The 70,680-nt window shown below is 44.8% G+C and overlaps 4 protein-coding genes and 1 long non-coding RNA gene across 9 annotated transcripts in view; 2 read left to right on the forward strand and 3 right to left on the reverse strand.

The window, feature by feature from the left end:
* The first annotated feature begins 5,224 nt into the window (after positions 1–5,224).
* chgb (chromogranin B) lies at positions 5,225–10,304 on the forward strand. Its single transcript, XM_056428765.1, has 7 exons — positions 5,225–5,371; positions 5,473–5,519; positions 5,612–5,702; positions 6,289–7,603; positions 7,992–8,091; positions 8,724–8,831; positions 10,052–10,304. Exons 1-7 carry the CDS (start codon positions 5,323–5,325, stop codon positions 10,130–10,132), a joined length of 1,791 nt encoding a protein of 596 aa, XP_056284740.1. The 5' UTR covers positions 5,225–5,322; the 3' UTR covers positions 10,133–10,304.
* Positions 10,305–10,390: 86 nt separating this feature from the next.
* trmt6 (tRNA methyltransferase 6 non-catalytic subunit) lies at positions 10,391–17,078 on the reverse strand. Of its 3 annotated transcripts, XM_056428767.1 has the most exons (13): positions 16,837–17,078; positions 16,587–16,717; positions 16,354–16,463; positions 15,754–15,845; positions 15,567–15,650; positions 14,909–15,033; positions 14,644–14,808; positions 13,883–13,980; positions 13,727–13,834; positions 12,896–12,981; positions 12,353–12,455; positions 11,477–11,563; positions 10,391–10,965 (listed from the first exon to the last, which is right to left on the reverse strand). In XM_056428767.1, the coding sequence occupies exons 1-13, from the start codon at positions 16,941–16,943 to the stop codon at positions 10,816–10,818; spliced, it is 1,446 nt and encodes a 481-aa protein (XP_056284742.1). In that variant the 5' UTR covers positions 16,944–17,078; the 3' UTR covers positions 10,391–10,815. The 3 variants fall into 3 exon arrangements, with proteins under 3 accessions (XP_056284742.1, XP_056284741.1, XP_056284743.1); XM_056428766.1 differs by having other exon boundaries at positions 13,727–13,980; XM_056428768.1 differs by lacking the exons at positions 16,354–16,463; positions 16,587–16,717; positions 16,837–17,078 and adding an exon at positions 16,227–16,324 and having other exon boundaries at positions 13,727–13,980.
* Positions 17,079–21,723: 4,645 nt separating this feature from the next.
* Positions 21,724–36,318, reverse strand: fermt1 (FERM domain containing kindlin 1). 3 transcript variants are annotated; one of them, XM_056428684.1, is made up of 17 exons: positions 36,250–36,269; positions 35,518–35,644; positions 34,715–34,875; positions 33,495–33,592; positions 32,564–32,699; positions 32,309–32,446; positions 30,932–31,115; positions 30,740–30,842; positions 30,550–30,657; positions 27,207–27,338; positions 26,963–27,012; positions 26,061–26,185; positions 25,660–25,766; positions 24,893–25,117; positions 24,667–24,791; positions 23,793–23,934; positions 21,724–22,237 (listed from the first exon to the last, which is right to left on the reverse strand). In XM_056428684.1, the coding sequence occupies exons 3-17, from the start codon at positions 34,863–34,865 to the stop codon at positions 22,064–22,066; spliced, it is 1,998 nt and encodes a 665-aa protein (XP_056284659.1). In that variant the 5' UTR covers positions 34,866–34,875; positions 35,518–35,644; positions 36,250–36,269; the 3' UTR covers positions 21,724–22,063. The 3 variants fall into 3 exon arrangements, with proteins under 3 accessions (XP_056284659.1, XP_056284660.1, XP_056284658.1); XM_056428685.1 differs by lacking the exon at positions 35,518–35,644 and having other exon boundaries at positions 36,250–36,318; XM_056428683.1 differs by lacking the exons at positions 35,518–35,644; positions 36,250–36,269 and having other exon boundaries at positions 34,715–34,930.
* A 30,320-nt stretch (positions 36,319–66,638) lies between these two features.
* On the forward strand, positions 66,639–67,984 carry LOC130202609 (uncharacterized). Its single transcript, XR_008833377.1, has 2 exons — positions 66,639–66,674; positions 67,694–67,984. It is a non-coding gene; the product is annotated as an uncharacterized LOC130202609 (long non-coding RNA).
* A 1,928-nt stretch (positions 67,985–69,912) lies between these two features.
* The window catches only part of bmp2b (bone morphogenetic protein 2b), a 6,489-nt gene continuing 5,721 nt past the window's right edge, over positions 69,913–70,680 (reverse strand). The window contains exon 3 of the mRNA XM_056428278.1: positions 69,913–70,680. This exon is cut by the window's right edge and continues 323 nt beyond it. Coding sequence (XP_056284253.1) covers positions 70,111–70,680 — 570 coding nt within the window. The 3' untranslated portion in view covers positions 69,913–70,110.

Raw genomic sequence — 70,680 nt, forward strand, 5'->3', positions numbered from 1 at the left:
CAGATTTAATTTGCTCAAACACAAAAAAAGAACATGGATCTATAGCGCCCAATGTGTGTGGGGATTAAAACGAGTGCTATTTTTTTATCGCACCCTTTTTAGAGGGCTTTATTTTCCAGAACTTTTCTTGAAAATGTGATATTATTGCTGTAAATTGACACAAACTAATCCACACTGCATGTCAAACCCAGCGATATGCTTCAGGCTCGCCGTGCTGAGCGGTGGTGACGCCTCATTAACAAATGAGCTGCTCCTATATGAGCTTTAATATAGAGCGAAACAAAGAAACACAGACCGAGAAACATGTCACCAAATAAAAAGACCTGATGCCTTAATTAAGTGCACTGCAGCCTTATACCCATGGGAGAGTTTCTAACACACACACGCACACACACACACACACACACACACACACACACACACACACACACACACACACACACACAACACAGACACTCACACACAAACACAGACACACACACATATAGACACACACAATCATACTCACACACACAGACACACACACACACACACACACACACACACACACACACACACACACACACACACACACACACACACACACACACACACACACACACGCACACACACACAGCTTAACAACCATTCTTCTTCTTCCGGGAACAATAAACATTTAGAGCTGTCATAAATAGCCAAATAGACCGGCCTGCTCTGCCCCATCTATAATTAATTCACATTTACCCTTCGTCGTTTTACTCGTCATCCTCCTCTCCCCAGAGACCCCATGAAGACCTTCACTTCTGCGCATATTACTGAAATGAAAGACTAGAACACAATGTGCGTGAGTTAAATAAAAGAAAATACTCATAAATGAAGAAGGCAATGCAGCCCCACACACACTTAAAATATTAAGTGTCTTAAGTGGACAATTTTATTCCCAGGTGGTTTTCTGGATCCCGTTCTGATTTCTAAAGGACGTGAGAAGGAGATCTGATAATTAAGGAGAGCACATTATCGTTATAGCCGTTACCTGCAGGTCTGGGGATGAGGATCATTCAAATCCTGTATTACACAATAAATCAGAGGCGGATCCTCTCTACGGGCCTCCTGGGTCCTTTTGAGGGAGCGCCCTGCTGCTCCTATAGTGATGCTAATGGCGGCACGGCGGCCGGAGCGTGGGCCCTCCATCATGCATAAACTACCCAGCAGCTTTAGAACGACACCTGCGCGGGTCATTCAGAACCAACGCGAGTTCACCGGCGGTGAGCGGGAGAACTCCATCGGGCCGGCGGTCCAGCAGCAGACGGAGGGCGGAGTTGGATTACTAGAAGATAAAATATACACGACCGTTCAAAGGTTTGGGGTCACCCAGATATTTTGGTGTTTTCCATGAAAACTCGCATTTATGTATCAAATTAATTGCAAAATGAATATAAAATATAGTCTATAGACATTGACAAGGTTAGAAATAATGATTTTTATTGTAAATATTAATGTTGTTCTTCTTGAGGCTCAAAGGAAGGCCAGCTTTATAGCTTCTCTCAGCAGCATAACTGTTTTCAGCTGCGCTCACATACAAAGGGTTTAAAAACATAAATGTCCCCATTTGATACTCTTTACCAGATAGTAGCTAAACAGCTAATTTGCATCTGGAGTCCCTTGACAGACCCTAACCCTCCAAAAGTTTGGGGTCATGCAGACAACTTCATGTTTTCCATGAAAACTCACTTTTATGTTTCAAATTAATTACAAAATGAATATAAAATATATTCGAGACATTGACGAGGTTAGAAATAATGATTTTTATTGTAAATATTATTGTTGTTCTTCTTGAGGCTCAAAGGAAGGCCAGCTTTATATTGACAAATAAAACTGACTTTGACTTCTCTCATCAGCATAACTGTTTTCAGCTGCGCTCACATAAAAAGGGTTTAAAGGGTTTTCTACCCCTCCGCTAGTCTTCTAAGGCGACAACACAATGTACCATCAGAACACTGGAGATGGGCCTCTACACACCTCTGTAGAGACTTCATTACACACCAGAGAATAGTCATGTACACATTAACGTAGAGCGACATTGGGCGAAGGCCGGGTTCACCTGGACAGGTCGCCAGTCCATCTCAGGGCTCACATTCACTCACATTCACACCTACGGGCAATTTAGAGTTCAATTAACCTGAGCTGCTTGTCTTTGGACTGTGGGAGGAAGCCGGAGAACCCGGAGGGAACCCACGCTGCCCCGGGGAGAACATGCTGCCTCCACACAGGAGGACCGTCCAGACCACATGAACTCCAACATCTTAAATATGAATCAGGCCCGGAGCTGTAGGAGTACGGCCACATAGAGGAAGACACACACACACACACACACACACACACACACACACACACACACACACACACACACACACACACACACACACACACACACACACACACACACACACACACACACACACACACACACACACACACACACACACACACATTGTTCAGAGCTCGTATAATTTAGTCGCGCTTCAGCGCTTTTGATATCTGTCGTGGCTGAGCGGCTCTCTGTGGAGCGCCGAGTCTCTCACCTCCTCCCCCCCCCCCCCCCGGGGGACGGCGGAGTCAGAACCTCAGAGCTCCTCTCGGAAACCCGTCGCACGAACAGACCGGGGTCCACGCGGCTGCTTCGGATCAGAGCGTATCGCCCGGGCGGATCACGATATCTGGTTTTGAAAAGCCCCGACGAGGAATCACGTCAGTTGTCAAAGACGACGGTAAGATCCGTGGAGCGCGAGATCCCGGTTCTGCTCGCAGCGGTTCCTCTCGCTGGGCTCGTGGTCTCCGTGACGGGGTCGAGTCTGACTTCCCTTTGCTGTGTCAACACATGTTTACGCTTTCATCGGCGTCTCTAAGCATGCACACGGGCACATGCTCTTTGTGAGACGAGAAGGTTCCTCAAGAAGCCGATTCCTCTGAAGGACCCTCTGTGGAAGAAAGAGTTCTTCAGGTGGCACTGCGCAGCCGCAGAACCTAAGGGTTCTAGATTAAACCCTCGGAATGAGAAATGATCCTCAGTAGAGAAGAAACCTTTGGAATATAAAAAGGGTTCTGGGTAGGACCCCTGGGTGGGTTCTAGATGAAACCCTAGGAACATACTATGTTCTCGGTAGAACTCGGTGGGTTCTTGATGAAACCCTGAGAAGTTGGAAAGAGAGGGGTTCTGGTGCAACTGGAGAACCTTTTCGAGGATGGTTCTAGGTGTGATATGCCTTTATATTGAGTTCTAGATAGAACCCTCTTCAAGGGTTCTATCTATCCAGACCTCCTCCATCTGGACCTCCACCATCCGGACCTCCTTCATCCAGACCTCCTCCATCCAGACCTCCTCCATCCAGACCTCCTCCATCCGGACCTCCACCATCCGGACCTCCTCCATCCAGACCTCCTCCATCCGGACCTCCTCCATCCGGACCTCCTCCATCCAGACCTCCCACATCCAGACCTCCTCCATCCAGACCTCCTCCATCCAGACCTCCTCCATCCAGACCTCCACCATCCAGACCTCCTCCATCCAGACCTCCTCCATCCAGACCTCCTCCATCCAGACCTCCTCCATCCAGACCTCCTCCATCCAGACCTCCACCATCCAGACCTCCTCCATCCAGACCTCCTCCATCCAGACCTCCACCATCCAGACCTCCTCCATCCAGACCTCCTCCATCCAGACTTCCACCATCCAGACCTCCTCCATCCAGACTTCCACCATCCAGACCTCCTCCATCCAGACCTCCTCCATCCAGACCTCCTCCATCCAGACCTCCTCCATCCAGACCTCCACCATCCAGACCTCCTCCATCCAGACCTCCTCCATCCAGACTTCCACCATCCAGACCTCCTCCATCCAGACCTCCTCCATCCAGACTTCCACCATCCAGACCTCCTCCATCCAGACCTCCTCCATCCAGACCTCCACCATCCAGACCTCCTCCATCCAGACCTCCACCATCCAGACCTCCTCCTCTCAGACCTCCACCATCCAGACCTCCTCCATCCAGACCTCCTCCATCCAGACCTCCTCCTCTCAGACCTCCACCATCCAGACCTCCTCCTCTCAGACCTCCACCATCCAGACCTCCTCCATCCAGACCTCCTCCTCTCAGACCTCCTCCATCCAGACCTCCTCCTCTCAGACCTCCACCATCCAGACCTCCTCCTCTCAGACCTCCACCATCCAGACCTCCTCCATCCAGACCTCCTCCTCTCAGACCTCCTCCATCCAGACCTCCTCCTCTCAGACCTCCACCATCCAGACCTCCTCCATCCAGACCTCCTCCATCCGGACCTCCTCCTCTCAGACCTCCTCCATCCAGACCTCCACCATCCAGACCTCCTCCATCCTGACCTCCACCATCCAGACCTCCTCCTCTCAGACCTCCACCATCCAGACCTCCTCCATCCAGACCTCCACCATCCAGACCTCCTCCATCCTGACCTCCTCCATCCAGACCTCCTCCATCCAGACCTCCACCATCCAGACCTCCTCCACCCAGACCTCCACCATCCAGACCTCCTCCATCCAGACCTCCACCATCCAGACCTCCACCATCCAGACCTCCTCCATCCAGACCTCCTCCATCTGGACCTCCACCATCCGGACCTCCTTCATCCAGACCTCCTCCATCCAGACCTCCACCATCCTGACCTCCTCCAGCCAGACCTCCTCCAACCAGACCTCCACCATCCGGACCTCCTCCTCTCAGACCTCCTCCATCCAGACCTCCTCCATCCAGACCTCCACCATCCAGACCTCCTCCTCTCAGACCTCCACCATCCAGACCTCCTCCATCCTGACCTCCTCCTCTCAGACCTCCTACATCCAGACCTCCACCATCCGGACCTCCTCCTCTCAGACCTCCACCATCCAGACCTCCTCCATCCACTTCTTAACAAAGTATATAGTGTTTCGGGGCTTTAGGATCTCGTTGAACCCCCCCCCCCCCCCCCGTCTCAAAACAATCTGCTTAAATCATCACCTGAATGAACTGTGACACTAAATTGCAAATTGCCCCCACCTCCCCCCCACGCGTCGCATCCCCCTCCGACCGCCGAGGTCTAACGAGTCACGACATGGAGGAGCCCCCCCCCCCCGCCGCCTCCGGCCCACCCCTCTCTTTAAAGGAGGCGCTCCTCTCGCTCCGGTCTTCAGAGCAGCAGGCGCCCAGTCAGCGCATTGCTCTCTCTCTCTGTCACTCGTTCCTCGCCGCTTTCAGAAAAGGTAGCTGGAGTTGGAGCTTTTTAAAAAGAATTCTTTTTTCCCCTCTCTCTCGGATTCACCTCCGTCTCGTGGAGATGAGGCTCCTGTGCGTGGTGGTCGTGGCGGTGGCGTCCCTGTTGACAGGTGAGTTAGAGTTGGAGCTCGCTTCAGGACTGCGGACAGAGGCGGCGCTCTCACTTCACTGAGAGCCTCACCTGTTTTTCATTTTTTTTCCCTTATTCCAGAACATCTCGCGCTTCCAGTGGGGAAAGAAGGGCAGAGAGAAGATGTGGTACGCTTCAATAAATGTGTTATGCAAAGAAGAAATGAAGGCAGCTGCATATTTAGTTCATTTGTGTGTGTGTGTGTGTGTGTGTGTTGCAGGTGGCGCGCTGTCTGGTTGAGGTCTTGTCCAAAGCGCTCTCCAAACCGGACTCCCAGCTGGACCAGGAATGCAAAGACATCCTCCGAGCAGGTCTGGAGCACACGCAGATTATTACAAGACGACAAAAAGGGCAAATTCAAAGCATCAACGCACTATTTTAACTGTCACAAGTCGGCTATTTTTTATTTTTTGTGACAAAATACTGCTATTAATGCTGCTTACAGCTTTCATGGTGCTTTCATCTTTATTTACTATTAACCAGGAACATATATACGAATATTTACACATCTGAACAAAAAGCTCACATGTGTTGCCTTTATTAAAACACCAACATTATTCAAATAGCTTCTGTGGTTGCAGAGCTATAAACCCTTTTTGGTTATTTATATATTTTTTAATCCTGTGCTTTTATTTTGAAGGTTTCAAATTAAATGGATTTATGTGATAATATTAGAGAAATGTTCTTATGTACGATATTTCTACACTCAAATGAACAATAATCAAATGCAAAGAGTTATTGAACAATATGTCCGGGTGTAGATTATACAGCGTTTCAGGTACACCGGCCCTTTAAGAGGCGGCCGTGATGCTGACGTGACCCACGGTGAAAATGAGTTTGACGCCCCCGTCTTAGAGCCACTCAGTCGATGTTTGTATCTCTTCTGTTACGTCACAGGGGTAAAACATGCCCCGCTGGACAAGAAGACCGCGGAGTGGGTGGCAACCCATGGAGAGGGGGTCAAAGGTCAACCCGAGGCGCCGAAGGGAGCCGACGTGAAAGACATCGAGGATCTCCTGAAATCCCTGGAGGATAAGAGAGAAACGGCCGAGGATGAGCGCAGCCAAGAGTCCTTGAGCCCGGGCGGCGAGAAGGAGGAGAGACGCCAAGACGCCGGAGAAGTGGAGCGGGAGAAGAGGAGCAGCTGGAGGCCCGGAAGATTCCACCAGAGGAAGCACAAACGAGGGGAAGAGGAGGAGGAGGAGGACGAGGAGCGCAATCAGGAGAGCTGGGGCCTCGAGGAGAAGAGATCAGAAGGAGTCCGAGAGAAGAGGGCCCAGAGGCCCGGGAAGTACCGCTACAGGAAGTACAAACGAGACGAGGAGTCGTTGGGCGGAGAGAAGGAGGAGGAAGAGGAGGAGGAAGAGCGAAGCCAAGAGTCCTGGGACGTGGACAAAAGGCAAGTGGACGACGAGGAAGAGGAGGAGAGACAGAAGCGCATATGGAAGCCCACGCATCGCTACCACCACAAGAAGAAGTTCAACAAGCGTGCCGACGAAGAGGAGGAGGAAGATGGCGAGCGCAGCCAGGAGAGCTGGGGCCTCGAGGAGAAGAGATCAGAAGACGAAGGAGGCGACGAAGAGGTCCGAGAGAAGAGGGCCCAGAGGCCCGGGAAGTACCGCTACAGGAAGTACAAACGAGACGAGGAGTCGTTGGGCGGAGAGGAGGAGGAGGAAGATGGCGAGCGCAGCCAGGAGAGCTGGGCCCTCGAGAAGAGGGACTGGAGGGCCGGCCGGTTCCACCAGAGGAGGCACAAGCGTGACGAAGAGGAGGCCGGAGAAGAGCCCGATGAAGAGCGCAGCCAGGAGTCGTGGGGTCTGGACAAAAGGGACCGGAGGGCCGGCCGGTCCCACCAGAGGAGACCCACACGTGACGAAGAGCTCTCGGAGGAAGCGAGGGAAGAGCCCGACGAAGAGCGCAGCCAGGAGTCTTGGGGCCTCGAGAAGAGGGGCTGGAGGGCCGGCCGGTTCCACCAGAGGAGGCACCACAAGCGCGACGAAGAGGCCGGTGAGGAAGCCAGGGAGGAGCCCGACGAAGAGCGCAGCCAAGAGTCGTGGGATCTGGACAAGCGGAGCGGGAAGGAGGAGGCGGGGCTAGAGAAGCGCATCTGGAAACCGAGCCACCGGTACCACCACAAGAAGAAGTTCCACAAGCGAGGCGGAGGAGAGGAAGACGAGGAGGAGGACGAGGAAGACGAGGACGAGGCAACGAGGTACTTCTGCGTTTTCGTCGTATCCGACGACTTCCTCTTTTTTGAATTTGGAAAGTTTGGGGTCACCCAGACAATTTTGCGTTTTCCATTAAAACTCTCATTTTATTTATTAAATTAATTACAACATAAATATAAAATATAGTCGAGATATTAACGAGGTTATAAATAATGATTTTTATTGTAAATATTAATGAAGTTCTTCTTGTGGCTCAAAGGCCAGTTTTAGAGCTTCTCTGACCAGCATAACTGTTTTCAGCTGCGCTCACATAAAAAGGGTTTTCTACCCCTCCGCTAGTCTTCTAAGGCAATAACACAACGTACCATCAGAACACTGGAGACGGGCCTCTGCACACCTCTGTAGAGACTATTGGGTCTTCTTGTTTCTCAGGTATCTGGCCGAGAAGCGTAACCCGGGGAGCTTCAGAGGTTTCTCCCATCCCGCCTGGTACAACAGGGATTCAGACCAGCAACCTGCGACCGTGAACAAGGTGGGCATCGTGTGTGTGTGTATTTTCAATCAAATACAACATTATTCTATATACGATACAAAACAGAAAGACTGAAAAGGTATAGGTAGAAGCAAAAAAAATGCTTATATATTCCTGTAATAAATTAATGTCAAATAAATTAGAAAATGGATATAAAATAAAGAAAAATAACAAAGAAAAAAATATATATCTATATATATCTACAAATGTAATCACACTTATAACTCTCAAGAATTGATTTATAAATAATTCCTTTGAAAAACAATGAGTTAAACCATTCTTATATCCATTTTAAGTTTGCCATAATTGGACCCCTACAATAGAAATACATCTTGTAATCCTTTTTTTAGCCTTTTGTACAGTAAGATTTGTAAGATTTAGGTTTATATATATATATATATTTAATTTTTTATATATGAAACAAATAAGAAAGGAATCTGACAGCGCCATCCACACTTTGTCCTTATTTTATGAGCATTTTTTAAACATTTACACCTCGTGGATGTAATGGTATTTAGCATATAGACCAAATATACATTTTCTTAATATTTGTATCATCCCTAAAGTTGTGATACTTATTTTGGCCGTCAGTTTATGAGACATTCTCTGATTCTGCCTTTCATGTTTTCCAGATGGATGAACTGGCCAAGCTGCTGAGCTTCAAGATGAACCAGCTGGCCCAGCGCTCCCACCAGGAGGTGCCGAGGAGGAGCGTCCAGAGAGCAGGAGCCCAGCAGGAGGTAGGGAGGAGGAAACAAAAAGGAGCTTAGGGAGGAGGAAACAAAAAGGAGCTTTTATGAGCGACGTGATGATGCGTTCGCTGTCACGTTCACTTTGTTAAACCTGGAAGTCGACCAGCGCACCGAGGGGAAGACACACCGTCACCGTCCTGAGAGTGCCTGGTGCACATGAACAACAATGTGAATACATGTATGCAAATATTTAAACGGAAATCTAGTTTACCACCAATAATCTACCCTGAGAATATATGCATGTGTGTTTTATATATAGAAACATCTTCCCCTATGTATTCAGCTGACCCAGTAGAGCCTGCACCCCTCACTGACCACTAGGGGGCGGAGGGGCATGGACCCCACACTGACCACTAGGGGGCGGAGGGGAGTAAATACCAATACTAAAATAAATAATAATACTAAATACTAAAACTAAAATACATACTAAATACTAATACTAAAATAAATACTAATACTAAAATACTAAATATACAGAGGAAACAATATGGAAATCTCCATGGAGATGTGGACTCGGCCTTCAGAGCCACAGAACATATTATGCATATGTGCAAATGTAAATCCAGAGCACGTCCTAAATACATAATAAAAGGGAAGTAACCGATATTTTCAGGGGCAGCGACGACTTTTTATTACCCGGCTCAGATGGATTCTTCGGCACCTCCTCTTCTCCGTTTGTATTTTCCACATTGGCCTTTTTACGGCTGCTGCAGTAATCACACTAAGACGCCTGTGATTAAGCAATTAAAATCACAATAAGCCCATTAAAATAAAATAAAATATATTTTTTATGAGCGAGATGGCCTGAGATCTCCCGATTGGGTCGTGTAACGTTGGATGTGCAAAACAATCGACTAATTTATGCAGATTGCATCATCGCATTTTAATTGTTCAAAAGGCAAAGCATTTCTTGCATTGAATTTGTTTGGCATTTTAAATTATAAATGTTATAATAATAATAAATGATATTTAACAATCATTTATTTATTTTTTAAATTAAGAATTTTATTTATTCTTTAATAAATTATATTAAAGAATATTTAATATATATATATAATAAATTATATTAAAGAATAATTAATTACAACAAATGTTTTATATATATATTATACTCTATATAACAATGTGCTTAAACAAGTACAATTTATGACAAATTAAAACCGTATGTGATGGTGTTGTTGCTGATGTGTCACAACTCGTGTTTCCAGGAGAACGCGCTGGACAACCTGGCGGCGATGGACACGGAGCTGCAGAAAATTGCCACCAAGTTGCACGACAACGCCGCATGAGAGTCATCAATTTAGTGTTTATCAGCGTGTTTGTGATATTTTGATGTTATCAGCATGGGAATGGTTTTGATGTTAATACATGAATATATAAAGAGAAAATACGCGATTATAATATATACATCTAATTCAAATGATTCAAATCATCTTGTTTCTGAAGAGTTTGTTCAATCTGCACCTCAATAAAATAAAAAAGAAGTTATTCTGGGACCAAAACAAACGTCTCTCTGATTATTTCTTGATTTTAAAAACACACAGCGGGATCTTTAGCTCTGCTCTTTAATTCTGTGAAGATACAGTCAAATGGCACTTTATGCAGAAAAAAAAAAAATTAATAAAAGTGTCAACGTAGAAGCTGGAGAGCATCAACTGTGGTGGAAAAAAAGTTTGTACACCCGGTTTTGAAGGCATAAGAAACAAATGCGTACTTACTCTCCACACATACACACGATTATGTCCACGGTTGCTTTCATAATACATGCCCCGAGCTCGCAGTGTATCCAAGATGAGGGGAAACGACTGATGAATGCAGACACGCCGCCTCGCTCACACCGGCGGTGTCAAACCAGTGGAGCGGAAAGACGAGTCGACGCTGGAGAAAAATCATAAAAAAACAGCCCAACAGGCAGCTGGGAATGTGCCCCGAGAAGATTTATACTCTTCTCGCACGCGTTCATCCGTCAGTGTCAGTCCACTTTCAGTCTCTTTGCCGCCGGCTCGCCGGCTCGCTGGGAGTTGGCGGGCTTGGCGACGTCCACGGCAACCGTCGTCCCCGAGAGGATGAAGCCCCCGGCGCCGCTCATCAGCAGCAGGGGGTGTGTCCTGTTGGGCAACACCTGGGGAGACGATGCAGGAGTACAGTCAGGAGACATTCATTCTACAGAGGGCTGGAGGGAGGGAGGGAGGGGGGGGAACAACGACTATTTCTGCTGCTGCTAATTGAGGAATTTCTGCATCGCAGTTCAACCAACAATAAGAAGATATGAACTACTTTCCTCCTCCAGCTCTCCAGATTTAGTAGGAAAATAATTGGGGAATTAGCAGAAAATGTTTTTGCAACAGTTCTGATGATTTATTTTAATTGTTCAAAGAGGCAAAGCATTTTTTAATTATAGATGTAATAATAATAAATTATATTAAATAATCATTAAAAAAATTATTTAAATTTAAATTATGAATTTAATTTAAGAATTGTATTTATTCTTTAATAAATTATATTAAAGAATATTTAATATATATATATATATAAAATAATTAATTATATTAAAGAATAATGAATTCCTATATATAATATTATACTATATATAACAAAATACCTCAAACCAGAGACTGAGTGTAAATGTGTACCTGGTAACGTCGGAGCCAGGTGTCTGTGAGACGGAGGTTCACCGTACCGCCGTGCTCCTTGAGCTTCGTGAAGCACTCGATCAGAGGCTGCAGGGAAGGGAGGCGGAGAAGGACACACACACACACACACGCACGCACGCACGCACACACTTTTTTAGCAACATAAGCACAACAGAGTGAATAATGGCAGCGACGTGATCGTAATCCGTGATGCACCGATTGCAATTTTCTCGGTTGATTTGAACTCCATTTTTCATTTTAAGAACTACACTTGACGTTGAGGCTCTGGATTCAACTAAGTGTTGTTGTAAACCATTAAAACATTATACTTGTTATTCTCATCTGCTAATTTGCATAAAACCTACGATACAAATGATTAGGAAATAAATGATTGACATTTGTATTAAACCTTGAGGGGGGGGGGGGGGGTGGGATGTTGTTCAAAGTATATATTATTACATTATGCAAGTCAATGCAACCTCCGTTAGGGCTAGCAGGACGGTGCTAAGGAGAAGACACCATGCCGTCACCACGGTTACTCTAATTACAACAGAATAAGTGTCTGATTTATGACCACAAGGCTATGCTTCATGTGTGAAAGCTGCATTCTCTCTCCTGACCACCAGGGGGCGACTCCTCTGGTTGTATAGAAGTCTATGCTTTGTGTGATAAAGCTGCATTCTCTCTCCTGACCACCAGGGGGCGACTCCTGTATATAACTGCCTTCTCTCTTGATGTATTCCCCCAGTAAACATGGTAAACATGAGTTCACGCCTCAGTCTCTAGTTTCAAGTCGTCTTCTATACAACATGATGTCATCATTTAGTACTTTACGGTCCCCTTTTGTTCCAAGTGCATTGTAAACGCGTCGCTCACCTCTTTGTATTGGGAGTAGACGACAAAGGGCCTGGACGGGGAGAGGAACTTGATGAGGCCCAGGAGGACGGGGCACGGGTGGAACCGGCTGGCGATGACCAACCTGCACGCCAAAAACGGACGATGGAGCAAATGTGCACGTGAAATACGCCGCAAACCACACGATGGAAATGTGCTGGTCGGCACTCTGGTGGGACGGCGATGACTGGGAGACTTTTATGGTGACATGAATCTCATCCTTTATGCAGCCGAGTGGATTTCATACTGATGTGGAGAAAGTCAAGCGACTACCCGGATCAATACTTGTCACCCTGGCAACGCTTCCCCCATCAATCATAACAGAGAAACGGCGATAAACCGAGAGCTTCATTTTACATGACGGGGAAACTGCAGAAGCCATCGCCGTGCTGCGAGGACACGGCGTCCATGAACACGCTCAACGACACGTTTTTACGGTCGTCCTCACAGATCCGTTGTAATTGCCGTGTTTACTGCGCGGCGCGGAGGAAGAGGAGGGGAAGAGATAAAAGTAGAAACACCCACCCGTCTGCATTCCTGCCCTCCAGCAGGGCGGCGGCAGAGGCCAGCTTCTTCCGCTTCTCCTCCTGCTTCGCCTTTCTTTCCTGAGCCTTGAAATAAAATATAAAAACATGAATTTAGGATATTGACGCTCTCTTTCAGATCCAATTATCCCTTTCTTATAGCACCAAGAGAATGTTTTAGGACTGAAATAATTTGGGCAATTGGCCAAAAATCTGTCCGCAAGAGTTCTGATAATTTATTTAATTTTTTCAAAAAGGCAAAGCAAGAATGTTTATACTTGCATTTAATTTTTTGGGGATTTTAAATGATACATTTAATAATAATAAATAATAATAAATTGTAATTTATTTTTAATTAAAATGAAGTTTTATTTAATTTAAATTAAGAATATATTAAAATAAATAATTTAATTTAAATTAAGAATAACATTTTAATTAAGAATTTAATTACATTTTAATAATGAATTTAATTTAAGAACTTAATTTTAATTAAGAATTTAATTTTAATTAAGAATTTACTATATGACCTTAAACCAATTATATCAAAGAATTATGAATTACTCAAACTTTTTTAAGCAATTGTGAGCAGCATGACAAATGATGCTGTTAATTCTCGCCCTTAAAAGGTGTAACACACCCGCATTGACCAATACTGACATTTCATCACCTTGTAAAGTTTGTATGACAAACAATTAGCAAAGAATTTATAACATACTAATAAGATAGATACAATATAATTCAAACAAAGAGGCTTATTCCTGTTGCTTCCGAATATAAATGATGACAGTAAAACTAAAACTAAAGTTGAGTGGGGTTAGTATTGTGGGCGTACTTTGGCTTCGATGCGTTTCTCTCTCTCCTCCATCTCCGGGTCCTTGATTTTCTCGGCGCCACTGTTGGACTCCATTTTCAATTCCTCCGGAAAGCTCGTCGGTTCTGTCGGTTCCGTTGGTCCCGTCTCCATTTTCGGTTCCTCCGGACGGCTCGCCGGTTCCGTCTCCATTTTCGGTTCCTCCGGACCGCTCGCCGGTTCCGCCTCCGGCGGGTTTCGCTCTTCCTCGGCAGCCACGGCGGACGGCTTAGAATCTGTCGTGGTGAGGGAGAACATCTGCATCAGAGGAATGTCACAATATCTTAAAGTCTATGTGTAGTTACTAAAAAAGATTGCAGGGTTCACACACATGTGGACCAATGGGTGTCCAGGACGTTTCCATAACTTTAAACCAAATTTCCATGACCAAACATTTTTTGAAATCTCGGTGTGAGAAAATGTAATATTTAAACTAACAATAAGAATTCCAAAGCCTACAGTATAAAACCTTAAATGACACAAATGAATGAGAGACAATAGTTTAGATTAAAAGAATAAACATTTATGTCTTTTCAGGCTATGGTGCGTTCACTTGCAGCGCGGAAAATGTGCGACTATGAAAGAGCGTTTTCCGACTTATACTTTGAGCGTCACTCTTTTAAAAGCATATTAAATATTTAATACTCAGCGTTAATGCAACATATGAATATAAAATATTTCCATGACTTTTGAAAAACTTTGGGGATTTTAGTTTTTTTCCAGGTATTTTCCCATCCTGGAAATAACCAGTTTAAAATTCCCTGACTTTTTCCAGGTTTTCTATGACCGTACGAACCCTTATAATTAGCATTCCCAGGCAATCAGCTCTATTTTGCTCCTGCGTTGCATCTGAAAACAAAGCTACACACACATCTTCAGAGAGACATAACAGGCTCTACCATCAGCGGGCTCCTTGGTGTCCAGAGTGCCCGCCAGCAGAGCGTTGACATGGCAGATGGGAAACTCATGCAGCGTGTCGTGAAAATGTGCCGGGAAGCCAAAGCTCTCCACACCCGCCCGCACGGGCCCACCTCCTGGGAACATTTGGATCACCGAGCCGTAGCCTGAATGAGGGGGAACCACAGGCTGAATATGCAAAAAAGTGAAAAGGCGAAAGTGCTTTTTGCATTGTTTATACGGAGAAAGTTCCCGGGGCGGACGTACCGCCCATCCTCTCCATGACGGCGCCCAGCACGAGGCCGGCGCAGGTCTCGAACACCAACACTTTGCTGCCCGCGTGGATGTTCGCCAGAGTCAACATCTGGGCCAGCATGTCGTACCGCATGTGGCTGCGTCAAAGGGAAAAACACAGGCGACATATCTTGTTGTTGTCGTCGTGTATTTTATTCAGTCAATCATTGGAATACATTATTATTCTATATAATATATAAAACAGAAAGACTGAAAAGGTAGAAGCAAAAAATGCGTATATGTTTATATCCTAAATTATTATAATCAAATATCAGAAAATTAATATAAAATAAAGAAAAATAAAAAATAAAAATTATACATATATATATATATATATATGGAAGATGTATGTTGATATATATATTATTTTGTATTTAAAATAATAATAATAATAAATAAATGTTTCTCTCTTAAGATTTTATTTTTCGGCACATGCAGCAACATCATGTGTGAAAGTTCTCTTTTTAATATATATATATATATATAAAGAGAGACATGAATTATTATAATCAAATGAATCAGAAAATTAATATAAAATAAAGAAAAATAATAAAGAATATATATATATATATATATATGGAAGATGTATGTTGATATATATATTTTTATTTTTATTTATCTGCTGACTCACCAGATCTTCCCCGGTTCCCGGCCGTGGTACATCATGGCCAGGATGCGGCAGGATGGTCTTAGAACCGTCACAGTATTTTCATACCTGGAAAACAAAAAAGCACAGCAACCAATGACATGGATCACAGCCCGCCGCAGGACGCTGAGTGAAGCTCATCGGGGGTGCATCGTCACCGCAAGTGACTCACTTCTTCTTTTTCTTCTTGATGTACTTATCCTGAGCGTATTTAGTCTTATCTCTGAATGTAGAGCTGTTGTCCACAAGCTGCTGGATGATTTCCTATAGAGAGAAAACACACACATATCTTTATCCTCTCTTTTTATTACACCGACATGAGACCCGATTATTTAAAGAAATTATATACGTACATCTTTAACAATGCAACACACATATTTAATAGCTGGATATTGCAGTGATGAGCAAACACGACTCAAACGGGACATAATGGTGCATTTGTTGGGACATTTCGTTTTAATGCCACGTGGATTGACTTCTGACTTCTGTCTTTCAAATTAATGGAAAATTTCTAATGGAATTATGTTAGTAAATCAACAATTTAAAAGATTTAACTGAGCCATAACTGAGGCACCAGAGAGTGATACGAGGTATTATTCTTGTTTGTATGTTTTCATTAACCCCAGGTAACTGCAGTGATCGTACCTGTGTGCTCGTATCGTATTGTATATATCGTTGTTGTATTTGCTGCTTCATGGACTCACGAGTCTGGAATAAAAGTAATATATATTTCCACCTGCCAGTTCCAAGTGTGTCATCGCCCCTCTCGTACCTGATCCTTCAGACCTTGCCCTTTCAGGATCTCGATGTCATCCCTGGTCAGCTTCTGTGATTTCCCATCGTCTAAAATGTTCCTGTTGTCTGTGCCCGCCTCCTTCGTATCTGGGAAGAAGAGAAGAGGATGAAGAGTGGAAATGAAAACATGCAATAGTGCTTTACGAGGTCCTGCATGCAGACATTAATGTAACTAGTGTGTGTGTGTGTGTGTGCGGGCAGGTAACACACCGGTGGAGCTCTCGGTGTCTTTGGGCTTCCTCGGCTGCAGGGTCCCCCCGGGCGCGACGTCAAAGGTGCTGCCGTACAGCTGGCCCACCGCGGAGTCCGGGAGGAACCACTGCTTCTCAAACATCACCTTCCTGGGAGGAGAGAGGTGACGTAACACGGACACGCACACATTGAATGGCTTCCTCCCGGTGTGTATTAAAGTTACGGAGGCACGCACGTGAGGCTTATTGTTTAGTTTTTGTTGACTCACTTCTTCGGTTGAATTTGCACAGCTTTGAAGATATCTCCCCGTTTCAACACCACGTAGTCCCCGGCTTTAATTCGGTCCAGAGAATCCTCGTCCACGGTGTCCGCCATGACACTTTACGACCGAATAAACCGTCTGGGAGATTAGGCGTCACCTTCCGGTACTTTGGGTTTAACAGAAAACACCACACGAACACGAAGTGAAGGCAAAATACGGTAAAATCTATTTCCACGTGTTAGCTTTGGTTTCCCTAGCTCCTCCAGGACGAGTAATCGATCGCGGATTGATGACATCGCAACGCTTTCGATTTGGTCCTCTGTGATTGGCTGGATGTGCCTCAGCCAATAGGAGCGAAGTGCGATGGCTGGGCGGAAATGTAGATGTCAGAATCATCGATGAGCAGGAACTTCACCGTCTGGCTACGAGAGGGAGGGGGCGTTAAAAACGAGAAACTTGTGGGCTTTTCCAAGTCGGGGAGAAGTAGAGATGATCAAAACATCGCGAGAGCGAATGATAGGACGAGATTAAGATACAAACTGTCGATTTATATGGCGAATTCATTTTAGAGGAGTACTTTAACAGGACCACAAAAGTGCTCTTTATTCAGATGTACAAGGGCTTATTCTCCCCTATCAATTCAATTCAATTCAATTCAGTTTATTTGTATAGCCCAATTTCACAAATTACAAATTTGTCTCGGAGTGCTTTACAATCTGTACACATAGACATCCCTGCCCCAAAACCTCACATCGGACCAGGAAAAACTCCCAAATAACCCTTCAGGGGGAAAAATAGGGAAGAAACCTGGAGGAGAGCAACAGAGGAGGATCCCTCTCCTAGGATGGACAGATGCAATAGATGTAATGTGTACAGAAGGACAGATTTAGAGTTAAAATACATTCAATGAATATGACAGAGTGTATGAATAGTTCATAGTAGGCATATTCCACGATGGAGACCTCCACGATCCATCAGGCAGATGGCGGTGGGGAGGAGGAGGGCGGAGTCTCAACAGGACAGTGGCGTAGTCATGAGCAGGAATTCCACGACCCAGACGATCCATCAGGCAGATAGATCTATGCCGTCTCATAGGGTCCGATGACCCCATGAGACGTAAAGTCAAAAGGACTTCCGGGAGAAAGCAGAGTTAGTAACGTGTGATTGAGAGATGAAAATTCATCCTTAAGGAGAGAAAAAGAGGAGATAGGTACTCAGTGCATCCTAAAACGTCCCCGGCAGCTATAAGCCTATAGCAGCATATCAAGGGGCTGGACCAGGGCAAACCTGATTCAGCCCTAACTATAAGCTCTGTCAAAGAGGAAGGTCTTAAGTCTACTCTTAACGAGGTGGCTGTGTCTGCCTCCCGGACTGAAATTGGAAGCTGGTTCCATAAAAGAGGAGCTTGATAACTAAAGGCTCTGGCTCCCATTCTACTTTTTAAGACTCTAGGAACTACAAGTAGTCCGCATTTAGTGAGCGTAGCTCTCTAGTGGGGCAATATGGTACGACAAGCTCCTTAAGATATGATGGAGCATCACCAATCAAGGCTTTGTAGGTTAAGAGAAGAATTTTAAAAGTGATTCTTGATTTTACTGGGAGCCAGTGCAGAGCAGCTAGTGCAGGAGTGATGTGATCTCTTTTCTTAGTTTTAGTGAGAACACGAGCTGCAGCATTCTGGATCAACTGGAGAGACCTAAGAGATTTATTAGAGCAGCCTGCTAATAAGGAGTTGCAGTAATCCAGTCTCAAGTAACGAACGTGAACCAATTTTTCTGCATCTTTTGAGACAAGATGTGCCTGATTTTTGAAATATTACGTAGATGAAAGAATGCAGTCCTTGAGATTTGCTTTACGTGGGAGTTAAAGGACAAGTCCCGATCAAAGATAACGCCAAGATTCTTTACAGTGGTGTTGGATGCCAGGGCAATGCCGTCTACAGAATCCACATCACCAGATAATTGATCTCTGAGGTGCTCAGGGCCGATTAAAATTACTTCGGTTTTGTCTGAGTTTAACATCAAGAAGTTGCAGGTCATCCATGTTTTTATGTCTTTAAGACATGCTTGAATTTTACAGAGTTGGTTGCTCTCCTCTGGTTTTATCGATAAATATAGTTGAGTGTCATCTGCATAACAATGAAAGTTTATGGAGTGTTTCCTGATAATATTGCCCAAAGGAAGCATGTATAAGGTAAATAAAATTGGTCCAAGCACAGAACCTTGTGGAACTCCGTGATTAACGTTGGTGGTTATCGAGGCGTCATCGTTTACAAATACAAACTGAGATCGATCTGATAAATAGGATTTAAACCAAATTAGTGCCGTGCCTGAAATGCCAATCGACTGCTCCAGTCTCTGTAACAGGATGTCATGGTCAATGGTGTCGAATGCAGCACTAAGGTCTAACAAGACCAGGACAGAGAGGAGTCCTTTATCTGCTGCCATTAAGAGGTCATTTGTAATTTTCACCAGTGCCGTCTCGGTGCTGTGGTGTTTTCTAAATCCTGATTGAAATTTCTCAAATAAACTATTATGATGTAGAAAGTCGCACAACTGATTTGCGACCACTTTCTCAAGGATCTTGGAGAGGAAGGGGAGGTTAGAGATCGGTCTGTAGTTAGCCAATACCTCTGGATCCAGAGTGGGCTTCTTCAGGAGAGGTTTAATAACAGCCACCTTGAAGGAGTGTGGTACGTGGCCTGTTAGCAGAGACACATTGATAATATCTAATAGAGAGCCGCCAATTAAAGGCAAAACGTCTTTAAGCAGCCTCGTCGGGATGGGGTCCAAGAGACAGGTAGATGTGTTAGAAGTAGAAACCGTTGAAGATAATTGGTCACGGTTGATAGGAGAAAATCCCTCCAAATATACACCAGGGCATACAGCGGTTTCCAAGGCCATTCCACTTGAGGACAGATTGGCACTGGTTATGGGCAAGAGATTATTAATCTTGTCCCTAATAGTTAAAATCTTTTCATTAAAGAAGTTCATAAAGTCATTACCACTAAGGTTTATAGGAATGCTCGGCTCCACAGAGCTGTGACTCTCTGTCAGCCTGGCTACAGTGCTGAAGAGAAACCTGGGGTTGTGTTTATTTTTTTCTATTATTAATGAGTAATAGGCTGCTCTGGCATTACGGAGGGCCTTCTTATATGTTTTAAGACTATCTCGCCAAACTAAGCGGGATTCTTCGAGATTAGTTGAACGCCATATGCGTTCAAGCTTTCGTGACGTTTGCTTCAGTTTGCGGGTCTGAGGGTTATACCAGGGAGCAAACCTCCTCTTCCTCACTGTCTTCTTCTTCAGAGGGGCTATCGAGTCCAGTGTCATTCTCAGAGAGCCTATGGCACTGTCAACAAGATGATCAATCTGGGACGGACTAAAGTTAGACCAGGAGTCCTCTGTTATATTGAGACGTGGTATCGAATCAAATACAGAAGGAATCGCTTTAAATTTAGCTACAGCACTATCAGTTAGACATCTAGTGTAGAAACTTTTGACTAACGGAGTACACTCCGGTAGTATAAATTCAAAAGTTATGAGGTTGTGGTCTGACAGAAGAGGATTCTGTGGAAGACGTTCAAATGCTCAATGTCAACGCCATAAGTAAGAACAAGATCAAGCGTGTGGCCAAAGCTGTGAGTGGGTTGCTGTACTCTCTGACAGAAGCCAATCGAGTCCAACAAGGAGATGAATGCAGCACTAAGGCAATCATTATCAACATCCACATGGATATTAAAATCTCCAACAATAATAACTTTATCGGTTTTAAGAACCAAACTTGATATAAATTCTGAGAATTCAGATATAAACTCTGAATATGGACCTGGTGGCCGGTACAGAATCACAAATCGAATTGGCTGTAGTGTTTTCCAGGTTGGATGTGAAAGACTAAGAACAAGGCTTTCAAATGAGGTGTAGTGTAATTTTGGTTGAGGATTAATTAATAGGCTCGATTCAAAGATGGCTGCTACTCCACCTCCTCGACCGGTGCCTCGAGGAATGTGAGTATTAATATGACAATATGTGGAATATGTAATAGTGTCTTACACTTCAATTAATTGTATTTATTTATATTTCCACAAATCATAATTATCTGACTAACTGGATAATAGATGATGCGGAATAATTCAGTTATGTCACGTTTATAACATTTAATTTTTTAGATTGTATGACACACTTGAATTAAAACTGTATTTCATGTGTAAGTTATATTAAAGCAAATTGATAACCCATACCTATCCCCACTGATGCAGCTGAACTGTATTTCTACACTATAGGGATGAAAACATGGCAGATGTGAGACCAACGTCACCACTCGGATGGGTGCGTTTAATTTCCCACCATGGGGCGCACACAATCTGGTGTTTTATGACTGTTAATAAACACTGTGCCAGCTCCACCTGCCCTCCACTAATGTACAGCAGGGGAGCAGCGAGGCGGTCGAGAGAGAAAAACACAGCTATGCCGATACACCGATGAGTCAGATTAAAGTTATAATAAACTTGGTCGTATTTAGACAAACACACTAAGTATGTTCTGAAGCGTGGAGTGTTTCTCAAAGCTGGTTTATACGTCATATCGTTATTGCAGTCCTGAATGGCGAGAATTAACTGCACGATTTGTCACACTGCTCACAATGGCCTTAAAAAGTTTTAGAAATTACATTTCTTTAATATAATTTATTAAAGAATAAATTAAATTCTAAAATTAAATTCTTAGTTTAAATTAAATTCTTGATTTAAATTAAATTCTTGATTTAAATTAAATTAAAAAAATAATTATCATTTAATATAATTTATTATAATTGCTCTTTAAGCAGATAATATCATATTTGTGAATTTGTATTCCTTCATGATAACCCCAAATAAAATGAACAAAATGTAGAAGAAGTTGTGAAATACAAAAAAAACACACGCCCTTTAATGATTTTTTTACAAAATTATTTCCTGTCTTAAACAAGGGCATATCTTAACCTCTAAAAAGAAGAAGGAAAAAAAGTTAAACAAGTTGTGAAATACAAAATAAAAAAAACGTTAATGATTTTTTACAAAATAAGGGCATCTCTTTAAAAAAAACGGGTAATTCCTACAAATATCAATGCATCCAAGTTTTTTGAGAGAATCTTGACATATTTACATCATCGCCATTATTTTTTTTAGTGCAGGGTAAGTCGGCTATAACTGTTCACAGCAGGATTTATAATGACTCAATGACATCGTCGTCTTTCCTCATTCTTGGCCTCCGGTTAGTTTGTGGAACAGTTCTTCGTCTAGCGTCTCGTTCTGGTCTTTGGATCTCGTGGACAGGAAGATGTAACCGCCGATGAACTCGTGGACCACCTTGCAGTCGCAGCTCAAGCAGCAGAAGGCCATCGACACGTTCTGGTCGAACTCGATGGTCACCTGGAATCACGGAGGAAGAAGAGTTCACGCCCTCCGACCAGACATCGTCGTAACCACATACAATGGGTACGGAAAGTATTCAGACCCCGTTAAAATGTTCACTTTTTGTTTCATTGCAGCCATTCGGGCAGTTCCTTTGACCTCACGATTCTCATTGGCTCATGCACTGTGAGGTCTTATTTCGACAGGTGTGTGCCTCTCCTCATCAAGTCCAATCAGGTTATTTAAACACAGCTGCATAGTAGACCCAGGGGCGTTTGTAGGATTCAAAGTATGGGGGGGGCTAAGCCCCAAGGGGAGAGTTATGACAGTTTTGGGGGGGGGGGGCGGATATCCATTGTTAGAGACAGAATTTCAGGGTCATAGTGATATTTTATGCTCATTTGGACACTATCAGTGAGATAATGATTAACTAATTAAGTGTCAGATATACCATTCAATGGAAAAACATATTATAATAATATATATTTTTGCAAAGAATAGAGAGATGTCGGTAGATATTTGTTGTATTTCGAATCTCGCTCAATGGAGACATGTAAACAAACGTTAACAACTACCGACATTCTGTAACTACCTGGACTTACAGGTCACGCCGTGCATCATTTACTTTGAGCTAAACTCATCGGCTGTAGGCTACTAACTTTTAAAGCCAGTAATGCCAAATTATTTGGGGGGACTGAAGAACATTTGAGTGGGACTGAAGCCCCCCTAAAATAGGCCTAACAATGCTCCAGAGTAGAGCCATCTCCAGGAGGATCAGAAGAAATGGACAGCGTGCGAGTTAAATATGAGCGTCGCAGCAAAGGGTCTGAATACTTATGACCGTGTGATATTTCAGTTTTTCTTTTTTTATAAATTTGCAAAAATGTCTACATTTCTGTGTTTTTCTGTCAAGATGGGGTGCTGAGTGAACATTAATGAGAAGTAAAATGAACTTTTTTGATTTTAGCAAATGGCTGCAATGAAACAAAGAGTGAACAATTTAAAGGGGTCTGAATACTTATGACCATGTGATATTTCAGTTTTTCTTTTTTAATAAATTTGCAAAAATTTCAGTTTTTTTCTGTCCAGATGGGGTGTTGAGTGAACATTAATGAGAAATAAAATGAACTTTTTGATTTTAGCAAATGGCTGCAATGAAACAAAGAGTGAACAATTTAATGGGGTCTGAATACTTGGGACCATGTGATATTTCAGTTTTTTAATTTTTATAAATTTGCAAAAATGTCTACATTTCTGTGTTTTTCTGTCCAGATGGGGTGTTGAGTGAACATGAATGAGAAATAAAATGAACTTTTTTGATTTGAGCAAATGGCTGCAATGAAACAAAGAGTGAACAATTTAAAGGGGTCTGAATACTTGGGACCATGTGATATTTCAGTTTTTCTTTTTTAATAAATGTGCAAACATTTCTACATTTCTGTTTTTTTCTGTCAAGATGGGGTGTTGAGTGAACATTAATGAGAAATAAAATGAACTTTTTTGATTTTAGCAAATGGCTGCAATGAAACAAAGAGTGAATATTTGGCATATAAATGGCGCGGCGGCCCCTCACCTGTCTTATCTCCCAGTTCACGTTCCACTGCTTCATGTTGGCGAACCTCCACGTGGTGACGGGCACCCCGGAGGACATGTCCATACGGATCAGACGGTTGTAAGAGATCCCCAGGATCTCATCCTTCTTGCCGCCTTTGAATCTGAAACGCCATAAAAGAATGACCGAAATCATAATTCACAAACTACATTAAGTTAATAACTCAAAAGAAGGACATCTACCTCCTTTTAAAGTCCATTATACACAAGGATCTGGATGAAAAGTGACCCTCCAAGCCCGGGACAGTGGCTGGAAATATACTTTATGGAAACATTGACTCTCTTCCTAAGGTTCAAATGAGCAACGCCGGGGAAAATGGACTGTATGCAGGGAAAAGATGAGTAATGTTCTCAGCTGACCTGAACAGAATGGATCAAAAAGAGCGATTGATGACCCTCTATTAATTTACTTTACTATATTACATTTCATTTAACTTTGGATCAAAACGTCAGCTTTTAATTTAATAATACTAATTATTTATTTAGCGCTTTTTAAGGTACTCAAAGACACTTTACATGTTACATTCACACACTGTAGACACAGGTACAGGGAGCTACAAGGGTTAAGTGTCTTGCTCAAGGACACATCGACTCGGGCGGGGATTGAACCGCCGACCCCCTGATTGGAAGACGGACCTTAAAACCACTTAGCCACAGTCGACCTCTCAATATATATTTTCTACTTTTAATTCTTTCACTCTCCCTTTTTGTTGTTGTCATTTACGATGTTTTGTCACATTTTTTTGTTCAGTGAAACAAAAACAAAAATCTAAATATAAAGTAAAAAAAAAAAAAAATTTCACTTTTCACAATATACACAATATCTCCTCCTGTACCTGACGATGTAGTAGTTGATGCCGAACTCCGGAAGCGACTGCCAGGCCTGGATGAAGCGCATCTTGGCCTCCATCAGGGACAGCCGCGCGATGTTCTGATGGGCCTCCAGGATGCGCGTCGTCAGCTTTGAAAAAACGATCACCGGAGTTAGATTTTAAAAAACGGTGATGAAACAAAGACGGCGTAACTGTGGCGGCTGCAGGTCCAGTCACCCGGAGTACCGACCTGCTTGGTCTTGTGCTTCTTGGTGTAGCGCGGCGAGAAGAAACACTCGGCGTTCATCTCCATGGCGTCGAGGTCGGGAGCCGCCTGGCCAGCAGGGGGCGCCAGACTCTTCATCTGCAGGAAGGACTGGATGTTCCTCACTTCGGACTTGTAGGAGCTGTAGGCCATCGTCTTGCCCTTGGAGGCCAGGATGCACGCCGCCTTCCACTTGGCGTACTGCGTCTGCTGCGCGGCACATTTAGAGACGGCTTAACGACACCGGGCCGGCCCGCGGGTCACGGGCAGAACCGCTGGTCACCGCGAGAAAAAACGTTTAAAGCGAATAAGAAGTAGGAGGAAGAAGGAGGACGAGGACGAAAGAAGAAGGAGGATGAAGAAAAGGGGTAAAAAGCGGAAGAGGAAAAAGAAGAAGGAGGAGGAAAAGGAAGGAGGAAGATGAGGAAGAGGAGGAAGAGGAGGAAGAAGAGAAGGAAGAAGAGGAAGGAGGAGGAAGAATAAGGAATAAGAAGAAGAAAGAGGAGGAAGAGAAGGAAGTAGAGGAAGAGGAGGAGTGAGAAAGAAGAAGAGGAAGAAGAAAGAGGAGGAAGAAGAAGGAGGATGGGGGAGAAAGAGGAAGAGGAACGAAGAGGAGGAGGAGATAGGAAGAATGCATCATAAGAAGAAGTAGAAGAAGAAGAGAAAGAAAGAGAAAGAAGAAGAATGCATCAGAAGAAGAATGCATCATAAGAAGAAGTAGAAGAAGAAGAGGAAGAGGAAGAGGGCCTTACGTTGTCACACCGGATGTACACCTCGTTCATCCCGTCGGCGACCGGCAGCAGCAGCTTGATGCCGAACTTCTTCTCCGTGACGTTGACGTCGGGAATGACCTCGCAGCCTGAGGAGGACGAGGAGGAGGAGGAAGAGGAGGATGGTCGTGAGCGTGAAGGGTCATTTTGGGACATTGATACTGAAATGTATGTTGTCTAAATGTTCTTTGTTGTTGTCGACTGTTCACTTTATTTATTACTTCAACACTTTATTGCTATTATTTCACTTCATGTCGGACGAAAGAAACAAACGTATTCTAGAATACGTAGTATTTTCTGTATGGCCAACATTGGAAAATTGACAATAAAGATAACTTTGCATTTTTATAAACATTTCCTTCCACATCGGCGTTCCCACTGACCTCGCAGGTGGAACTGCTCCACGGGTTCTCCGCTGGAGGTCTCCTTGCTCTTGTAGTAGGAGATGGTGGTGTCCTTGAACACGAACCAGTACTCTTTGTACGGCCGCAGCGTGAGTCGTTTGGGCCTGCGGGGGAATGCAAAGAAATCAGTATTTGGGCTTTTTTTTGGCTGCAATGAACGTTACGACCTTGATGCCTTCGAAGGGAAATGGCATAACAATTATTTATTCTCGGAGCAGTGAGCGGTTTCCTTTAATAAATTATCAGACAACCTATAGGTCAGTGGTTCTCAACCTTTTTTCAGTGATGTACCCCCTGTGAAAAATTGTTTCAGCCAAGTGCCCCCTAACTAGCCATTTTTGGTTAAATACACAGCGCTGTGCCATCAGATGATTTAATATATAATATATAAAATTCTCTTTATGAACTTACACTTATATTCTATTTAAATTTTTTTTTACTGGGTGCTAATTGTAAATATATGTTTTACAAATCTCCCGTGCAATTCTCTTTTTAAACTTACACTTATATTTTATTTTCAAATTATTTTTTTAATGGATGCTTATTTTAAATATGTTTTACAAATCTCCCGTACCCCCTGGAGTACCTTCACGTACCCCCAGGGGTGCACTTCCCCCCACTTGAGAGCCACTGCTATAAGGCATTATGAGATGAGTGAATAACAGAAGAAGCATAAATACACACAATACATGTGTATCGACAATATTTCACACCTGTCGTATGAGTCAAACTGTATGGCTGCGAGGCACTATAAATTAGACAGATTTAAATGCACTCCAAGGTTTATAGGACAGCAAAAAATCAATTTCTAATGGAGGGATTTCACTCCAGTTATTCATGAAGGCTTCTTCATTTTAATAGGAACAAAAAGGAGGGTTTACCTAAACAGCCGGAGGGAATCTGCCAGCTCTGGAATGTCTGTAATGTCTTCCTGGGGGCGGGACAAACAACTGTCAATTATCCTCCTGACATCACCGTGTTAAGACATGCACTCAATCGGAGGCCCTGTACCCATCACTCCTGCTCCAAAAGAAAAAAAACAGGTGTTCTGCTGTAACCAAATTACGGTCACCATCCATCCCAGAGTAGACCCATTAAAAAAAAAATATATATATATGTGTTTACCAGAATTCTGTCGGTCAGTCCGCCCTCAAGCGTCACCTCCAAGTTGGACAGGGCGGCCTCGACTTCATCTATTTCCGGCTCGTTGGAGTGGTCCAGCGGTTCACTCGACATGGTCAGCTTACAGATGTGATACTGAAAGTGAAGTCAAATTGAAAGCTTTTTTTCTACTTTGCAGGTTGGTGCAGATCGGCCTCCGCCTCCGAAAAAAGACTCAAGACCAAAACAGTGAGAAAACTGCGTGTGTGTGTGTGTGTGTGTGTGTGGTTGTACTGGCATCACACTGGGGACCGTCGAGGGTTTTTAACCTTTGGAGTGAGGACCGATATGCAAAGTGAGGACATTTAGGCCGGTCCTCACTTTGTTTTTACTGATATGGCCTCTAGAGTGTGGTAACATGCTTCTCTCAAATTATCAGCTTGTGTGTGTGTCCACACATAAAGGTCCCCCCTCCCCCACACTCCATTTCTCGCCAATCAATGCGCTACCCCCACTTGGAGCGCGGCGCATATTCATCACTTTTTTGCGAGCTGCATATTTATTGAAACCAGCATTTGGAACAAGCCAAACTCACTTGCTTGGGCGCATTGGTTCAACAATTTCAAAGTACGTAGCTATTTTTGGGCGGCTAAATGTTGTGTAAATGTTTTCAACCAACCTGCGCAGATAGATGCACTTGACGTTGAGACTGGTTGACTTCCAGGCTGCTTTGATAAGGCATCATAGGTAGTGTTGACTGCCAGGCTGCCTAGTCGTTGGTATACAGGTTACTCAGTTGGTTTTAGATACCTGTAAGGCATCTAGACGGACATTAAGAGGGGCTGACCCCCAGGCTGCTTACTAACACTGGTTAGCAGGCAGGCAGCCAATTGGCTTTTTGAGGCAGGCACTTGATGTTGAGACTGGTTGACTGTAGACTGATATCCCTTAGTTAACTCCTCATACAGATAGGCCTATTGAATAAATCTGCCATTTTTTTTTATTGCATCATATATAACAATCACACTCATATTGCCTTTCTCTCAGTTCATGAAAAAAATGGCACAGGAAGGTAGTAAGTTATACAGTAGGACGGAAGCGAAAGGCCTGCAGTGTGTCAAGGTGTGGTAAGTTATTTTTATCTTGCCATCTGGACTCGAGTACTACAACACTAGTTCATCTCCTATAGCAAAATTTGTTACTTCTTGTTACTTTTATATTTTTAGTGGTAGTGTGGTAGTAACAGTGCTGAGTTTCCCCAGCCCCATCACAGTTTTGGGTTATAGGAACCATCACGACGGGGGCATTTAAGCGCGGCGAGACAGCGAACCCACCCGTAAGTCTTCCCCAGTTTTTTTCTTTGTCCCACACTGCCATCATGTGTGTGTCCTCTGACTATACATTAAAAAATAATTAATGTAAGTTGGGGTTTCATTAATGTAACACTCTACTGGAATAAACCATATGAAGCTGTAGTATTTGCCTTAATCACATGCCTAACATGTCGGATCTGTAATTTACACCCATTTAATTATCAGACTAGTTAAATCAAGATGCCAAGTTCAATACACTTCCATCACGATCACATACACAGTGATGAGAACATGAAAATGTGTGTGTCAACACACTTTTAAAATATCCCCACTCTACTGGCCACATCCCTAAAGGTGTGCGTGAGGGGTCAAAATTTTCATTGACCTCACCCTGGTTTGGGGTTGGCTGGCTGAGTGAGCTGTAAAACATGAATATTGCAAATTACTTGAACTCCGTGTCTCTCTCTGTGGCCACAGTGGGGTCTGATGCAGCAGCACTTTTCTTAAATTCGATGCTCCCAGAGCCCTGGCAGCAGAGGAGGTCCTTGGGGTCTTGGTCCAAAAAACAAAAAAAAAAATGAATGACACACATCATGACAGTTGACACTGGGGTGTAATAGTTTGGAGCTGCTTTTTTGAACCTGGAAGTCAACCAGTCTCAACGTCAAGTGCTCAGTAATTAATCTTACTTTGTTACTAATGTTTTTTAACCAGATTTAGCTTAGCAGGTAGAAATCTGCTAGCTAGCAGGTTGAAATACATTACACAACATTTAGGCCAAAAAAAAAAGCTCATTACCTTTGAAATTGTGTTGAACCAAGGCGGAATTCCAATGCTCCAAAGCTCCCAAGTTTTTTTTCTCGGGTTTCAATATGCAATAAAATAAAAGTGAAAAAGAAGATTGCTCCATAGGCGGGGCGGCAAGTGGGGGTAGCGATTGATTTTTGATCCGGGACCCGGGGGACACCACCTTCCGCGGCTCAGGCAGCAGCAGGCGCGGGGCAAACTCAAAAGGCAAGGGTGCCCATTTCTCATGATGCATGTGTACATATACACACACATGTGCAGTATATTATATATGACTGTCAATGAAGAGGACTATTTATTTATATTTCTGTGGGTGTTTTTGTGAGAATGAGGATTTTTGATGTTCCTCTCATGGATGTAGACACCAAAAAGCGTCTCACTTGGACAGATACTAACCAGAGCTCCAAGACTGTGTACATAGACTGTGTCCATACAGCTGATTCAGGCCACAGTGCCAGCGGGCCAATCACAAGCCACGTTCAACCAGGTGCGCCGTACACTATAGTTTAGTTCAAAGTGTATATCATTTTTTTTTTTCTGCATGCAAGTGACTCTACTTTCACCCACAGAACCCGTACGTCCCTTTCATGTCCACAATGGCCACGTTACCATGGTAGGGAATTTCCATATTTTTTAGGGGGCAATTTCTGTCCCCACTGACCTCATCCAGGGGAATTTAAAAATAAATTGGGGCACTTTTTGAATCTTGTGAAAATAACATTTAACCTTTTATTTAAAAATAATAAATATACTTATATTAGGCTTCCAGTATATGAGCAATTGTTTTAAAAAATTGCAATAATAAAGACTATTAGGCAATAGTAAGACTATTAGGCAATAATAAGACTAGTAGGTAATAATAACACTATTAGGCAGTAGTCTACAGATGTGTTTTCTGAGATTCTTTTTTTAAAGCAAAAAAGACATAAATCAGACAATTATATTTAAATGTACTGTTATTTATTTGTAGTTATTTATTGTTAGAATTTTTTAACCAACTATTAACAATTCCAACTTATTTTTTTATAATAACAAATTATATTTATTGATTTGTTTGTGTGTGTACCTACCCAGTACAGGAAGTACAGATATGACACACACAACAAAAAACAAAAACAAAATGCTATTAAATTATCACAACTATTAGAGGAAATTATTGGGTAATTTTGCCCCTTTAGTGACATCAGGGGCAACATTATATTTCTTAGTTTTGCCCTGGTGTATTTCCGACGCTGCACGTTCCTCACCTGTAATGAGGCGAACATCAGCATCTCCTCCTCCGTGCAGTCGATCTCCTCCAGCAGGATGGACCAGCGAGCTTGTTCATACAGCTGGGTTATTCTGACGGCGTCGTACTTTAAAACAAATTAAATGTAATATAAAAACAACCCTTCAAATCCAGTTAAATGTTTCTTCTTTTGTTCTTGTCTCTCTTACTTTGGGATTGAGGTCAAAGAAGACATTGTACTTGAAGCGCAGCAGCAGCTTCTCTTCATTCAGAATGTCTTGTTCCATGAGGGAACGGGACGAGTCCAACCACCTTGGAATCAAAAAATCCCGGTGAGGAGAGACGTGGGGGAGCATCAGAACCACTGTGAATGCATAAAGAGACTTCTTCTCCTCCTCTACCCTGCGCTGTTGATGGCTTTGTCCACCGGCGACAGCGGCTGGTACATCTTGGCCAGCTCGCCGGGCGGCAGGTTGGGCTGCGACTCGGCCAGAGGGTTGTCTCCGAACCACAGGCTGGTGGCCGACATTGGCATCCCGTTCTCCGGGTCGTAGGTGGCCGTCATGGTCTTGCTGTACATGGGGCCTGGTTCGAGGAGGACAACGGAGTCGATGCATGATTCAATAGGAACGTAGCGTATTTTAAAGATGCATGATTTAATAGGAACGTAGCGTATTTTAAAGATGCAAGATCAACTCGCATTGAGGAACATTTTCGAAGGAAGAATAAAAGTTGGACGGAAAGTCGAGAGGGTCTTTAAAAAACGAGGGAATGAAGAACGGGAGCTACCGACATTGAACGGGCCGGGGATCAGCGGTCTTAATTTTAATAAGAGTGATATTTAGGTCGGTGTGAAAGAACTCGGCGGCTTACTGAACAATTCTTTCACATCTCACTGATGGGAAGTGAGGTCGAAATAACTCGGAGAAATAAAAGACGCTGTCGCTTCTGGGGCCTGAAAGTTAATCTGAATGTCTCAGATTTCACGTTATTAAAATCCTTCTCTCCGACTTTTTGGCAGAACGGATTTTTGCAGGAAAGGAGCTCGTCAACCTCCTGAGCTAGGGGACCCTTAAATATTAGGATTAGGGCTAATGGGTCAGTGGGTTAGGAATGGTTCGTGGGTTGATATAATTCAATTCAGTTTATTTGTATAGCCCATTTTCACAAATTTCAAATTGGTCTCAGAGTGCTTTACAATCTGTAATTGGTTATTGGGTTAGGAATGGTTAGTGGGTTTGGAATGGTTAATGGTTTAGGGTTAGGAATGGTTAGTGGGCTAGGGTTAGGAATGTTTAGTGGGTTAGGTATGGTTAGAGGGTTAGGAATAGTTAGTGGGTTACGGTTAGGAATAGTTAGTGGGTTAGGGTTTGGAATGGTTGGTGGGTTAGGGTTAGGAATAGTAAGTGGGTTAGTGGTGGGTTAGGAATAGTGTGTGGGTTAGGATTAGGACTGATTAGTGGGTTAGGAATGGTTAGTGGGTTTGGAATGGCTAGTGGGTTAGGGTTAGGAATAGTTAGTGGGTTAGTTGTGGGTTAGGGGGCTACGGACCCTTAGTGAGTCTTTTGGGAGCTAAATCTATTTTTTAAAGCGATACCTTTAACTTCAATAAGACATTTTACACGTTGTAATAAGCTGATCAACCTAACCAGGCATGCCAGAGTCAAAATGATACTTTTCCTATGACAGAATGACACGGGCTGAGAATATAAACTATTAAAACATTCTAATAATATTCCGAGTGTTGGCCTGAGTCGTTCCAGGGATAGTTCTAGTACCTGTGCCCCCCGGCCCCCCGCGAAACAGATCAATGTCCCAGATGTCCTCCTGTGCCGAGTTCTTCTCTTTCTTCTTCTTCTTCTTGGAGGGGTCGTCGGGCGGCTTCAGCAGGGACAGTTCCTCTGATCTTCTGATGTCTGAGGGGATGAGGAAGGAAGGAGGAAGGAAGGAGGAAGCAAGACAAGGTGGTGAGTCTTTCATTTTTAGATCAAGGGTCATGCTGCAGGACCCGGAGATGAAGGCAGGAGACTCACTGAGCATCAGGCAGATCTCCGCCACGGCCTTGAAGACCACGCTGGAGAAGCTGATGGTCATCTTGATGGTCTTCATGTTGGGCAGCTGCAGCAGCAGCGGCTTGTGCTGCGGCGTGTAGCGCAGCGTGGCGTCCGCCTGCGGGGGGACATTTGGGAAACACCTGTCAAAATGCATAAACGTATTCGCAGAAAGTTGTATAGATGTACACTACCGTTCAAAAGTGTGGGGTCACTTAGAAATGTCCTTATTTTTCAAAGCACTGTTTTTTTAATGAAGAAAACATTAAATGAATCATAAACACTCTCTACATAGTTAATGTGGTAAATGACTATTCTCTGGTGTTTAATTTACATTGTGTCATCGCCTTGGAAGACTAACGGAGGGGTAGAAAACCCTTGAAAACCCTTTTTATGTGAGCGCAGCTGAAAACAGTTATGCTGGTGAGAGAAGCTATACAACTGGCCTTCCTTTGAGCCACAAGAAGAACAACATTAATATTTACAATAAAAATCATTAATTCTAACCTCAACAATGTCTCGACTATATTTTCTATTCATTTAGCAATTAATTTGATAAATACAAGTTTGAGTTTTCATGGAAAACATAAAATTGTCTGGGTGACCCCAAACTTTTGGAGGGTTAGGGTCTGTCAAGGGACTACAGATGCAAAGTAGCTGTTTAGCTACAATCTGGTACAGAGTATCAAATGGGGACATTTATGTTTTTAAATAAAGATAATAATAAAACCAATGATGGCTCTTTACTGCCCCAAGAAGTTGCAAACAACATGCTTGAATGATTGCTTATGGCTTTGAATCTTCTACGCCACTCAGGCATTCAAATAGTTTTTCAACATCAACATAATGACATTCTAAAATATCAAATGACAGCTTTATTATAATATTTTTTTTACTGATTCAATCACGTTACCTGAATTCCATACTTGTCCATGGTCCAGTGGGTCTTGAGGAGCCAGCACTTCCTCTGCTCCCACCACAGGGCGTGGTCGGACCAGTCCTGAGGAGCCTCTGATGACGTCAGGCGTGTTACCACAATATATATATGTATATATTTAGCATATCTCAAGTTTAAAAAGGGTTCTTGAGGTGGAGCTTTGGCTTCATATCTCCATCACCAACACTTCCTGTGAGCTTTGTATGAGTCTATACCTGACAACCTGTTACATTACATTACATTACTTTACAGTTATATAAGTGCATTTAACCACGAGTAAAAACTCAGAACTACAAGAATCAAGAAAGTAACGTTTCTTTAAGAAAGCCAAACTACAAAAATACCAAAAGTAATGACATAAATAATATAAGTAATACCATAAGTAATATAAGTAATACCATAAGTAATACCATAACTAATACTATAAGTAATACTACAAATAGTAATATAGTTAATATAAGTAATACAATAAGTACAAACATAAGTAATATAAGTAATATCATAAGTAATACTATAAGTAATACTAGAAGTAATACCATAAGTAATAACGTAAGTAATACCATTAGTAATACCATAAGTAATACTATACGTAATACTATAAGTAATACCATAAGTAATAACATAAGTAATATTATAAGAATACCATAAGAAATAACATAAGTAATATTATAAGTAATACCATAAGTAATACTATAAGTAAGACTATAAGTAATACCATAAGTAATAACATAAGTAATATAAGTAATATCATAAGTAATACCATAAGTAATATAAGTAATACCATTAGTAATACTATAAGTAATACCATAAGTAATAACATAAGTAATATAAGTAATACCATAAGTAATACCATTAGTAATACCATAAGTAATATAAATTCGTGCCATTCAGGTGCTAATCTGTTTTGGGTGTTTTGGTGCATCGGCCTAACTCCTCCCCGGTCGGTGACGAGCTGCTGAGTCAGCTCTTGTGTCTGGTGCCGGTGAAGCCGCCTGGCTGAACGCTGCCGTCACACCGCGGCGCTCCTCTGGAGTAAAGAGATATCAGGCTGAACTTTGGCCCCTGAGGCCACGCAAGCCAAATGCATTGTGGGCCAAACAATGGGAGAGAAATGCAGGGCAAACAAGGGTGCGGCTCCACTAACAGACGTGTTGCGGCAGCAGGGGGGGGGGGGGGGGAGTGTGTGCCGGACTTACTGATCTTCTCCACCAGCTTCAGCATGAGGCCTCCGATGTGCAGGTCCCCCTTCACCCTCAGCTTGAACTTCATGGACTCGTCTCCATCCTTCTGATCCACCTGCACCGACAGCTCCCACGACGTCTCCCCGTACTCTGCGGCTGTGATCATGGCCGCCGTCCTGAAGAGAGAGAGAGAGATTAAAAAGAGGGTGCACTTGGCTTTTTAGGCAACGCTGATCGAGTGTTAAGGAATCACGAGGGCGGAGGGGGGATCTTGATTCTGATTGGAGGATTAGGAAACATCTGGGATGAAGAAAGCATGAGTCAGAGGGATGAGTGTTTCTCAACTTCCTGTGGGAACATCACAAATGATCTTAACAAACACGGATGAAAGGAACTGATTTAAACCATTCTTCTTCTGCAGTGTTTTTCATGCAGCCCCCCCCCCCCCTCTCTCTCAGCAGATGAACTGATGAATAAGACATCAGGAATCGGGCAGATGTACAGGCCGGTGTGACCACAGGACACGGTGAACACAGCAGGTGAATGGATGAAAGACAGCGGGCAGGTATAGGAAAGGGGAGGAGGAGGAAGAAGAGGAGGAGGAGGAGGAGGAGGAGGAGCAGGGAGGGCACAGCTGTGGAATGTGTGACGAGTACGGACACGAATCCGCTGCAGGAGAGGAAGACCAGTGCAAAACAACAATTTCCCCCCTGACGCTGCACCGTGATCTCCCCCCTCGAACAAAGAGATGCCAACTCACACACACACACACACACACACACACACACTTCTAGACCTATGGCTATCAATATAAATACCTCTTTGATTGTCTCGGGTGGAGATGTAGAATGTGACGGTGTAAAAGTGTGTAGCCGGGAGGCGGAGTTTAAGGATCTCTCTCCCGGTGCAGCTCCAGGGGAGAGGAGCCGTTAACGGGAGGGAGGCCTGTTGGGACCAATCCACCACCGCGGTGTTACACGGGCTCAATAAAGGGCACCTATGTGATCTCATTTGGGCCTTTTCAAAAACGCAACAACAACATGGAAGTTTAAGGAAATTTCATCACATCGTTGTGTTTAATTTGCTTTTTTTTTTTCATGAACAGATGTTTGATTTTCAAAATAAACTGCATCGTAAGAGCCTTTATATTATAGTACTGGAAAACAACTGGAGGAATGCAGCGTTGCAAACACTCACACTCACACACACACACACACACACACACACACACACACACACACACACACACACACACACACACACACACACATAGAGACTACTATGTCCTAGAATCCTTACATAAATGTAACTTTTAAATTTGGGTATTCTCAGATTACAATAGAGTGGCGGCGCAGCAATGATAGCACAATAAAGTCCTACAAATTAACCATTAACTTATGTTCAGGCCTGACACACACACTCACACACACACACACACACGCACACACACACACACACACAGACACACGAGTCCCAACTGGACCCAATCATAGGCCGTGTGTGTGTGTGTGTGTGTGCGTGTGTGTGTGTGTTTTCTCTTCTTGATTTACCTTTAATTCACGAAGTTTTTCCTGCCGCTGAGCTTATTCCTAGAAATGTTTCTTGTGAGGAGGAATGAACCAGGAATGAGGCACCTCCGGGAGAGGAGACACGCCCCGTGCCCAGAGACAGGTAAGGAGGAGGAGGAGGAGGAGGAGGAAGGGGGGGGGGGGCGTTGCGTCCAGGCTCAGCGGACCGGAGCAAAGGTGGAGTTGACCCTACAGCCCCGGCGTTCACGCGACTCCTCATGTTTTGGAGATTTGAATAATGAGACCTGGGTCTGCAGGGTTACTTCCGGTTCTAGTATTCAAGTGGCGCGTGCGAGCCGACTCTACACGACGGACCCAAACAACGAGCGAGCCGACACGAGCACGTGCAATACAGAACCCAACTACGAGTAGCTCACTTTTTAAACAATTTTAACACAAGTTTTGGATTATAATGATGTATATTTGCATATTGCAGATGTAAAACCACATGTCTTCAGGGTGTCTATTTAGAATTTCTAGAGACAAATATTCATTTATTTATAACTAGCTTTTGATAAATGCCACTATTTTTAATAAAATGTAAAACATTTTTTTCAAGACTGCAATAGAACATGTTTAGCATATCCAGAATTAATTTTTATTATTGCATTTTCTATTTAATTTATTACACTTTTTCCTCCCTCCTTTTTTGTCAATTTCCAATGATATAATATTTACAGATATATATATATATATATTCATATATTATATATTTATTATAATATATATTATTTATATATGATATATTATATATAATATATGATATAATATATTATTATATATTATATTAAAAATATATTATATTATTATTAATAATATATTATAAATGTGCCTCATGATATAAATTTGCCTCATGATATAATATTCATATATATATATAAATGTAAATATTATATTAGGAGGAACATTTTTTATTTGTGATATTGGGCTATACAAAATAAACTGACATGAAAATGAATACACCCCAGTGGATGCAGGTCAGGTGTTACACCTGAAGGAGCTGCCATGCAGCAAGTTACATAACTTCTAAAAGGGCAGTGCACCACCATTAAAGTCATCGTGAGTGAATCCTGCTCTCTAAATGTTGAACTGACTGCAGGAAAGAGAAGAAAAGAGGGATTGGAAGAGGATCATTTCCAGGGGCTTTAGTTGTTGTGTAACTGTATATCAGGCCTGTTTACAGACAGTTCCCACGACATCATGAATAATAGTTTACCTCAGATGAATCAGCCCACACCCTGTCCAGTCAGGAAACCAAGATGAATCACTTGCAATTATACAACCTTAACTCCTACTATCACAGAGTAAAATTGTAGATTATAATATGTAGGCGTGTTCATGCTGTGGACTTTTCTTCTGGAGCCCATGTGTGAAGCCTGCCCCCCCCTGGAGTGTCGTGGTAAGATCACAAAGTAACTTTAGTACTGGAGCGAAATGCAGACGGGCCCCCATCCCAAGCCCCCCCAGACCCCCCGAGACCCCCTTAGGCCTTAAACCCTGAACCCTCAGGGACTTCCTGACGTCACCTGACGTTACCTGAGTGTGAGAAGCTTAAAATGATGGAACAAGACTTCCTGGCTCCTCCATCACGAGATGAGAGGTTATTTCAAATGATCTATTTCTTTTTTTGTGTGTCAAAACCGCTTCAATGACAAAATGAATAATTAAAGCTGCAAGCAGCGTCGAACGGGTCCTCGCTCACCCACGCCTGTCGGGGGAGCCGCCGAGACGGACCCGGCGCGCGGTCGAGACTCGACTCGGCCCGTGACTTATACAAGCACGACAAGTTTAGGCGGATTCAGTTCAGTTCAGTCAGCCACTAGGTACATATAACAACTGGACCATATTCATCATGCATCCCCTCCATGTGTATAGACCCGTCATGAGAGAGAGAGAGAGAGAGGAGAGAGAGAGAGAGAACCATGAACTTCCTGGCTATTCGTGGCCAGACTGATTTGGTGAAATCATGATGCCTCTCATTGTTCAGAGGCGGGCTGAGGGGTGTGAGCGTGGCCTTGGTTTGAGGACCACTACCCTGCTATCTCTATCATATATAGCATTTGAAAATGACGTGAAGAGGGCAAATATCCAGACATCAGACCAAAGAGAGGAGGTAGAGAGAGAGAGAGGAGGAGAGAGAGAGAGAGAGGAGAGAGAGAGAGAGAGAGAGAGAGAGAGAGAGAGAGAGAGAGAGAGAGAGAGAGAGAGAGAGAGAGAAAGAGAGAGAAAAAGAAGAGAGAGAAAGAAAAGAGAGAGTCGGACTAAAGGAGAATTTGGGGGCGTCAAAGGTGGTTGTAGGACTGATTAGCTTCCATGGGTATATGTGTGTCCCGTTGTGTCCCTACGTGAAGTATAGACCACGTCATGGAAGAGAGAAGAGAGAGAGAGAGAGAGAGAGAGAGAGAGAGAGAGAAGAAGAGAGAGAAAAAGAGAGAGAGGAGAGAGAGAGAGAGAGAAGAAGAGAGAGAGAGAGAAGAGAGAAAAAAGAGAAAGAGAGAAAGAATGCCTCTGGGAGTGAGGGCCAGGAGGCCGGGCCAAATGTGGGGGCAGACCTTGGTTGATGGGACCACTATATCAGGTTGTCTAATAAAAAATGGTTGTTTGAGGCATTAGCAGCGTAGCGAGGCACGTGAGCAGTGAGGATAGAGAGGAGGGCAGAGAGAGGAGAGAGAGGAGAGGAGAGAGAGAGAGAGAAGAGAGAGAGGAGAGAGAAGAGAGAGAGGAGAGAGAAAGAGAGAGAGAGAAGGAGAGAGAAGAGAGGGCTAGACAAAGAGAAGAGAGAAAAGAGAGAAGAGGAGAGAGGGAGAGTAGTAGGTGCTCCTAAGAGAGTTCTTATTCCATTCTAAATAATTCCCTCGTGAAGTAGAGAATGGGTCATGTAAAGGAAACGTCAAAAAAAAAAAAGTGAAAAAAAAAAACTACCTTGTCAACCTGCATGTGAAGCTGTCCCTCCGTGTCTCAGAGCAACATATAGAACTGAGCTTTAAAAAAAAGCTGTAAAGACTCAACGTCTAGGAGGGTGAATTTATGGTCAGGATTTAATGTACTTATTTTGGTATTCAATGAGTGTGTTCTCGGTGTTTTGGTGCTTCTTCTTACTGGGAATTTTGTGAATGTTCAAAGTGTGGTTATTTTATTTTAGGAACATTGATGGTGCGATGTTCCAATAGTTTTTACATAACAAGTAAATTTTAACGTAAAAAGGCTTTGCACAAAAAAAAGCACAAAAAATTACGTTTTCACAGTCCGTTTTTTTCAGTAATAGTTTTAAAAGTAAAATTATTGGATAAAAAAAATTTTTATTTTTAAAGGCGTAAAGTGGGAAATAAAAATAAACGAAATTCCAAAAGTGGCCAAAATTCTCGAAAATGAGAAAAAGCCAATTTTGGTGAATAACTTTTGGTGCCAGCATGGTTAAGAGAACCGGTTCGGATAAAATTGCTTAAAAACATGAATATTTATTCCTCCTTCTGCACATATCTGATCGTCTGTTTCTTTAATTAAATCGAAGTTATTCTGATTGATGCCTATTTTTTCCATTATTTTCATAACCTTGTATAGTTCGTTTGAAAATAATCTTTGAAAAAGATGATATAATAAACTAAGATGAAAAACACAATCATTAATAGGAATACTGATTTGATGGAGATGATATCTGTGATGTCATAATAATCTCTAAGATGTTTCACAGAAAAAATATGAGGAAGCTTTAGTAAAAAGCGGAGCTTAGGGTCCCTGAGAAATGTGTGTTAGTCACAAGATGGTGGGCGGAAAATCAAAACTAAAAATTTTGGCATAAAACTGGGTGAGCGCTTCCCAGAAAATTCAAGTGGGTTGCGAGGCAATTTTTTTTTGCCGAATTTCAAGTTTTTGAAATTCCATCAGCTACTAAAACTGACAAACACCAAATTGAATGGGATTTTGAAGATAAATTTTTGACTACCCCCAATATGCCCCAATGTCAATCCGTTTCACAAATAATAAAATAGAAAAATTTTACTAACAATTTCTAAATATATATATGTATAATATAATAGAATATTTTTCTTCTTTTAAGGTTCCATCTCTAATCCTTAAAGTTTCCGAGGACATGGAATACAACACACATCATGTGACGTACTCTTTGTTTACCTTTTTTAAAATGTTTGCTTCCACTGGCTACCCCCCTGGGTTTAACAGCACATTGCAATGCATTGTGGGTAATTCCGATAACGCCATTATAATGCAATGTTTCAATCATAGACTTTAGCATCTGATGACTGGATCAATTTCTATTTCTAATTTCGTACTCTTTCAATATTTAATTTAATGGGAAATTATTGTGGTCTCTATCGTCACGGCGATATTCACAAACACTTTAAGCATTCACCTGCGGAGAGACATTACGAAGCAGTTTGAAATGTGTTATCCTGGAAAACACGGAAGACAAGTTCACCAATGTTCACACAAAAAACACGGAAAATTAGAGGAAAAAGTCAAATGTCCTGGAAAATATTATGTTTTCCTTGACAAATATTCTTGTATTTTCCTTCAGCGGTGAAACAACCACAAGGTCATTCTATCAGAGATCCAGAGAACGGGAAACATTCAGGATCATTGACATTGAAATGGTATTTTTTTTGACTTTCTTTTAGACAAGGCTGTTTCTATCGTGGAAACGCTGTGAATAACGAGGGAGGTCATAAGTCAAATGTGACTATGAGTCACTGGCTGGTAACTGTGGTTGTTTTTATTATTATTACAAGATTCCATGTCAGTGATGTCATAGATATGTTGTGGCCGCAGACCGACCGTCCGTCTTATAAACCAGACGAGAGGAACACATGACATCCTCCAGAGATCTTCACTGAGCATGTCCCAGAAAGTGATCTGAAAGAAGAGGGACATATTGTTCCGTCAAATCACAAGAAGAAGACATCCTGGACCTGTTAGTGGTTCTCAAATGGGGGAAAGTGCACCCCTAGGGGTATGTGAAGGTCCTCTAGGGGTACATGAAGACCCTCTATGGGTACGTGAAGGCAGGGTACGTGAAGGCTCTCTATGGGTACGTGAAGGCCCTCTAGGGGTACATGAAGGCCCTCTAGGGGTATGTGAAGGTCCTCTAGGGGTACGTGAAGGCCCTCTAGTATGTGAAGGCCCTCTATGGGTACGTGAAGGCCCTCTAGGGGTATGTGAAGGTCCTCTAGGGGTACGTGAAGACCCTCTATGGGTACGTGAAGGCCCTCTAGGGGTATGTGAAGGCCCTCTAGGGGTATGTGAAGACCCTCTATGGGTACGTGAAGGCCCTCTATGGGTACGTGAAGGCCCTCTAGGGTGCGTGAAGGCCTCTAGGGTACGTGAAGGCCCTCTAGGGGTACGTGAAGGCCCTCTAGGGGTATGTGAAGGTCCTCTAGGGGGATATGTGAAGGTCCTCTAGGGGGTACGTGAAGGCCCTCTAGGGGTATGTGAAGGCCCTCTAGGGGTGTGAAGGCCCTCTAGGGTATGTGAAGGCCCTCTAGGGGCGTGATGGCCCTCTAGAGGTATGTGAAGGCCCTCTGGGTGCGTGAAGGCCCTCTAGGGGTATGTGAAGGCCCTCTAGGGGCATGTGAAGGCCTCTAGGGTATGTGAAGGTCCTCTAGGGGTACATGAAGACCCTCTAGGGTACGTGAAGGCCCTCTATGGTAGGTGAAGGCCCTCTATGGTACGTGAAGGTCCTCTAGGGGTACGTGAAGGTCCTCTAGGGGTACGTGAAGGCCCTCTAGGGGTACGTGAAGGCCCTCTAGGGGTACGTGAAGGCCCTCTATGGTAGGTGAAGGCCCTCTAGGGTACGTGAAGGTCCTCTAGGGTACGTGAAGGCCCTCTATGGTAGGTGAAGGCCCTCTATGGTACATGAAGGCCCTCCAGGGGTACGTGAAGACCCTCTAGGGGGTACGTGAAGGCCCTCTAGGGGTACATGAAGGTCCTCTAGGGGTACGTGAAGGCCCTCTAGGGGGTACGTGAAGACCCTCTAGGGGTACATGAAGGTCCTCTAGGGGTACGTGAAGACCCTCTAGGGGGTACGTGAAGACCCTCTATGGGTACATGAAGGCCCTCCAGGGGTACGTGAAGACCCTCTAGGGGGTACGTGAAGGCCCTCTAGGGGTACATGAAGGTCCTCTAGGGGTACGTGAAGGCCCTCTAGGGGTACGTGAAGGTCCTCTAGGGGTACATGAAGGTCCTCCAGGGGTACATGAAGGCCCTCTAGGGGTACGTGAAGGTCCTCTAGGGGTACGTGAAGGTCCTCTAGGGTACGTGAAGGCCCTCTAGGGGTACGTGAAGGCCCTCTAGGGGTACGTGAAGGTCCTCTAGGGGTACGTGAAGGCCCTCTAGGGGTACGTGAAGGTCCTCTAGGGTACGTGAAGGCCCTCTAGGGGTACGTGAAGGTCCTCTAGGGGTACGTGAAGGCCCTCTAGGGGTACGTGAAGGCCCTCTAGGGTACGTGAAGGCCCTCTAGGGGTACGTGAAGGCCCTCTAGGGTACGTGAAGGCCCTCTAGGGGTACGTGAAGGCCCTCTAGGGTACGTGAAGGTCCTCTAGGGGTACGTGAAGGCCCTCTAGGGGTACGTGAAGGTCCTCTAGGGTACGTGAAGGTCCTCTAGGGGTACGTGAAGGTCCTCTAGGGGTACGTGAAGGTCCTCTAGGGTACGTGAAGGTCCTCTAGGGGTACGTGAAGGCCCTCTAGGGGTACGTGAAGGTCCTCTAGGGTACGTGAAGGTCCTCTAGGGTACGTGAAGGTCCTCTAGGAAGGCCCTCAGGGGCGTGAAGGGTGAAGGTCCTCTAGGGTACATGAAGGCCCTCTAGGGTGCGTGAAGGCCCTCTAGTGCGTGAAGGTCCTCTAGGGGTACGTGAAGGCCCTCTATGGGTACGTGAAGGTCCTCTAGGGGTACGTGAAGGTCCTCTATGGGTACGTGAAGGCCCTCTAGGGGTACATGAAGGTCCTCTATGGGTACGTGAAGGCCCTCTAGGGGGGTACATGAGATTTGTAAAACCTATATTTAAAATGGGCATCCATTAAAAAACTATTTAAAAATAGAATATAAGTGTAAGTTTATGAACATAATTGTATATATTCTATATTAAATTGCACAGCGCTCTGTATTCAACTAAAAATGTCTGGTTAGGGGGTCAAATATTTCACAGGGGGTGGTATACATCACTGAAGAAAAGTTGAGAACCGCTGTGTGATTGGACTTTATCTCTCTGCTGCCACACAGTGGCGCCATCAGACCACTCCAGAGTGGGAGGAAGGAGAAGATCCAGAGCCTTGAAGCCGGTATCTATAAAAGTTTCTCCATGTCTTAGGAACCGGGCCTCTTGACACATGTGTTCTATGAACCGCAATCGACGGATTCGAGCCTGTTTTAAACATTACAAACATCTTTTATCATCCCCCCTTCAACACATGGTGTCTTCATATCACAATATGAAGAGAAAAACGTGGTCCTTCAAATGAAAAGGCAATATTTTAATGAACGAGTGTCATATCGCTGCAGCTGCCCAAGAACCATGGTAAGGGGGCGTAGAACGGCGTCTGTGTTGTTGTTGTTGACAGGATGATGTCATACTTCATCGAATAAAGTGAAGGAAGTCGACGGGGGAGGACAGCTGCGGAAGGACTCGCCCTGGAATCGTTTTCGGACACTTCGGCACGCCAACACGAGGGCTGTAAAACCCCAGAGGACGGTTTCTGTGACCGCTCCATCGCGTTGACCACACCCTGAAGATGAAGTGCAGCCAACACACCCGTGAGTCTCTCTCTCTCTCTCTCTCTCTCTCTCTGGCACAGGAGGTCGCTCCTCGAGTCCTTGTGCGAGAGACGAAATGTAAATTCCATGACAGAAAAAAACAAACAAATAAAAAAAAACCTCGTAAAAAAACGGTGTCATTTGGTGGACGGACACATGGAAAATCACATCATTTTGGATTCGTCAGGCCTGGATGGAGTACAGACAACGTAACACCGTGTCCATGTCATCATGACACCTGCTAGTCCTTTTGGCAACGCGGCGCGCTGCAGAGGAAAAAGGACTCAAGTCGACTCAGAGCCTGGGGAGGATGATCAAATAAAATACAGTCTTCTGGAGCGATGAGGAGAGAGGGGAAATTTTTTTTGGAGCCGTGGTTTTTGCAAAAGCACAATAAATTACATCTGCCGCCCCGAAGATCGCGTGGTCTGAACCTACAGGCGAGCGGGGGGGAGACGACATCTGTGTAGAAGCCTTCGCCCCGGACTCTCTGTATTTATGGAAAGAGGAACCTCCCGGTGACCCGGGGAGAACACGCTTACCCAATTAGCGGCCCTCGCCGACGGATCAAATGGAAGTGAAAACATTCGCCGCCGTGACGGGAGACGCATCACAATGCCCTATTCATGCTGCCCGAGCCGCGTGCTTTTTTTCCTCTTATTTTCTTTCGGCGGGGGGGTTGAGGTGGGGCGGCGGGGTTGTTCTTCGAAGGGATGCAGTGGGAGAGAGAGACTAACTCGCCTCACCCTTCTTTGGAGGTAAACACCGTTCGGAGGGGTTGTTTTCACAAGGTCGCCGACCGCTGCTCACCTTGGCGTTCCACATCCCCTTCACCTCAGAGCCCCTGCTTCCCCTTGGACCCCCCCCCCCCCCCTACCCACATCCCGATAAAACCTCGGGGCTTGGTGCTGTGGGACTGAGGGGGGTCAGCGGGCCTGAGGAGCAGCGCTGGAGGCGATGCTCCCGACGGGCCGCGCTGCCTTTTGGCCTGCGTAGTGTTGCATCTCGGATTAATTCCCCCGCCCCCCCCCCCCCTTGAAAGATGTCAGAATCACCTCTTTGTTCTGTTTCTTACTTACTTTGAAAAAAAATGTATGGGAATGAATGAAGTAATTTCTCAGTCCTATCTTTTGTTAGCATTTTGGTGAACCACATCATTTCTACTCAAAAAACGCAAATAAAAAATGTGGTTTTAGACATTTATCTACATGGATCTACCATTTTATTCATATATTCCACTGCTTTTGTGAAACCAAGACCTTTTGGTAAACACATTTCAAACACCGAAACAGTTCATCCACACGAGTAAAGGCTTGTTTTCACAAGAGATATGAAGAATAAAAAAAAAATCTAACTTCAATATTCAGCTTTAGAGCCATATTATCTCTTTACACTTGTGCCTTAGGACTATCGTGTCTCATTATATAGAGAGCTGAGATTGTTTTGCATTTTTTAATGTAAAACACATGTACATATGTCATATGCAAGTGTTTAAAAAAAAGGTAAAATTAAGAAATTGGGTAAAATCGAGAAAATGACCCCAGAGGGAAAAGCCACTGACCTCCAAAACCAAGAAATTCCACCCTAAACCCCCTTTTTCCAACAACCTCCACCTGGCGGGTTATTTGTTTTACAAATGTCAGCGAGATGTGACATTCTGCCGTGATGAGAGTCAGGCAACAGGTGTGATGGTCAAGAGAACATCTGAATACAGGCCGTGTGTGTGTGTGTGTGTGTGTGTGTTGACCTGCCTAAATATTGGACCGACCCTCAGATAGACTGTGTAATCCTCGCTGCTGCAGTCGAAAGGCTCAGCATATAAAGGCTCTTTTTATTTCTAAAATTAATTGTTTATTTATATGGGTGGAGCAATGGGTGCTTCAGTAAGTGGCGTCTTACGTCCACACTCGTGGATGTTTTTCCGTTGAAGCTTATAGACATGAAAAAAACGAAGAAGAAGAAGAAAAAAAATGAAAGAGGTTTAAACATGCAGAAAAGTTCATGCCTTTTTTATTTTTTTATTTGAACTTTCCACAACCGCAACTGCCAAGACTGATTTTTCTGTTCACCTCTCCTTGCATGGAAACATGTGATGGAAAAAATAAAAAAACTTTAATGGCGTCGGGTCAGATAGCCATAAATACAGGGTTGTCAGCGCAGTGTGACCCTCACATCGAGAGGCTGAACCTTGGAACAGGATATCACATGTTTTAAATATTGCACTTCATACAGAAAAAGTGCAGCTACTGTAAAACAACTTCCACTGCAGAGTATATCACTTCACCTGTCACCGGCAGCTCATAAAAGATATAGATGAGCCATGTGGAAAGATGGTGATCATTCACCTCGGGCAGATACTCAACAAAGAAAGAGACAGATAGATGGATGGATAGATATGTAGGTAGGTGGGTAGGTAGATAGATAGATAGAAAGATAGGAAGGTAGGTAGAAAGGTAGATAGATTGAAATATAGGTATATATATATAGATCGATAGATAGATATATAGATGGATATTATTTATATACATATAGATAGATAGAAAGGTAGATAGATAGATATGTGGATAGATAGAAATATAGATAGGTAAGTAGATAGGTAGGTAGATGGATAGATAGATAGGTAGGTAGATAGATAGGTAGATAGGTAGATAGGTAGGTAGATAGGTAGGTAGGTAGATAGATAGGTAGGTAAGTAGATAGGTAGGTAGATAGATAGGTAGGTAGATAGATAGGTAGATAGGTATAGGTAGATAAGTAGATAGGTAGGTAGATGGATAGATAGGTAGGTAGGTAGATAGGTATAGGTAGATAAGTAGATAGGTAGGTAGATGGAAAGGTAGGTAGGTAGGTAGATAGGTATAGGTAGATAAGTAGATAGGTAGGTATGGATAGAAAGGTAGCCTTTTTCATATATTACACCTAATATTTTTGCTCAAATCTAACCGTCTCCATCCCGCTTCGCTCGTTTTCTGCAGGTGTGCATTAGGTTGTGAAGCAGCCGACATCTTGTTTCCTGTGTGAATATCAAACGTGTCGAATGAATCCATATGCGAAATGTGAGTTTTATTAGGTATGTCAGAGGCACGGAGACGCGGTGGGAACGCTGCCCATATTCTGTTCTATGGGGAGGATGTAGCCGATCCGGCCACACGGGCACAAGGAAGCGTTTTTTCGATGGCGTCCATCCTCGGCCACGCCGGACTCAAAGTCCCCTTCCTACGGCGCGAGAGGAAGCGGGGGTTGGGGGGGGGGGGGGTTGTATTCCTTTCCTCCCTTCATCAATTTGCCAACTGCTTTGTGAATGGGTGCCATTTTGAAGAAGAAAATATAAAAATTCAAATGTGGGTCGATAACGTCTCTGCCTGTATCAGCTGATGCAGGTCAGTGTTGTCTTTGGCCCCGAGGGGAGAACGACGTCCTGAGAGTTAAAGAAAGGTCGCGTGAACTCCAGCGGGATTACTTTACCAAACACTTTCCAATGCGCTGCAGATCCCCGTGAATGGATCCTTTGTGGGCCGGGTCTGTGCAAACCCCGTCAGGATCCAGTTCATTAGCACCTAGTTCACTGTTTGAAGTTCGTTATTTATCCGGTGACTAAAGGGGAACCCCGTTCAAACATGTGTGTGTGTGTGTGTGTGTACTTGTGTAAACCTCTGCAGTACTCACAGGATCTACAGGGGGTTTCCAGGGCAAATTGCTCAAGAGCAAATAAAACATTTCCAGGGCGCAATAAAAATGTATGGAGAGAAAAGGGAACAGGAGGGACATTGGTGTGCAGGTCTGAAGGCGGGACACAGACCTTGGGAATTTAGTTGAAAACATAATATATACATAAGGTTTTTTTGATATATAATATGTTCCGACAGCCACTGACCTTGACTCTGTAAATATAAAATAAAAAAGGAGTATTTCAAGCGTATAGGAAGTCAGAAATGTAAAACAAATAACATTTATATTACATTGTTATACTTTTCAGGAGGCACGGTCTCCCCCTAGAATAATGAACAAGACTTTATCTTATTCAAATTTATAAAACATTGAGTTTCTTTTCCTCACGCGAATAACATGAGATCGTATTCTTCTTTTCCTTTTGTCTTTATTTAATGTAGCAATTTAAAAAAAAACTACATACAGAAAATAAATAAACTCTATCATACGATCATACAATATGTTACCATATGTTACGTTATGATACGATATGTTACGATATGTAACGATATGTTACGATATATAAAGATATGTTACAATGTATAACGATATGTTACGATGTACAATGATATGTTACGATATGTTACGATATTTTACTATATGTAACGATATGTTACAATATATAAAGATATGTTACAATGTATAACGATATGTTACGATGTACAATGATATGTTACGATATGTTACGATATTTTACTATATATAACGATATATTCCGATATTTCGCGATATGTTACGATATGTTATTATACATAACGATATGTTACTATATATAACGCTATGTTACGATATGTTTTAATATATAACGATATGTTACGATATGTTACGGTAGAAAAACGATGTGCTCTAGTGCCTCATGCAACTCGTTGCTTTTCACTTTCTGCAGTCATGACGTCATTAAATCTCCGTCCAGGGAGCGTCTGTCATTAACATAAATTATTCCGTAATACAGAATGTAAATTATAAACTTTCCTGAAATTCTGATTCATCAAATAATACACCTGTGACTCTTACAGTATCAAACATGCATTTCATTAATCACTGATATAATAAGAACATCTTAATCATATTCAGTATATATATAATAAAATAATATTCAGTATAATATGATATTTAAATGCCATATAATATAAATATTGTTTAATATGAATGTCAACTCCTCTTCTTCTTCAGTTATTCTCCTGCGTCTCAAACTATCCGCGTTCCCTCTTTTCCTCTGTGACCCATTTGTTCTTTTGGGAGGCGCCCCCCCCCCCCCCCCCACACCCCCCGGAGGCCTCTGGTCAGACAAAAAGTGCCGCGTTGAGCAAAACCTCCACTCCAGTTTTTATGGTCTGTGTGGGTCGTCCTATTTGTACATGCTTAGGAGCAAATTAAACCCGGCAGCAGCTGCTGCTGCGTCGGCCGTCCACAATTCCTTTTTTTTTTCGTGATAAAAATATACGCTTTGGTTTAACCCTCGCAGCTCGGATCCAGAAATACACGTTTCTTCTGGCACTGGACACCTCTCCGTATTTACTATCAGCACTTCTCTGAGAAAGATGTAAAAGGAGGCAGAATAAAGGGTGGGAGTAAATGACAGAGAGAGAGAGAGAGAGGGGGTGGGGGGGGAGGAAAGAGAGGGACCACCTATACAGATGTTTTCCACATGTGGAAGGAAAACAAGCTGCGGCAAGATGAGTGTGAGGAGAGGGAAGAGAGAGAAGGCTGCACCTGCTGTGGGGTGATGATGATGTGGTGGGGTGACGTCACGAGGGCGTCACGCGTCACGCCGCTCGAGTCTTTTGACCGACTGCGAAACCGGCGGAGGAAAAAACGTCTTCTTGGTTCACTTGGGATGTGGTCTGGAAATATGATAGAAAACTTGTTGTTGTTGTTGTTGTTGTTGTAAAGATTGATTAAAAATAGTCTAAATGTGTGTAGAGACACAATAACTGTTTTTTAATGTTTTTTTGATTCATTTACTTTTTAATACACTCTGATATTCTTGAATGAAGAGTGCCTTAGAAATACAATGCATTATTATTATTTGTATTATTATTATAATTATAACTATAATTTATTATTATTATTGTTGTTATTATTTATGTGCCAGCACGTTTTTTTATTACTTTCCATATATTTCCAACTTTTTATTTTTGCATTTTCAACACAATAGAAAACAAAAATATACAAAATAAATAAACAAATCAGTTTATATTCGTATCAATAGTTTAGCTCGTAGCTTGTATAAATGCTGAATTTTATATGCAAGCACATCTCCACCGACAAGGAACTCTTTCAGCAACTCACGGAACCTTTTAAAGCATAAAAAGCACATTTGTGTTATACATGCAGTAAAAAATAATAATATTTGGATTAATATTGGTGTTTTTTCAACACTTCTCGAACTAAATTAAAGCCTGTCATGAAATCACCTGGGTGTGAAATGAGCACTGTACTATTTTTTTACAATTTAAATCAACATCTCACTCCGACGGTGTGACAGGAATGAGAGGAACAGTCGCTCGGAAATTGAGTTCTTCGGGATAATCTTCCGCGATCACGGCCTTCGGAAGCCAAAACACACTCTGTTTCTCTTCCCTCTCCGTGAGCTGCCCAGCGGCACAGAGTTACCTATCCTCCCGAGGGCTCTGCTGCCCCCCCCCCCCCACCCCACCACCACCACCTCGGGGACTCTCCTGGGAGACCTGGGCAGCGTTGGCAGCGTGCAGGCTTAGCGGTGTCATTTCACCGCGGACAAAAGCATCTCTTGTTGTCCCGAGTGGCGCATGCTGCGCTGCCCTCCTTCCCGGCCCTGTGGAAAGGAGAGGACAGCCAGCGGGCCGCTGCCAAACACAAACCTGCTCCGGCTCACCTGTGCATGTGGAACGGAGTGACCCAAATCTGGGGGATGGAAACCATTGCAAATATTTCCCAAGCGAAAGGTCTGTGGAAGAAGCGTTTAGCGGGGGCCTCTCTCCTCCGCCGGGACTAGAGCTAACTGTAAATGACTCTGACCGCCTCCAGCTTGTGTCATCTGTTCCGAAGAAGTGGCACAAACAGTCGGTTTACCGTCGGAACCATCTGGCGCAAAGGTGTGGATAGAAGTGTAATACATCGTGGATCCCCCGGGGGCGACGGTGAGTGTTTACCCCATTTTTTTAGTGCCGAGAATCGAGAACCGAGAACGGCGGCGTGACCCGAGTTGTTGTCGGTGAACAGTGAATCCGTTTATTGCGTGTCTGGCGGCAGTAAACTACAGCTCAGTTTAGAAAGCGTAAGCCACGCTGCAAATATTTGATTTGGCCACCGAAATTTAATTATATTGGCATAGAAAAAGAAAAAAAACCCAGCAACCTTGCGAACAATTATGCAAAGTGAAACGCGGTTAAACCGAGCAAGTGCTACTGGTTCTCCTCTCCATCCCAAAGGGTGAAGGGGGGGGGGGGACGATCCGCTTTGGCAAAGTTGATCTCCCCTTTAATAAATATGTTATCGTTCATCCTCGCCTCAGAAGATAGAAACGCGTCTTCTCGAGGGGTCACGCGCACGTGAACCCTCGGCTGTGGTGCAAAGTCTCACCCACACATGAAACATAACAAATTGCATTTAATAAATGTTGTTTTTCTCTTCTGTAGAGACAAATAGAGGATGATTTATGCATCTGTCCGAGGATTTATTTATTTTTTCTCTCCTGTGGAGCAATAGAGGAAGGCCAGCAGTACGATGGCGGACATGGAATTGGTGGATTACAGCGGTCGCAGTGCTACCGTATGTATATATATATACATATATATGTATATATATATATATTTATGTATTCAGCATTCAACTAGCAAACACATTTCCTCTTTATTTGGAGAAGCTCTGGACAGGAAGCAGAGGCTGAGTCGGCTAAATAAACTGCAATAAAAGCCCGAAATATACACAACATGAAATGAAAACAGAGTCTATAATGTAAACTGTTGAGTAGTTCCAATAAAATGTGATGAATTATAAACAAATATGTTTGGATTAAGTGCAGTTTAAATACTATTCGGACCGTGACCGCTGCATCTGGGGTGCTGGGTGTGTGAGATGCTGTGTGTGTGTGTGTGTGTGTGTGTGTGTGGGGGGGGGGGGGGGGGTGGAGGAAGAAGCTGTTCCTCAGCCCGTTAGTCCGGGTTGTAATCGTCCTGCATCTTGTTCCTGGTGGCAGTGGAACAGAGAGGACCGCTGTGTGACGTCTTCATGCTTTTGGCTTCCTTCAACTCTTTATACTTTTAGATATCTTACCTGCTGGGCAATGAACATTTCAACAAGAATAAACCTGAATAAACAACTTCGAAATTCATTGAGCGTTTAATTTGGATCACATGAGGAATCCTGGAGCTCCACTCCTCACTAACTGTAAAAAAACCCCCCAAAAAACAGGGTGATAGTTTCTTGTAATGGCCTCATCAGTAAAGCATTGACTGGGTCTTCTCTCACGAGCCATTGAAGCCCCACCTGCAGAACACAAGGAATCACAAACCCCTTTGCTCTTGTTGACACACACACACACACACACACACTCACGGCTAGCCAGCTAGCCCGCTAACCAGCGCACAAACCTTTAAGCCAGCTTTGTTTGCTCACAGCTGAGGCCTCAAAAGAAAGAAGGCAGGGCCCGGTGCAGAAAAGGGCCAGCTTTGACAATTTCCCCACACAAAGGGAGCACTGTGGGCCTAACAGTGAGCGGCCTGTTTCTGGGAGGTTTGCACTGTTCCTGGGGCCCATTTCATGGAACAGTTAGCAAGGCCAAAGGCAACCCCGTGGACTGGAGTGATAGTTAAGGCCTTCGGGGGCCAAAACCTCGGCTCCGGCCCTCTGTGTCCCCCCCCCACCCAGTCGAGAGGCTTTCACAAAGCCGACTGGGGACTCGGGGTCCTGCAGGTGTCCTCTCATAAAGACCCGCATCACACGGGCCGGTGGACCGACTGACCGACTTGGCATGTTTGGGTTATTCTTCGTCCCCTCCTCCTCCGCCTCCTCCTCCTCCTCTCGGGTGCATTGGGAAAAATCAAGATAATATTGAGCCACATGCTCCAGTATAACACCACTTTGACTTATTAGGTTTCATATTTTCACCCTCGTGTAAATAAGCAGGCGGTGAGTTTTTTTGAAAGCTGTTGTGTTGATGGTTTACGGCGTCGTTTACGTGCGAGAGACTGAACAGGAACGCGGTCGGCTTCAGAGGTCTCGCGTGTCGGGGAAGGTGTGGTTGCCTGAAACAGTCCGGGGGCGATTATTAATGGAGGGATGAAGAGAGAAAAATAACCCGGACTTCGGCTCGGGCTGCCGGTACCATCCATCACCCTCCACTGGGGTGCGAGGCCAGATCGTTCATTTCTTGCGTTTATACACTTCCTCCCAGCATGCAACTGGAATTGCAACGGCTATCAAAATGAACCTGCCGACGCGTTGGATTCAGCGCTAATGGGGGATGGAGAGAACCAAGACATATGGCTTGGCGTGGCGAGAGAGAGAGAGATTAATATCCAGGCTTCTCTCCTCCTGAGTGGGCATCCAGATGTCGACCCGAGCTGCTGCCCGTCCTCTCGTTTCCAGTTTGGGTTTGGACGGAACAGGCGGCGGGAGGACAGGGCTCAGGGTTTCCCACATCACTCACGGGGGCCTCTGATAGGCGGTCACACGGGGGGGGGGGGGGGGAGAGAAAGATTTAGTATTAAACAACCCCCCCCCCCCCTCCTGCCTGACGTCAGGGTTGTTCAATACGGAGGGATGAGAGCACGCCACGGCCTCTGGGCGAAGGGAGTCCGACCCGACTTAAATATACAGCTTTTTTTCTCCCGTGGCCGGGCTTTCCTTGGAGCGTTGCTAAGGACACAAGGGGGGGGGGGGGGGTTTGGGGATCGCAGTCGATCATTAATGGGATTTTGCATCTGCCATGAGTATGAAATACGGCCGAGGCACACGGCGAAAAGAGAGACTTCCCTTCGCTCACACGGTGACTCATTCTAAGTGGTTTGTAATCCACTGGGTGGACTCCGGGTTCAGCAGAACCACAGAGCGGGCCAAGAGAAGAGTTCCTCGTGGTCTTTCGTTGTTTTCGGAGGTTCTGGCCGTCCCACGCACACAATACCGAAGGGGGGGGGGGTATTTGTAGAGCGCTTTAACATTTGAGTTTGAGGCCTAATGAACTTGGAAAAAAAGCCAACTGGAGGTTGTTTTTGTCTAAATGTCACGTCGTCTTCAAATAAAAGACCTCATTGTCTTTGGTCGTCCGCAACTCGATCGTGTGGACCGGTAACCCCGAAAGCGGCGCCGCGGAAAAAAAAACATTAAAGCAGCCGGTCGGTGCACCTGCATCCACAGATCATCACACCATTGTGGCATTTAGAGAAAAGGCCTCAGTCAAACACCCCCCCCCCCTCCCTGACCTTCCCCAGCTAACATAAACTAATTAGGCTGGCTCTGAAAGGAATGGCCCCTCCGCCATTGGCTTAATCAGCCTCCGTGGATCTGGACCATGCGATTCCCCCCCCCCCCCGCCCGCTAGAACCTCATTATCTCACCGTTTCAAACGGAGCGCCCGCGGTCCGAAGGGGATGGAGAAACGGAGGAGGTGGAGGTGCCCCCCCCCCCCCCCCAGTTCCTCTCTTCTCACATCGGACTCAGAAAGGAAATGTCAAGCGTGAAGCTCAGACAGCGGTCAGTACCGCTCCAGTCCAGCGGGCAGCACAGAGGGGGTCTTTGTCCGCCGTCACTTAGCGGCAATTACATCCCCGTCAAAATAGTTTTTTCTCCCGCGGTGGGGGGGGGGGCGACGTGTTAATGGGCCCCGGAGTTGGGTGTGAGGAGCGACCTTGTCCACACACACCGACCGGGGGGTCAGGGGGGTCAACAGGGCCCCCTCTGATGTGGCGGATGAGATTTGGGCAAAACCTTTAGCCGGCGAGGACAAAGCCTGGAGAATGTGATACAATTAGGCGGACGGCTCGCTACTCCTGAGCAGCTGGGCCGCCGGACGCTGGCCAAACAGGTGGCACGCAAGGTCAGGAACACGGAAGAGGACGCAGGTGAGGACGCGACCGCTCGGCCAAACTCTCGGGCTTCATTGGGAGCGGCGATTAAATATCCTGTCGGACAAACGACTCCTCTGGCCTTTTGTACTTGAGGAAAAAAGGTCAGAGAGTGTCCCGTCTTCTGTCGAATTTCCCGACCCTGAGGACCCGGAGACCAGCCCTCAGCCAAAGAAATGCGGAGGCTGTTCTCCTCTCACCGTATGAGGAAAAGAAGGGAACTTGGCACGATCGCCGTCTGACCTACACGGTGTTTCCTGAGTTTAAGTAATCAGCGATTATCTGATGTTAAGATGTAAAAAAATTGGCAAAAGAGAAACGTTCACAACGTTGACTACGTGTGCCCGGGCCGGGTTTACACCGTAAGTGTGGGAACAGAAGCAATGCCAAACTAGCCATGGGCCCTTCGAGAAGGAGAAAAAAAAGGCCCACAAGTCGCTGCCAGGGTTGAGCTGGAGATTTTGTTATTTTTTTATTTTAAGAAGAAAATATCCGACACCACACGGAGCAAAATCCAACCACATGCAAGAGCCTGTGGGAACCGGCGGATGACATCCATCCACATAGAAATACTCTTAAAATACTTTCTGGACTTACTGGTGTGCACATCATCGACCCCCCCCCCCCCCGCCCCACTCACACACACACACACACACACAATCCTCTTGGACATGGTAGCGGTGATCTGGTCGCCAGCTTCGTCTACTTAACGTCTGAAATTAAAGGAGGCCGATTGAACTCATGCCTCCTAATTGGATTTTGTTTAATCTGCATCGAGTTTGAACTTCCTGTGTAAACACCAGCGTGTGCAGATGCTCGGGGAAGAAAAAAGAAACGGAAGCATGAAACGGCGGCGAGAATCAGAAGAGTGAAAAAGCGGGGGGGGGGGTTGAGGCCGGAGCAGCTCCATTGATCATAGGGGGTCAAAGGTCACTTCTTCAGTGCATATATGAGGGGCTTTTAAATGCTACAGAGGGATTATGAGTGAGGCAGAGACAAGGGTGAAAATAATGTCTTTAAGTTTGAAAATTCACAAATATAAATATATATATACATACAGGACTGTCTCAGAAAATTAGAATATTGTGATAAAGTTCTTTATTTTCTGTAATGCAATTAAAAAAACAAAAATGTCATGCATTCTGGATTCATTACAAATCAACTGAAATATTGCAAGCCTTTTATTCTTTTAATATTGCTGATTATGGCTTACAGCTTAAGAAAACTCTAAAATCCTATCTCATAAAATTGTAATATTTCCTCAGACCAAGTAAAAAAAAAGATTTATAACAGCTGAGTGTTTGTCAAGGCTCAGGAAACCCTTGCAGGTGTTTCGAGTTAATTAGACAATTCAAGTGATTTGTTTAATACCCTACTAGTATACTTTTCATGATATTCTAATATTTAGAGATAGGATATTTGAGTTTTCTTAAGCTGTAAACCATAATCAGCAATAAATCAGAATAAAAGGCTTGCAATATTTCAGTTGATTTGTAATTAATCCAGAATGCATGACATTTTTGTTTTTTTAATTGCATTACAGAAAATAAAGAACTTCATCACAATATTCTAATTTTCTGAGACAGTCCTGTATATATATATATATTTATGTATATATATAAAAATATAAATATATATAAATATATACAGTATATATATAAATATATATTCATATATATAAATATATATATATATATATATATCAGAATATATATATGGAAATATATATATATTTTTAATCAGTACACAACATGTATCTGAAGTTTTGGTCTTGTTTGACTCACAGAACCTGTGACCTCTCCTCGTGACCGTCGAGTGAACACAAACACCATTAGGAGTTCAAGTGTTCCAGCTCAACGGCCCTTCGGTTAGACTCCTGTTTCCTCGATGCCCCCCACCCCATGCTCAGTCACAAGTCACTGGCAGCCAACACGGTTTTCTTTTTGCTCGGTTTTCTCTTCCTTGAGAGCAAAGTGAGATTATGACTTTACCCCGAGGAGGATTTTGTCCGCCTTGCAGCAAAAAAGGCTTCGAGCCCCGACTCATTAGGGAGTGTGTTTTGAGGAGGAGGAGGAGGAGGAGGAGGGAGGTGGAGAAATGAAGGTCACTCGAGGTTAATTCCAATCGCAGTGCCTCCTTGAAGCGGCGTGACAACGTGTCTCCTCCGCTCACAGAGTGGATGAGTTCTTGGTGATCCGACCTGATTACAACGTGTGGAAGATGGAGTCTCCTCCTCCTCCTCCTCCTCCTCCTACATATAGATATTTATTGTGTTCATTAGATTCATTTGAACACATTTGTTTGAGTTTATTTCAGGATCGTAATGAATCTAACTGCTCACGGATTTATATATATAAATTAGGATTTACATATATTCCGCCACAATAAAGGAAATCCCAATAAAGCGAGTTGTGAAGCTGACAGCGTGTTTTGACAGCTTCCCTGTGCGGTGAGATGGATCACGTCCGATGTCTGGCCCGCCCTCGTCGGAGCTGTTGTCCTCCCTTGGTTTCATCAGCCTCTTTGTGACTTATCGACGGGCGACACCTTGATCTCGAAGGGCGAAGAAAGAAAGAAAATCAGAAGAGATGAGGGAGACGAAGAGAAGGGATCAAACGCAGCGGCGGAGCGGCGGAAGACATAACAGCGAAGAAAGAAAGAAATGTGGAAAAGAGAGAAAAGAATGCCAGACAGAATGAAAAATAAGAATGAAAGGAAGAAAGGAAAATAATAAAACAAAAGGAGCCGAGCGCGAGTGAGATGTGGGCCGTTCATAAGCAGACTCCTCTTGGGGACCTGGGGCCGGCACACCTGGTACTGTTCACTTCAGAGGAAATAGACACTCTGTGGAAGAGAGGCTCTTGGCCCCGGGACAAAAACCGCGGCAGCGCCAAATTAGAAACAGGAAGGACTGCGGGTAAGGCCCAGATTTTTTTGATTTTTTTATAAACGTGCTCCCCACATGGACTCAACAGACTGCGGGCCCGATCCCGCTCTGGAAACCCAAAACCCCGACAGCGCTAGTTTACGTCCGCAGTCCACAGAAAGGCCGGTTTGCACGGTGACGGTAGACGGAGAGATTCAGGCCAACGCCAACCCCGGATGTTGGTAAACTGTTGCCCGGCCCCGGTGCCGCCCGGTGCCGCCCGGCGCCGCCCGCTCTAATGAGGAAAAGACGTTTTCAGGTCCACACAGTCACTTCCCCAGTGTTAAAGTATAGTGACTCGTTCAGAGTCATTACAACACTGAAGAGTAAACCCCCATGTTGGTGTATCCATGTTCAGAGTTAAACATGTTATACAGTGTTTAAGTGAATTGACTAGAGCCAGAGTAAACCCCCATGTCGATGGCTCCGCCCCCTCCTTCTCCTTTCTAATTGAGTTCCATCGCGATCGTTTTAATAGAAATAATTTCTCTAAATTACTTTTTTTTAAAATATGAAATGTTGATATTTCAGCAGAAGCAACATTTGAGCAAAACTTTATTTAACTCCATTTGACTTTATTTAACTCTATTTAACTCCATTTAACTCTATTGTACTCCATTTAACTCTATTTAACTCCATTTAACTTTATTTAACTCTATTTAACTCCATTTAACTCTATTGTATTCCATTTAACTCCACTTAACTTTATTAACTCTATTTAACTCCGTTTAACCCCATTTAACTTTATTTAACTCTATTTAACTCTATTTAACTCCATTTAACTCCATTTAACTCTATTAAACTCCATTTAACTCTATTAAACTCCATTTAACTTTATTTAACTATATTTAACTCTATTTAACTCCATTTAACTTTATTGAAATTGATTTAACTCTATTTAACTCTATTTGACTCCATTTAACTCCATTTAACTTTATTTAACTCCATTTAACTCTATATAACGTTTCAGAGTCAATATACATTAAAGAGTTATTATTCTAAGTGTAAAGTAAAATAATAACTCTTACCAGAGTTGCGTTAACTCTGAAATGTTAACACTATGTTCAGAGTTACTTTAACACTAAAGGAAAGGGATCACATGTTCACTAATTTACTCTTTAAGTGTTAAAATGACACTGACAATGTTACTGTGAAATAGAATCACGTGGATTTCAAAATAAAAGCCTCCTTCCTCTCTCTCTACTCTCTCTCTCTCCCTCTCGCTCTCTCTCTCTCCCTCTCTCTCGCTTTCACTCTCTCTCTCCCTCGCTCTCTCGCGCTTTCTCTCTCTCTCGCTTTCTCTCTCTCTCTCGCTTTCACTCTCTCTCTTTCGCTTTCTCTCTCTCTTTCTCTCTCTCTTTCGCTTTCACTCTCTCTTTCTCTCTCTCTTTCGCTTTCGCTCTCTCTCCCTCTCTCTCGCTCTCTCTCTCTCCCTCGCTCTCTCTCTCGCTTTCTCTCTCTCTCTCGCGCTCTCTCTTGCGCGCGCTCTCTCCCTCGCTCTCTCTTCTCTCTCTTTCTGCCTCTCTCGCTCTCTCTCATGCACTTTCTCGTGCACGCCCATCTCTCAGCACCAGGACGGGACGAATGTGACACACACACACACACACACACCAAAAGGTTTCGCTGGTTTCCCACAGGCGACCATCAGAGCGAGCGAGAACTGACCTTCCGTAACGCACTCCCTCCAAAAGGAGTGAAACTACAGCACGAGGTCTACGAATGTAAACCATAAAAAAAAGACGGAAATGAATATTGATATCTGCCTGCTGCCTTCACTCTTGCGACCCCGTGACCTCTGGCGGGGTTTCTCCTCCGCTGGAAGGCGTTTCCTGCCCGTTGACATAAACACGTACGACTTTACGAGAAAAAAAAGAGTTTTGAGAAAGAAAAAAACACGCACACAAGAAAACACCACTTCTAACGGCCGTGAGGATGAGGAGGGAAAGAAGTACGCACTCATTCTCATACAATATTTCCATTTCCTCACGGGCCCGTCCAAGTAGTGCGTTCCCCTCCATCCATCATTTTCAGTGCGGTCGCCCGGCGGCGGCGGCGGCGGAGAGGCCGGCTGTAATTATTCCTACAGATATTGAGGACATCTAGAGGTTGTTTTCTCCTCGCTGGAAAACAGAGCGACTCCTTCAGAGGTGGAGTTGTCGTTCAAATGGACGCACGTGTGTCTTTCCGGAAGAAGTAAATCAATAATAACGCGCGTCGCGTCGGCCGCGGTGCGTTTGAGGCCTCAGGGGGTCACCGGCGAGAAGCTCTGCAGGGCGGCGTTCACCGCAGGTCCGCCGACTGATGTTTGAGCCAAGACCCGCTGATGGATGTAAACACACACACACACACACACACACACACACACACACACACACGTATGAACGTATGCCAGATGAGGGGGTGGAGGGGGGGCGACTCCAAGAGGAAAACCTGCCATGACATCACCCCAAGGAGGGGGGGGGGGGGAGTCATGCAGGTGCAAGGGCCGGGACAGGAAGTGAGTCACGGGAAGCTCGGTGAGGCAGACTTTGCCGTGCCGCTCATGACAGGCGGTGGGAGAGCGGGGGGGGGGGGGGGGGGTGAGTTACACCCCGTGGACCTTTACGGAAACATAGCTTCTCTCATCTCTGGGACGGTCCCAGGGTACGGAGAGTTCTTCCTGCGACTGATCCGACCCCGTACAGAGGGGGGGGGGGCGATGCTCAAACCAAGGTGAAGGTGTTTTCATCTGAACACCTTCCAACCCGCATCATGACAGATGTGCGGTGGACGGATGACGAGAGGAGACGGTGCATGTGTCCTCGGCTGTTTGTACAAAGCTTATTAGGCTAATGAGAAAAGTGTGGGGCGTGTATTTGTCCCGGGTACCACCCAGTGGGGGGGGGAGGGGGGGGTGGTTTCCCCCGGTGCATCTGGAAGCAGCCTCTTGGTAATCTGCTCTCAGTACAAAAGGTCCAACGCCAGCTTGTTCTCATATAGACCACCGAGCCAGGCCGGGGGGGGGGGGGGGACTGATGCTCGGTGGACCCGGAGCTCCTCGAGGCGCCAGCAACAGGTGACGGTGACGTCATTGTTCATCCACGTGTTCTGCGGCCGTGAAGAAGTCCGGCCTTCCTTCTCTTTCTGTTGGGAGAAGGGAGGCGTTGTGGCATCGTTTGTAATTAAAATATAACATTATCCAGCATATAACAATAACAAATGGGTCATATGTACTGTATCTATGGTAAAGTACATCATGTAGTGGTGGTCATGTTCAAGAAAAATATGCAGTATGTTCTCTTTCACAGGTTAATATAGTGTGATCAAGATCTAAGCTATATATATATATTTATATATATATAAGTATATATATTTATATATAAGTATATATATAAGTATATTTATATATATGTATATTTATATATATAAATATTGTCCAACATATGCATGTATATATATATACATATATATGTGTATATATATGTATATATATATACATATATATATACACATATATGTATAGATATATACCACAATATAGTTGTTCTGCTAATTCAATTTATAGTCTCTATTCAATAACTAAATTAAATAGTTTAGTAAACTTTTGTGTAAACTAAACACTTTAATTGCATCATTTAATTACCACTTACATATCAAATAATCTGGATTTTCTGAGAATAAGTAGGCGTGTGTTATTGTCAATTTAGACAACGTAATTGTGTTTTATAATATAGTTTTTTGTCGTAATTCATCTGAATGTCGTAATTCATCTTTCTTCTCATCTCCAGCTTAGGGTGAAGCGACGTTGATGATTTTTGAAGTTGCACGCGTGGGTAACGCAGCAGATTGACTGCGCTGCAGATTTACTGCGCTGCAGATTGACATTCATTTAACGGGCATGCCGGGGGGTTGGGGGGGGGGGGGGGGGGAGGTCGCGGCGCTCCCTTTGATTGATCTCTGCACTTCCTGCTACAAAAGATGGAGGCCGCTCCCCGTAACCGCACAACCCCTTTCAAGCACTGGGGGTGTAGGAGAGACGCCCTCCGGGGCGGGCAAGGTTTCCAGGATCAGTCGGCCCCCGCCCCCCACCCACACCCAACAGTAACCATCAGAGGAGTAAACACAAAACTGACCTTAGATCAGTATCTCGAGACCGATCTCTCCACCAGCCTGTTTTTAGAAGCCCATATGTGGTCCATGTGGAACCCCCACCCCCCCAACCCCCTTGTGGCCGATGCGAGGTACACATCCTTAAAAACGAGTCGTCTCAATGATGACTGTCGGTATGATTCCTCCAGTCTTTTCTCTTATAGATCTAAAATTGTGAGATGAGCGAGACATTGCTGTGTGTGTGTGTGTGTGTGCACAATAAATGAGTTATTAGAGGTTTAGAGGTCCCTGGATGAGAGATGAACAGCTACGATGTTACGAGGTCGTTTCTCCTCCTCTGCCCCCCCCCCCCTCCCCCCACTCCCTCCATCACCCATCGATAACAAGTGTCTCGTCCGTCCTCTAAGGTTTCATTGCCTCGCTCTCTGGAGCCTCGTCGGGTCAGACCGGCGTTTAACTCTCCGCTGGGAGCGTGTGAGGCGGCTGTCGAGCTGGAGTGGATTTTATATGAACTTCTAGAGGTAAATAAGAAACTCTATGTTTTAAATTAACACATAGTAAAGAAATAAGGGATATGATGAGGAATGTTCTGGAGGAAGTTGTATTCTTGTAACTGTGATGCCAACGTGTGATAATGGGCGTGAATGAGATGTGATGGTTTAGAGATGACAGCTGGAGTGGATGCGGGTGACACCCGAGACGTTGCTTATATTTTTTAAGGCGATCGCCATTAAATATATAGTTCAATTTTAAATCATTGGATCCTGAATTCTCCTGCAGACCCGAGGTTTTGAATTATTCTCTCTCTATATTAATGGTCTCTTCCAGGGGGGTAGAGACTTCAGCGATGGCGTGGATGATTACAGCGCCCACGGTCACGGACGTAGGCCGAGAATATTTCAGACATGCGCACTTACAGGGGGTTAAGAGAGGCGGAGGGAAAGAGAGGTGGAGGTTGTATACGTGTAAAAGTACAACGGGCCGTCGAGTCATCCCGGAAAAGTCGTTCCCATCTCCGCTCGGCTCCTGGATCTGTTGGAGCTGCAGCCCCGACGCCACAAAGGCTCCGCGGCGCCGGACGTCATCTCGCCGGCTTCACCTCAGAACACGGAAAGAAAGAAAGAAAGAAAGAAAAAACACACACACACACACACATAAAGAAACGCTGTGTGCACCACCTTCTAAAATTAGCGCATGGAGGAGAGGCGCTCTCGGAGGCCTCGGGCTCATCAAAAGATTCACGGCACGCCGCATGCTTTCCAATTCTGGTGCCGGCCAGAAATCTGGAAAAATCGGATTTTTTCCAGCCCTTGTGATTCGGGTTTGTTCGGGGCTCCGCGGATCGTTTTTGGTGCGGTTCACCAAACGAAACAGAACGAGAAAGAAAAAAAAAGAAAAAGCCGCCGGGCCCTGCCACGCCAGCGGGTCCCAGAGTTATGCTCGCGGTGCGGCGGGCGGCGGCTCTGTTGTGTGTGTTTTTGTGTGCGTAAACAAAGACGGCGAAGGACACCTTTAACGCATTTACCAGATGGGTTTGGGGTTGTTGTTTTTTTCGCGGAGAAGGAAAAAAAGGGGGAAAATCAGTTTTTCCGGAGCGAGAGAGAGAGAGAGAGAGGCTTTGCAGAGGTCTGTGTAGCAGGTGAAGAGACGCTCGCCAAGAACACATTTCTTCGCAGTGGAGCTTTTTTTTATTTTTTAAACGAAAACCGTGCAAACACACGGCGACACGCAGGCGAAATGTTTAGCTCGTCGTCGACACTCAAAAAACCCCCACGTGTCCTCGGCCTCAACCCCGGTGGCTGACCGCTGACGCGTCAGTCAGTCGGTAATGGCGGAGGTAATAGGTCCTTATTACTCTGACCTATTGACCCCACCTCTGTCCTGAGTGAGAAGTTTAGGAGCGGTCCCCGAGGAGCCGTCAGCCACGTTAGCCGCTAACGTAGAGCTCTTAAGAAGAGGAGACGCAGCAGAAGTCGAGGAACGGTGGAAACCGGAACTGGGGGGGGGGCGCCGGAGGGAGGGGGGGGGGTTTTAGGAGTGCTACCCATGTGTCACCCACCCTGGGAGCTGTACATCCACCCAAACCCAGTGAGAGGTTTATGGACTTGAACTATAAAGGCAAAACCACTCAATCTTTTAACGCTTTTTTTTGTTTTGCTCAACGCCAAAGATTTCCAGCCACCGTTTCTGGAGGTTCAGTATTATATTTTTTCGCTGTTTTTTCTCTCTCGTCTGTATCGAGTGTTCATTAAGTGCGCCGCCGGTGGAAGTGACTTCCTCCTGAAGTCCATAAAAAAAATGGTGCTGCTACTGGCGGAGGTATGCGCAGCAGCCCATGTGTGGTGTGTGTGTGTGTGTGTGTGTGTGTGGGGGGTCCGCCGGGGGAGAAATGGACACCAGATGGGACCCGAGGGTGGGCGGGCGGGTGGGTGGGGATGCAAGGTAGAATAAAATAACACATGCAGAAGATTGAAACTGAAATGTGGTGGGAGGAGGAGGAGGAGGAGGAGGAGGTGGCGTGTGTGTGTGTGTGTGTGTGTTGGGAGGGTATACAATAATTGGATCGTTGCATCATCCCAACAGACGAGGATGAGAGCAGGTAAACAGAAATATGATCTGAGGCCTGTAAAAAAAAAAAAAAAAAAAGGTGTCATTTGAATGTCACTTCTCGTCTCGCCTCTTATAAAATGTATTTAATTTACATTTCGTCCTCGAGTCACACAGGCGTATCTTTGTCCGACGCACATTTTGTTTTTCGAAGAGAGAGAGAAAAAAGCCCACCGAGAAAACCCTCGAATAGAATGATTGAAAAAACAACCGCGTTCGGTTTTTCCATGCGAGCGCATACGCATGTGTGTGTGTGTGTGTGTGTGTGTGTGTGTGTGTGTGTCTTGAGATTGAAAACCAACATTCCACGGTTCCGAAATGTGCGCTCGCATAAAACACACACACACACACACACACACACACACACACACAAAAACACACTCTATTTAGAGCATGTTGAGCTGCCCTGTGATCCCTTCCAAACCCGTTCTAATGCAAACAGCACGGAGCTGCGGCCTCCCTCTCATTATGGGATGGAGCATGTTGCGGCTACGCGAGCGCTCTGGAGCGGCGAGAGCTCCGCGAGCATCGGGAAGACGTCGCAGGGTGAAGGTTTTGACTCAGGTGCTCATGCTCCACGTGTGGTTGTCAGTGTGTATTGTTTGTGTTGCTCTTCATTATCTGAGACTTCTTCTTCTTTTTATCAGCATTATTTATTATTTGCAGTGGTGTATAGTAACGAAGTAGAAGTGCTTCGTTACTTTACTTAAGTAGTTTTTTTGGGTATCTGTACTTTATTTTACTACTTATATTTCTGTTTACTTTTACTTTTACTTCACTACATTTTGCAATGAAAACTTGTACTTTTACTCCGATACATTTCCCCTGAAACAGTATCGTTACTCGTTACTACGGAAACAAATTATCATTAGACAAACATCGGGGACTGTTGTGGAACACACCGCAGCGCACCTGAACGCAGCACGAACACCAGGTTGGGGATCAGGGGTCCTTGCCGCGTGTTTTCTCTTCCCAGTGATGCCCAGGATGCGAGCGAGCGGCTACAGATACGACTCATTTCATGTGGAGCAGCAATGGAAGCTACTCGAACAACCACGGAGACCAAGATCAACGTCCGTGGCCATATTTGGGCGAACTCTTTTCTTTTGTCGGAGTGAAAGTTTCTTCCTACCGGATGAAGTGCCTCTTATGCCGACCGAAAGCTACGGAGATATTGGCCTTCAACAACTCACCAACCTCAGGAAACACATTGAGGTAAATTAAGATTAATCCCATGAGCCGCAACGTTAATGTTTAGTCATCATAAACCTGTTAAGATATCTAGCAGTGTTGTCCTCAGGATTGTAGTAAGTTATATCTTTGGCAGGAGAGGGGAGACAGGTGTCTGATTGTCCTCCGCATGTTGTACGTTAGGCTAACGTTCGCTAGCTATCGTCAATTAAATGAGACAATTAGCGTTAGTGCAGCAGACAGATCGCTAGCGAGTTAATGAGCTGAAGAAGTGTTGACAGTTGTGAGAATTTGTTGATTTGAGTCGTCTTAGCTATAATATAATGCTAATCATTACAGCATTATTATAATTATTTGTATTAATATTATAAGAGTGACGGTCCAATAATGGCGACGATATTGATTTGGGACTGTTGTTGTGTTTAACTACAGAGATACAAGTACATATTCACAAATCAACTCTGGATGCACAGACAGGGCATGAAACTAAATGTATAAACCTCAAATTAAAACAAACTATTTAGTACAAAACTGTTGGTTGGGGTCATGGCATGTTAGGAAGTGTTATTAATTCTATCATGTCTATAATACTCTCACTTCATTTCAGGAATGGACTACATCAAGCAGCACATGGAAGAACCCTCCCTGCAGCTATGTGATGCCACCAGGTCCAGTTCATCTGATGAAGAGGACTTCTTCTTCGTCATCTCAAGCGCATGACAGCAGCAAACAGCTGGATGGAGACGTGGATCACGTTGACTTGCTGAAATGCTTCCCAACTGTGTGCTGCTGTCTGTGAAGCTAGACACACTCTACCTGCACCAGGGCCTGTGAAGCTAGACACACTCTACCTGCATCAGGGCCTGTGAAGCTAGACACACTCTACCTGCATCAGGGCCTGTGAAGCTAGACACACTCTACCTGCACCAGGGCCTGTGAAGCTAGACACACTCTACCTGCATCAGGGCCTGTGAAGCTAGACACACTCTACCTGCACCATCAGGGCCTGTGAAGCTAGACACACTCTACCTGCATCAGGGCCTGTGAAGCTAGACACACTCTACCTACATCAGGGCCTGTGAAGCTAGACACACTCTACCTGCACCAGGGCCTGTGAAGCTAGAAACACTCTACCTGCATCAGGGCCTGTGAAGCTAGACACACTCTACCTGCACCAGGGCCTGTGAAGCTAGACACACTCTACCTGCACCAGGGCCTGTGAAGCTAGACACACTCTACCTGCACCAGGGCCTGTGAAGCTAGACACACTCTACCTGCATCAGGGCCTGTGAAGCTAGACACACTCTACCTGCACCAGGGCCTGTGAAGCTAGAAACACTCTACCTGCATCAGGGCCTGTGAAGCTAGACACACTCTACCTGCACCAGGGCCTGTGAAGCTAGACACACTCTACCTGCACCAGGGCCTGTGAAGCTAGACACACTCTACCTGCATCAGGGCCTGTGAAGCTAGACACACTCTACCTGCATCAGGGCCTGTGAAGCTAGACACACTCTACCTGCATCAGGGCCTGTGAAGCTAGACACACTCTACCTGCACCATCAGGGTCAGTGAAGCTAGACACACTCTACCTGCACCAGGCCTGTGAAGCTAGACACACTCTACCTGCATCAGGGCCTGTGAAGCTAGACACACTCTACCTGCATCAGGGCCTGTGAAGCTAGACACACTCTACCTGCACCATCAGGGTCAGTGAAGCTAGACACACTCTACCTGCACCAGGCCTGTGAAGCTAGACACACTCTACCTGCATCAGGGCCTGTGAAGCTAGACACACTCTACCTGCATCAGGGCCTGTGAAGCTAGACACACTCTACCTGCACCATCAGGGCCTGTGAAGCTAGACACACTCTACCTGCACCAGGGCCTGTGAAGCTAGACACACTCTACCTGCATCAGGGCCTGTGAAGCTAGACACACTCTACCTGCATCAGGGCCTGTGAAGCTAGACACACTCTACCTGCACCAGGCCTGTGAAGCTAGACACACTCTACCTGCATCAGGGCCTGTGAAGCTAGACACACTCTACCTGCACCACCAGGGCCTGTGAAGCTAGACACACTCTACCTGCACCAGGTGAACGGCTCTTCAGCATCGCAGGACTCGTCTTCAGCCCCAGAAGAGCGAGACTGACATCTGTCCATTTTGAAAATCAACTTCTTTTGAAGATGAACAATACATTTTTCACTTTAAAGTGATGATTCTGGTTGTTACTTTTGGTTCTGCTTTTTTCTGTGTTAATCGTGTTTTTATATTTTAGTAATTTCATAGTATTCATATATTGCTAAGTTCATCCTAGCTCATACTCCTTGTTCATGGCGGCCACAGCACCCAAACAAATAAACTTCATAATTCTCAAAATTCTGACCCTTTGTTTTTTATTAACAGCATTTACTTTTACTTTTACTTTCAATACTTAAGTACATTTAATATCAGAAAATTACTTTTGATACTTAAGTTAAAAAAAAATCAGATACTTTAATACTTTTACTCGAGTAGTATTCTCATAGGTGACTTTTACTTTTACTTGAGTAATTTTCCAGTCAAGTATCTTTACTTTTACTCAAGTATGACTTTTGGGTACTTTATACACCACTGATTATTTGTCAGCCTCGCGAGTCAGAGACGACAAAGAAAGGCGGCCGACACTGAAGTGCGCGGGAGAATCTGTCTGAGCATGTGCAGTATGTGGACAGGTGCAGGTGTGTGTGTCTGTGTGTGTGTATTTGTCTTTTATTTATTAATTAAAGTGCCAGTAGGAGCCTTTTCTGGCCCGGGAGCCATGCTTTTTTTGGGCGTTTTTTTTTTAGGCACAAATCGCCCCTAGAAATCCCCCCCCCCCTGCAGCCTTGTCAGTCCTTCCTCAGAAGCCCTGCACCCCCCCCCCTCCCCCCATTACGTTAATATTAGTTCGCCCCCAAAAAGCACACACAAACTCGTCGAAGAACCTTCCCAGGGTCCTTTGCAGCGACATGAAAACATGCTCCGGTGTTTTCCTAATCCTCCCTCGGGAGTCTATCTACATTCGTCGGCTTGTAACTTGTCAGTCCCCCCCCCCCCCCCCGTGACCCTGCACCTCCCCATTGCAGTTCATTACCCCCCCCCCTCGAGACACCTCCATTGTCATTGGTTTCCCGTTACATTCACCCAGAGAGGACGGCGCTTGGTGAGCAGCGAGCCGCTCGCCAGGCGGCGTGTCGGTGACGCCATCGTCCTGTCACGACGTCTAAGCTCTTGTTACCCGTGACCGCCGCACACGACGGCGCCCTGACACGGATAAACGGGTACACGAGTACATGGGTACACGTATACACAGGTACATGGGTACATGGGTACATGGGTACACAGGTAAACAAGTACACAGATACACATGTACACTAGTACAGGGGTCCCCAACCCCCGGGCCGCGGCCTGGTACCCTCTGCTGGCGGCACAGTGACAAAGAATCTTAAAACATATTCAACCTGCTCAATGAATTCTGTCACTTCAGGGAAATGACAACTGTTTTCAAGTTGGCCGATAAAGTCGCTGCTGTGTGGGCGAGTGAACAGCGGAACATTCTACATGTTTCAGACGTTGACCGGGTGGAAGAGGCTTTTAAAAGAGTTTGAGCGGTACTCCAACCACAAAAGACCCGACTGCAAAAGAATAGACCTGCAACCCATTTGTAAACAAACCCACCCGGTGAATCGAGCCCGTCCGAGCTAGAAGAACATGTGTTGGAGATGCAAATGACGGTGGCCTGAAGGGACATTTCACACAACAACTCTGCCGGTGTTCTAATGACAGCGACCAGAACTCGGTTAGGAGCAGCGGACCAAACACACGTCTGTGTCGCCGTCTCCATTAGCGGCTCGTTGCAGGTAAACAAGCACGGCTCACACTAAGTCGGTGTAATGATGAGTTGTAGTTTTGGCACTTTATGCCCTTTGTATAATTGTATGACGTCATATTTATTACGTCATTTATATTGCCGGTCCGTGAAAATAATTTCTGACACGGAACCGGTCCGTGGCTCAAAAAAGGTTGGGGACCACTGCTCTAGTACACGGTCCACGGTACATGGCACACGCCCTGATTCACTGTGTCTCTGCTCTCGAGTGAAAGTTGTGACCACGGTTTCTTTTTAGTTTTTGTGTGTGTTTTTTTACGATAAATACACGTAATTTATTTACAAATAAAGTGGTTATAATAGAAATAAATACAAAATAGAAATCTGAGCATTATACTTCATGTGGCATTGCACCCAAATGTACATCAGAAATACATTTTCAAAACCAGTAAAGGAATATTCCTCTGATTAAAATATTTATTTGTTCCCAACTTTACGTAGACATAAATATATTCATATATAGCTTCTTCTTCTTCTTTTTCTTCTTCTTCCTCCTCCACAATAGCTCTGTTTTAGTCTTTCATATAAATAAACGTCTTCATCGGGGGAACTCGCTCCACGGTAGCGTCTCTCTAAAGTCTCTCCTCGTCTTCCCTCCGCCTCACCGGCAGCCGCAGCCCTCCACCACCATGTCCTGGTAGTTCTTCAGGATGACCTTCTCGTACTCGTCCAGGTAGAGCAGCGAGATGGGGCTGAGGTCCGTGGGTACGCAGCACGCTCTGGGGATGTTCGAGTTCACCGAGTTGACCAGCGTCTGCACGATGGCGTGATTGGTCGAGTTGAGGTGGTCCGCCAGCGGGAACGGGCATTCCCCTTGGCAGTAAAAGGCGTGGTACCCGGGCGGCGCCACTATCCACTCGTTCCAGCCCACGTCGCTGAAGTCCACGTACAGGGCGTGCCTCTTGCAGCTGGCCTTGTGCCCGTGGTGCTTCCGCCGCTGTTTGCGCTGCGCCGCCTGCCGCTTTCCCCGCCCGTGCAGCACCGAGTCCCCGGCGCGGCCGTCGTGGCCGTACGTCACCAGCAGGGGGCGAGCCTGAGGCCACGAGTCCCGGTCCCCATGCAGGGACCGGCTCACCCTGACGTGCCTGCTACGTCCGGCGCGCTCCTCGCCGTCCTCCTCCGGGTGGTGCACCTCCACCATGAAGCCGTGGTTGCGGCCTCGCCCGGACGT

The sequence above is a fragment of the Pseudoliparis swirei genome, chromosome 12 (genome assembly GCF_029220125.1).
Source record: "Pseudoliparis swirei isolate HS2019 ecotype Mariana Trench chromosome 12, NWPU_hadal_v1, whole genome shotgun sequence".
NCBI lineage: Eukaryota > Metazoa > Chordata > Actinopteri > Perciformes > Liparidae > Pseudoliparis > Pseudoliparis swirei.

What these genes read in the sequence shown, in the direction of transcription:
- chgb (XM_056428765.1), top strand. Translation starts at nt 5,323, where the DNA reads ATGAGGCTCCTGTGCGTGGTGGTCGTGGCGGTGGCGTCCCTGTTGACA. An exon ending in GGTGGCGTCCCTGTTGACAG is followed by an intron (nt 5,372 to 5,472) that starts GTGAGTTAGAGT and finishes CCCTTATTCCAG; the next exon opens with AACATCTCGCGCTTCCAGTG. An exon ending in AACCTGCGACCGTGAACAAG is followed by an intron (nt 8,092 to 8,723) that starts GTGGGCATCGTG and finishes CATGTTTTCCAG; the next exon opens with ATGGATGAACTGGCCAAGCT.
- trmt6 (XM_056428766.1), bottom strand. Translation starts at nt 16,943, where the DNA reads ATGGCGGACACCGTGGACGAGGATTCTCTGGACCGAATTAAAGCCGGG. An exon ending in AGACACCGAGAGCTCCACCG is followed by an intron (nt 16,464 to 16,586) that starts GTGTGTTACCTG and finishes TCTTCTTCCCAG; the next exon opens with ATACGAAGGAGGCGGGCACA. An exon ending in CGGGAACCGGGGAAGATCTG is followed by an intron (nt 15,034 to 15,566) that starts GTGAGTCAGCAG and finishes CCTTTGACGCAG; the next exon opens with CCACATGCGGTACGACATGC.
- fermt1 (XM_056428685.1), bottom strand. Translation starts at nt 34,865, where the DNA reads ATGATCACAGCCGCAGAGTACGGGGAGACGTCGTGGGAGCTGTCGGTG. An exon ending in GAAGCTGGTGGAGAAGATCA is followed by an intron (nt 33,593 to 34,714) that starts GTAAGTCCGGCA and finishes TGACGTCATCAG; the next exon opens with AGGCTCCTCAGGACTGGTCC. An exon ending in TCTTTGACCTCAATCCCAAA is followed by an intron (nt 30,658 to 30,739) that starts GTAAGAGAGACA and finishes TTTGTTTTAAAG; the next exon opens with TACGACGCCGTCAGAATAAC.